A 60,948-nucleotide genomic window follows, 5' to 3' on the forward strand; every position below is an offset into this window, starting at 1 on the left:
AGCATGGCGAGACTACGTTTCACATACTTTGGACATGTTATCAGGAGGGATCCAGTCCCTGGAGAAGGACATTGTGCTTGGTAAAGCAGAGCATCAATGAAAAAGAGGAAGACCCTCAACAAGATGAATTGACACAGTGATTGCAACAAAGTGCTCAACCATAGCAACGATTGTGAGGATGGAGCAGGACGAGGCAGTGTTTCATTCTGTTGTACATAGGGTCACTATGAGTCAGATCTGACTCGACAATACCTAACAACATTACAAACATATGAATGTCACTTTGATGATTAAAATATTGAAGTGTGTATTTCACGCTAGGGACATACACCATTTTGACATCAGCCTTAACTAGATCTTTTTTATTTGAACTGCGTGAGTTAAGAATGCTTCCCTAGGCCCCCAGGAATACTTTTCCATCATTGCACTTATACCACTGTAACACTGTATAACAATTATCTATGCATCTATCTTCCTGGCTTGATCAGTGGTTTTTAAACTGCAGATACAACCTATTAGTGGGTCATGAAATCAATTTTTAATGAAATAAATTAAAAACGTGTGCATTGCACGTAACTATTGAATCAAGACATTGAGTTGCAATTGTGTGTGTGCTCTGTGTGTGTATGTGTGGACTAGACTGTAAGAGCTCTGAGAGCAGAGACTGTGCCTAGCCTATTCACTGTATCCTCAGCAGCTTGGCACCTGTAGGTGTTCTATAAATATTTGTTAAATGAATCAATGTTGTTCTTGACTGTTCCTATTAGGAGATAAACATCCTCATCTTCTTGGGACCCTTTACTATCTCCTAAGAATAGGACTGGGTCCAGACTTCCGCTTCCTTAATAAGTGAGGAAGTCTTGATATTCCTTAGAGCAGTTTATTCATTATCCACCCACTTTCAGTTTTAACTTCGGGCGGGCATATCTACACCAGTCTTGAGCTTTCTGTTAACTGCCTGTTGAAACAGGAACTGCCCATCCCCTCCCCCAATCCTCTCAAAAAAATAGAAAAAATAAAGAAGAAAAAAATCAGTTGTAGATTTACACCAAGAACTATTAAATATGAATTGCTACCATTTACTAAGTCCTTACAATATGCTAGTCGCTTTTGACACACGATCTCAATTATCACAGCAAGTCTATAGCATCGGTATTATTAGCCCCCATTTTACACGTGCTCAGAGAGGTTAAGTAACTTCCCCAATGTCGGAACTGCCCCATAGGGTTTTCTAGGTTTTAATCTTTACAGGAGCAGATCGCCAGGTCTTCCTCCTGTGGAACTGCTGGGTGGGTTTGAGCCACCTACCTTTCAGTTAGCAGCTGAGTGCTTAACTGTTGTGCCACCAGGGCTCCTGTGCTAAGACCAGTCTAGAAATAGCTCGTTTTCTCTGTCAACCTATGGGGAACCAATCTTAAAGTATGTGTTTATGATGTAGACATCCTCAGTAGAACTGCACATTTGTGATTTATAAGCATATTTTCTCACACTCGCTCACCCATCAGCATGCCTCCTCAGGCACCACACTCGAAATGCATTATTTAGTCAATTTCACTCCTAGCTTAGGTATTAAAAAAAATTTTTTTTTAGGTTGGTTATTTTCTTAAATAAATATTTTATTTTAGAATAGTTTTGGATTTACAGAAAAGTTACAAGGATTTTACAGAGAGTTCCCACATCCCCCGCACCCAGTGTCCTCTATGATTGTCTTTTTTTTTTTAATGTTTTGAGTCACATCTACAATAATGAATTAATACCTGGATAACAATATAAGTCAGAATCGACTCGACGGCAACCAACAACAGAAAGTTACCTCTACCCTGTGCTGTTCAGAAACCGTCAAAAATATGTCTGAGACTAACACTAAGCTTCTGTCACAGGTGATGGAAAATCTTGGGAATGGAGAATGGTGATGGTCGAACAACATGATGAACATAATTATGTCACTGAACTATACATGTGAGGATTCTTGGAATGGCAACTGTTTTGTTACCTATATATTTTCCACAAAAAAAAAAAACTGAGAGAAAAAACAGTGTCTGGTCTCAGGAAATGAACATCAGAAGAACTCTTGGCACCACCAGAGACAGGTGCCAGGCTGTAAGGAGTAAGGCAGTCACAAAGGCACCTTCCGGAATTAGCATCTCCAGATAAGAACTTGGTAGTCAACCTCCAGTGTCCGGGAGAGAGGTAACATTTGATGCTAGCTTAAACTGCTATCTGGCCTGCAGCCAAAAGCCAAGAATTTGGTCTCAGGTCAAAAGGGTACATATTTTTCAAATCCCACAGTTTATAAATTTGCCTAATTTGTTTCGGGATTATTCCTGTTTACTTGCTATATCATCTTTCCCATGTCTCCATAGTCTAGGAAGCCTCTGAAAATAACCACAGAAAAGCAAACAAACAAAAATCAACATAAAGGACTGTAAAAAGCAAGGAGCAAACAGAAGAGGGCCAAGGTCCAGAGAGGTTAGGGATTTCTTGAAGCAACACCAAGACTAGTGCACAGGTCTCTCATTCAGGGCTTCCCGCGCAGGGCTCCACTGAAGTAGATGCTCTTGGGGATATCTGCTCAGCACAAACTACTTTCACTGGGCACTAGCCCACCCCCAGGGCAGTCATGCTTATACATGACCCTGTCTCCTCAGCCAGAGTTGATTGATTCGACTGGACAGATAATCCAAGTTGGCCCAATCAGGCTTTCCCTCCCATGACCCTTCTGTTGGAGTTCAGAGGTACCCATCCATTTCCACTGGGCACCTGACCTGAGGACTGAGACATAGCCATGTTTGACCAGACATCCATAGAAGCAGAGGAAGCAGGTTTCCCAAGAGAGACAAGAGTGAAAGACATGCAGAAAGCAGCTGAGAAGGAGGCTGTGCGGCCCAGAGATGGTGCGCAGCCTGCTTGGCTTCTCGATGGCTTTTAGGGCCCTGGTTCTGATTCCTCTGGAAGGCTGCCTGCAGCCTATTTTTGAGTTCCACAGTTCCACTAGACATCACTGAAGCCTGATAATAAATTCCCCTCTGTCTTAGTATCTAGTGCTGCTACAACAGAAATACCACAAGTGAGTGGATTTAACAAACAGAAATTTATTTTCTCATAGTTTAGAAGGCTAGAAGTCTGAATTCAGGGCACTGGCTCCAGGAGAAGGCTTTCTCTCTCTGTTGGCTCTGGAGGAAGGTCCTTGTTCCTTGGTGATCTTCACGTGGTGTGACACCTCTCTTCCCCCATCTCTGATTGCTTGTTTACTCTTTTTATAGTTCAAAAGGAGCCCTGGTGGCTCAGTGGTTAAGAGCTCGGCTGCTAACTAGAAGGTTGGCAGTTTGAATTCACCAGCCACTCCTTGGAAACCCTATGGGGCAGTTCTACTCTGTCCTACAGCGTCCCTATGAGTCAGAATCGACACAACAGTAAGGGCTTTGGGTTTTTTTTTTTTATAGTTCAAAAGAGACTCACTTAAAACACACCCTACACTAATCCTGCCTCATTAACGTAACAAAAACAACCCATTCCTAAATGGGATTATAACCACAGACATACAGGTTAGGATTTACAATAACTATTTCTGGAGGACACAATTCAATCCATAACACCTTCTTCTGCTTTAAAAAAAAAAGGTGTATGTGAGTGGCTCTATTCTGTCAAAGTTAAGTTTAATTTTCCTGTTCCTTAAAAAAATCTTTTTCCTGATTATAAATACATGATCATTGTAGAAATTTCAATTAGTTGTCTTCTGATTATATAAAACACATTTTCGTTATGTCTACACATCCTGAAAAGTATAAAAAAAATTAAGTCGTCTGTAAAGAAATGCATACATATGTTCAACAAAAGATATGTACAAAAATGTTCAGAGCAGCACTATTGAAAAAGGCCCCAAACTGGAAACTACTCAATTGTCTATCAACAGGAAAAAGGGAGAAATAAATGGTGGCATAACACTATACAGCAGTGAAAACAATCTACAACTGCACACGAAAAGGAGCAATCTCACATGGTGGTGAGCAAGAGAAGACACTAAAGAGTGCAGAGTTTATTATTCAATTTCTATAAAATTCAAACTAAATCTATACTGTTACATAAAAGGCAAAACCGATCTATATTGTTAGAGGTTAGGACAATGGTTACATTTTGGGGTGACAGTAACTGGAAGGGGGCCTGAGGAGGGACTTCTGGAATGCTGATCGTTTTCTGGGTGGTAGTGACACAAGCAGATTCACTTTGTGACTTATGACAAGTGCACTTTCCTGTATATTTCAAAACCCGTTGCTGTCGAGTCAATTCCAACTCATAGTGACCCTATAGGACTAGTAGAACTGCCCGCCCCATAGGGTTTCCAAGAAGCAGCTGGTGGACTCAAACTTCCAACCTTTTGGTTAGCAGCCAAGCTGTTAACCACTGTGCCACCAGGGTTCCATATATTTCAGTAGAATTTTTTTGAATTGCCTGAAATTCCAGTATTGATAGTAGTGAGTTTTTTTTTTTTTTTTGGTGGGGGAAGGCAGTTAACTTTTTTTTTTTTTTAGTTGTGCTTTTGGTGAAAGTTTGCAGCTTGTCTTAGGCTAGGTTCTCTAGAGAAGCGAAACCAATGAAGTGTATAAATCTATATAGAGAGAGATTTATATCAAAATGTCTCACATGAGTGCAGAGGCTGGAACGTCCCAAGTCCATGGATCAGGATAGAGCTTTCTTCAATTCCTGTAGCTGCAGGGGCTGGCGAACCCAAGATTAGCAGGTCACAGAGCAGGCTCTTGCTCACAGGCTATGAAGATCAACGAATCCCAAGATCAGCAGATAAGCTGATATCTCAAGTCCCAAGAACTGGAAGTCAGATAAACAGGAGGCAGCTGCAGAATCCAGAGCAAGCAAAAAGCCAGAACATCTGCTTATATTAGATGCAGGCCACATCCCCAAGGAAACATCCTTACAACAAATTGGCTGATTGCATCAGATCGCATCATGGAGATGAACACATTATATCACAAAATGGAGGAGAGGTACATCATTACATAACTGCCAAACTACATCATTGCATAACTGCCAAACCACTGACAGTCATGGCCCAGCCAAGTTGACACACAATCTTAACCATCACGCAGCTCAAGTTAATTTCTCATACAAAAATTTATGTGCATATTGTTATGTGACACTAGTTGCAGTCCCTATGAGACAGCACACTCACCTTTTCCACCTCGTGTTTCCTGTGTCCAAGGCAGTTTTTTTTTATTTTTAATAATTTGTATTGAGCTTCAGGTGAACATTTACAAATCAAGTCAGTCTGTCACATATAAGTTTATATACACCTTACTCCATACTCCCACTTGCTCTCCCCCTAATGAGTCAGCCCTTCCAGTCTCTCCTTTCGTGACAATTTTGCCAGCTTCCAACTCTCTCTATCCTCCCATCCCCCCTCCAGACAGGAGATGCCAACACAGTCTCAAGTGTCCACCTGATACAAGTAGCTCACTCTTCATCAACATCTCTCTCCTACCCACTGTCCAGTCCCTTTCCATGTCTGATGAGTTGTCGTCGGGAATGGTTCCTGTCCTGGGCCAACAGAAGGTTTGGGGACCATGACCGCCGGGATTCCTCTAGTCTCAGTCAGACCATTAAGTCTGGTCTTTTTATGAGAATTTGGGGTCTGCATCCCACTGATCTCCTGCTCCCTCAGGGGTTCTCTATTGTGCTCCCTATCAGGGCAGTCATCAGCTGTGGCCGGGCACCAACTAGTTCTTCTGGTCTCGGGATGATATAAGTCTCTGGTTCATGTGGCCCTTTCTGTCTCTTGGGCTCATAGTTATCGTGTGACCTTGGTGTTCTTCATTCTCCTTTGATCCAGGTGGGTTGAGACCAATTGATGCATCTTAGATGGCCGCTTGTTAGCATTTAAGACCCCAGACGCCACATTTCAAAGTGGGATGCAGAATGTTTTCATAATAGAATTATTTTGCCAATTGACTTAGAAGTCCCCTTAAGCCATAGTCCCCAAACCCCCGCCCTTGCTCCACTGACCTTTGAAGCATTCAGTTTATCCCGGAAACTTCTTTGCTTTTGGTCCAGTCCAGTTGAGCTGACCTTCCATGTATTGAGTATTGTCCTTCCCTTCACCTAAAGTAGTTCTTATCTACTAACTAATCAGTAAATAACCCTTTCCCACCCTCTCTCCCTCCCCTCCTCGTAACCACAAAAGTGTGTGTTCTTCTCAGTTTATAGTATTTCTCAAGATCTTATAATAGTGGTCTTATACGATATTTGTCCTTTTGCCTCTGACTAATTTCACTCAGCATAATGCCTTCCAGGTTCCTCCATGTCATGAAATGTTTCATAGATTCGTCACTATTCTTTATCGATGCGTAGTATTCCATTGTGTGAATATACCACAATTTATTTACCCATTCATCCATTGATGGACACCTTGCTTGCTTCCAGCTTTTTGCTATTGTAAACAGAGCTGCAATAAACATGGGTGTGCATATATCTGTTTGTGTGAAGGCTCTTATTTCTCTAGGGTATATTCCGAGGAGTGGGATTTCTGGGTTGTATGGTAGTTCTATTTCTAACTTTTTAAGAAAACGCCAGATACATTTCCAAAGTGGTTGTACCATTTGACATTCCCACCAGCAGTGTATAAGAGTTCCAATCTCTCCGCAGCCTCCCCAACATTTATTATTTTGTGTTTTTTGGATTAATGCTAGCCTTGCTGGAGTGAGATGGAATCTCATCGTAGTTTTAATTTGCATTTCTCTAATGGCTAATGATCGAGAGCATTTTCTCATGTATCTGTTAGCTGCCTGAATATCTTCTTTAGTGAAGTGCGTGTTCATATCCTTTGCCCACTTCTTGATTGGGTTGTTTGTCTTTTTGTGGTCGAGTTTTGACAGAATCACATAGATTTTAGAGATCAGGCGCTGGTCGGAGATGTCATAGCTGAAAATTCTTTCCCAGTCTGTAGGTGGTCTTTTTACTCTTTTGGTGAAGTCTTTAGATGAGCATAGGTGTTTGATTTTTAGGAGCTCCCAGTTATCTGGTTTCTCTTCGTCATTTTTGGTAATGTTTTGTATTCTGTTTATGCCTTGTATTAGGGCTCCTAAGGTTGTCCCTATTTTTTCTTCCATGATCTTTATCGTTTTAGTCTTTATGTTTAGGTCTTTGATCCACTTGGAGTTAGTTTTTGTGCATGGTGTGAGGTACGGGTCCTGTTTCATTTTTTTGCAAATGGATATCCAGTTATGCCAGCACCATTTGTTAAAAAGACTATCTTTTCCCCAATGAACTGACACTGGGCCTTTGTCAAATATCAGCTGCTCCAAGGCAGTTAAGTTTTAAACCTTCTCTTTTTCTTTACTTCCTCTAGAAAATGACTCTGGTCTGGCCTAGGCTATGGTCGTTTGCTTTCTTGGTGTGTTTTTCTCTCACTTCAGTCATTGCTACTATTATTTGCATGTTTGTCTGTATGAAACATCTCCAAAACATATGTATTATCAGCTCTGCTGGAATCTAAATTATTCAAATTGATCAAGAGAACACAGTTCTGGAGCAAAGGAGAATGAAGAGCACCAAAGATACCAGGTAATTATGAGCCCAAGAGACAGAAAGGGCCACATAAACCAGAGACTCCATCTGCCTGAGACAGGAAGAACTACATGGTGCCTGGCTACCACCAATGACTGCCCTGACAGGAAACGCAACAGAGAGTCCCTGATGGAACAGGAGAAAAGTGGGGCGTAGAACTCAAATTCTTGTAAAAAGACCAGACTTAAGAGTTGACTAAGCCTGGAGGGCCCCTGAAGACATGGCCTCCAGACTCTCTGTTAACCCAAAACTAAAACCATTCTTGAAGCCAACTCTTCAGACAAAGATTAGACTGGACAGTAAGATAGATAATGATACTGGTAAGGAGTGACCTTCTTGGCTCAAGTAGACACATGAGACTAAGTGGGCAGCTCCTGTCTAGAGGCGAGATGACAAGGCAGAAGGGGACAGGAGCTGGTTGAATGGACACCTGAAAGACAGGGTGGAGAGGAGGAATGTGCTGTCACATTACAGGGAGAGCACCTAGGGTCACAAAACAATGTTTGTGTAAGTTTTTGTATGAGAAACTGACTTGAATTATAAACGTTCACTTAAAGCACGCTCACAAAAAAAGAACGATATATACAAAGCCTTGAAGGAAAAAAATTGCCAGCCAAGAGTTATATATCCAGTGAAACTGTCTCTTAAATATGATGGCAAACTGAGGACATTTCCAGATAAACAGAAGTTTAGGGAATTTGCAAAAACCAAACCAAAACTACAAGAAATACTAAAGGGAGTCCTCCTGTTAGAAAATCAGTAACATCTGATAACGACCCAAGATTAGAACACAGAACAGAGCAACAAGATATCAACCCAGATAGGGAAATCACAAAAGAGAACACAGTTCGTTCAGGGTCCCAGTTGCGAGCCATGTCCTGGCCCACTGCTCCTGCCACAGTCCCCATCGGCAGCTTTGGAGGTGCAGCCCCACGTGGCCTGACCAGTGATCATACTTCAAGCTTGGGGCTAGCCTGCCAGTGAGGAAGAGAGGCTTCTACAGAGGGTGGGCAGCAACGAATGGCTCCCCAGTCCAGAGCCCCTGAGAACAGCGCCATTTGCAACTTCTGGTATACCTGAGCTTTCATGATCCACCCCTACCTGGTTCTCCAGGTCCTTCCCCTAATGCCTTACACTCCAGCTACCCACTCCCTGTGAGCACACACACACCCCCACCCTTGTCTCCCTGCTTGTAAACCTGAATGAGGCCTTCCCTGACTTTCCCAGGCAAGAAAGTCATTGCTCCTTCACTCCTCACATACACACAGAAGCCATGCATTTTGTACTGTTATTGCTTACTCGCATGTCCATCTCCTCCTGCATTCATTCACTCACTCATTCAACAGATTTATTAAGCACCTCCTTTGTGCCAGACACTGTGTTAAGTGAGAGCGCACAGCGGTGGACAAGACAGACCCATCCTTATCCTCTTAGAGTTCACAGTCTAATGAGGGAGGCAGGCATCAATTAATTAGCCTCACATAAAATTTTACATTTAAAATTTGAATGAAACCTACAGGCTGATTTCCTAGGTGGCACAGTTAATGCACTCGGCTGCTTACCAAAAGGTTGGAGGTTTGAGTCTATCCAGAGGTGCCTTGAGAGAAAGGCCTGGCTATCTACTTTGGAAAAATCAGCCACTGAAAACACTGTGGAGCACAGTTCTACTCTGACACACATGGAGTCACCATGAGTAACTGGTTAAATAGGAAGACCTAGCTAGATTTGGGGAAGGCAGTCAGGGAGGGCCTCCCTGTGAAAGTGAAAAGTAAGTTGAGACCTAAAGAATGAATGGGAAATAACTGGATGAAGAGGTTGGGGGAACAGTATGTGAGTAGGCTCTGAGGCAGAGTGAAGCTTGATTTGAGGGACAAAGAGACTGGTGTGGCTGGCTTCATCTGAAGAGAGGCTGGGATAGGAGCCACACTGTGCTCCTTTTGGACCATAGTAAGGAGTGAGGTTTATCCCAAGAGCAGAGTCAAGGAAGTGGAGGAAGGGGGAGGGGGCGGTGTGTTGAGCAGAATTGCATCTGCAAAAGCTCACTCTAGCTGGCTGCTCTGCTGCTAGACCAGTTTCTCAACCTTGGCACTACTGACATTTGGGGGGCTCTCCTGTGCATTGTAGGATGTTTAGCAACTCCCTGACCTCTACTCACTAGATGGTAGTAGCACTGTCCCTGGTTGAGACAACCAGAATATCTCCAGACATTGCCAAATGTCCCCTGGGGGCAAAATCATCGTGGTTGAGAATGACTGTGCCAGACCATTTATTTAGTGCAGCCTGATGTGTTTTCTTGGATGAGGGTTCATCAGCTTTCCTCCCTCCATCCCCAGAGAGACACCCATACAGTGTGCACAGGCACATAACGTGCACAATCTTGACTATGACACCCTTGAAGGTCACACTTACCTCTGGCTCTCCAAATACCCACCAATTCTTTGCACAAGCACGGTCAGGTGTGTGTTGGATGAACGCTCCTGAATATAACACTATCAAGGAGGTGTGGATGCTTAACATTTCACCCTGCTCTTTCCAAGGAAGTATAATATCTATTCACTACTCAATCTGGTTCTCATTCCCATTCCTGCTAACAGCAGCTCCCTGGCATGCTCCAAAAAAGGAAAAAAAAAAGGTTGCCAGAGAGTGGATTCCAACTCATGGTGACGCCATGTGTGTCAAAGTAGAACTGAGCACCATAGGGTTTTCAATGGCTGATTTTTGGGAAGTAGATCACCAGGCCTTTCTTCCGAGGCACCTGAGTGGGCTTGAACCTCCAACCTTTTGGTTAGCAGCCTAGTGTGTTAATTGTTTGTACCACCCAGGGAGTTCCCGGCATGCTACAAACACTCTAAAATACTCTTAGCTGCTATTGGCAGAAATTAGTTGCTTAACCTATTTCTCATCTTTAAAATTGGAGAATATCTGATAGAACTGATCCATTACTAGCATTACAATTCAATCCTTAACAAAGCTGAGGTTCTCAGGGATGATTCTGGAAGTCTCTGAAGAGACCAAGTTCCCACTGCTGGTTCAGTGATGGAGCTAGGATTCAATCCTAGACCTGACCGCAAGTCCCAGGACTCTACCTCTCATGTCACCCTGCCTCCTTTTCAAGGCCTTGAGGGATTCTTCTGCCCCTCCAAATTGTTGTTAGCTACTGTCAACTACCGACTAATGGCGACCCCACACACAACAGAACAAAACACTACCCGGTCCTGCACCAACCCCATGATCGGTTGTGGAGCCATCAGACACTTGTGATTCATAGGGTCTGATTTTTGGAAGTAGATCACCAGGCCTTTCCTCCTAGTCTTAGTCTGGAAGCTCTGCTGAAACCTTTTCAGTATCATAGAAACATGGACGCCTCCACTGGCAAACAGGTGGTGGCTGCACACGAGGTGCAATGGCAGGGAATTGAACCTGGGTCTCCTGCATGGAAGGCGAGAATTCTACCACTGAACCACCACTGCCCCCAACCTGTCATGGATTGTGTCCCCCCTAAATATATGTATCAGTTTGGCTTGTATTGTGTGATTGTCTGATTTGATTTCCCTATGTGTTGTAAATCCTATGGCTTTGATGTTAATGAACTGGATCAGCAGCAGTTTTACTGATGAGATCTACAAGATTAGATTGTGTCTTAAGCCAATCTCTTTTGAGATATGAGAGAGGCAGCAGAGAGACAGAGCGACCTCATGCCACCAAGAAAGTAGCACCAGAAGCAGAGCGCCATTTTTTGGACCTAGGGTCCCTGCGCTGGAGAAGCTCCTTGACCAGGGGAAGACTGATGACAAGGGTCTTCCCCTGGAGCTGGTGCCCTGAATTTGGACTTCTAGCCTTCTAGGCTGTGAGAGAATAGCTTGTCGTATTTCTGTTACAGCAGCACTAGATGACTAAGACACCCTCCAAATTAGAATCCTGAATTGGAAGGGAACCCAAATATCAACTATCTAGCAGCCACCATGGAGCATCAACTCTGTGCCAGCTCTGCCTGCCATCTCCTGTGTTGTCGTCTCCCATCCCAGTCTTCAGTTTATGTGCCTTATTTGAGCTTTGTCCAGCATACAGCACATATGAGCTGGGGAGGGAATTGACATGAAAATTCTAATCCAGCTCCCTCCCCACACTTCTTTTTCCTACAGTGAAGCATTGAACAAAGTGCTTCAATGCATTATTACATTTCATCCTCACAACCCACTGAGGGAGGTCCTATCGGCCCCATGTTGCAAATGGAGACACTGAGGCTCACTGCTGCTGGTCAAGAGGCCCTGCATCCAACCTGGTCACACTCCAGACCACAAACTCTTCACCAGCTCGCTGCTGCCACCTGCCTTTCATTAGGTCATCAATGGACAGACAAGTATCACCGGAGCCGACTTCACGTCTTTCAAAAGCAGGCATCTTAGGCTTTACTTCTGGCAGGTCATGTACTATTTGATGTTTTGAAATCTTCGATGTCACAAGCTCCCACTCCCTCCTTCCAGGAAGCACCAATCTAGTCCGACTCACTTCACAGATGAGGAATTGTATGACTCCCAGGCTCAAAAGAAACCCCTTACACAGAGCCAACCAACTCTGGTATCCAAGTCGTTTCCCCTTTCTCTCAATTCTAGTCCTACCTATTCTTTAAGGTCTGTAGAGAAAGCTGGGGTCTGCCAGTAGTGTGACCTTGGTCTTATCACTTAGCCTCCCCGGACTCAGTAGTGAGGCAAGGATATTTCTAATACTCCAAAACGGTTAGACATTTCTCCCTGACATGACTGTCAGTTAAATGAATCACATCTCTCTGCTTTGGATCTGAGTATTTTTAGCATGGTAACATTTGCCACCTGTTGTTCACACAGTAGCAGCTGTTTTTGAATGTGAAGGCAAGACTCCTCCCCCAAGCTCCTCAATTGGCTGATAGTTCTGCAGCTCAAACTTCTGGTAAGCATGGTGGTCCCTCTTAAAGGCTTGCATTCATTTCAGCCTCTGAGTGCAGTTAGAGGACAAAGAGCCTTTTGCTGTACAACCCCCCAGCATTTGCTGCACACTATACACAGCACTGAAAGATTGACACCTTTGAATTGTGGTGTTGGCAAAGAATATTGAATACACCATGGACTGCCAGAAGAACAAACAAATCTTTCTTGGGAGAAGTACAACCAGAATGCTCCTTAGAAGCAGGGATGGCAAGAATACATGTCGCACATACTTTGGACATGTTATCAGGAGGGACCAGTCCCTGGAGAAGGACATCATGCTTGGTAAAGTGGAGGGTCAGTGAAAAAGAGGAAGACCCTCAATGAGATGGATTGACGGTGGCTGCAACAATGGGCTCAAGCATAACGATGAGGATGACGCAGGACTGGGCAGTGTTCCGTTCTGTTGTACATAGGGTCGCTGAGTCGGAACAGACTCCACGGCACGTAACAATACACACTGGAGCGCTGGTAGCACAGTGGTTAAGAACTCAACTGTTAACCAAAAGGCCAGCAGTTCAAATCTACCAGCTGCTCCTTGGAAACCCTATAGGGCAGTTCTACTCTGTCCTATAGGATCACTGTGAGTTGGAATCAACTAGTCGGCAACAGGTTTTGTTTTTTGGTCTAACATACAGAGCACCCAGCATCCCTTGCCATCTGCATTCTCATCTATGTCCAGCATAGGGTCCCTATGAGCTGGGTAGGGAGTCACCACCAAATCTGATTCTTTCCCCTTGCTTCAGTTTCAGCCCTAATTCTAAAGAACAATCAAGGAACTTTGTTCCCTTCCACCCTTCCCACAGATGTTTGCTATGGTTCGTGTATAGACCCATTATTAGCACTTAACATTTTCTAACATGCTATATAACTTGTCTACCAACCAATTAATCTCAAACACTGTACCTATAACGGTGCCTGGCATGTAAGAAGCGCTCAATGCATTTGCTGAACGCATCACCCAGCACCTTACTCTCCAGGTGCAGCTTTTCTGTAAGGCAGCCAATGCCATGACGCCGCCTACAATGCAATGTACAGTATGCTACGGTGCCAACAATTAACCTAGCTCTTTTCAGCAAAAGTGAACTCCCCTGAATCCAGGTATTTAAATCAGGGGTTGGCAAATCTTTTTCTGTAAAGGGCCAAGTAGTAAATATTTCAGGCTTAGCAGACCATATGGTCTTTATGGCAACAGGACAAACGCAACCACAGATAGTATGAAAAAATTTCTTTCAAACATTTGAAAATGCAGAAACTTTAAGTCACAGGTTATACAAACATAGGCAGTAGCAGACCAGAGTTTGCCTGACCCTGACATTTGAGCTTCAAAAAAAGGCACCAGTAATCAAACTAGCCAGCTCACATGAGCAGCCTATTTGGGTATATCAAAACAAAAGCTAGGATACAGTAAGCAAACATAAATAAATACAGTAACTTATTGAAGGCTTAGAGACAACAGTAACTTATTGATGCCTCAGAGACAACAGTAACTTATTGATGACTCAGAGACAACAGTAACTTATTGATGACTCAGAGACAACAGTCAATGTCAAATCACATAAAGAGGCAGATCAAGAATCAAGAAATCTTCCGGATTAAGAGAACTTCCTGGAATTACCAGGGGTAGAATACAAAATTTGCTAATATAGAGAACTCTTCAAGAGATTAGGAAGGAGATCAGGCAAAACGCAGAATAAGCCAAGCAGCACACAGACAAAGCATCGGAGGAAGTTAAGATTAGAGAAGAGCATAATGACAAACTAGGCTGCGATAATCCATAGAGACAGCAAACAGAAATCCAGGAGTAACAATAAATTTTCAGAATTAGACAATTCAATAGAAAGTCATAAGAGCAGAATCGAGGCAATGGAAATCAGAATTAGTGAGAGTGAAGATAAAGCACTTGGCACCAAGGTATTTGAGGAAATACCAGATAAAAGAATTTGAAAAAATGAATAAACCCTAAGAATTATGTGGGACTCTATCAAAAGGAATAACCTACGAGTGACTGGAGTACCAGACAGGGAGGGATAACAGAAAATACAAATACAAAAGCAACAACAGTGAAAAAGAATATATAAAGAAAAATGACTCAGCACAGAAAATTAAGTGGAAAAAAGAAATTGAGTTTGCCTGACCCCTGTTCTTCTAAGAATGTGCCACCCCCAGGTATACACCTCCTGTAACAGAAACACCTGATCGAATTACCAACCAGGGTATGTTCAGTGAAGATTTTAGGTGTGCTGTCCAATACAGTTGTTAGGTGCCGTCGAGTTGATTCTGACTCATAGCAACCCTATAGGACAGAACAGAACTGCCCTGTAGGGGTTCCAAAGAGTGGCTGGCAAATCCAAGCTCTTAACCACTACGCCAACCAATACAGTGGCCACTGCCAACTGTTAGTTGCCATCGAGTTGATTCTGACACAATGGCGACCCCACGTGTGTCAGAGTAGAACTCTACTCCAGTTTTCAAGGCTGTGACCTTTAGGAAGCAGATCAACAAGCCTGTCTTCCAAGGTACTTATGGGTGGGTTCAAATCACCAACTTTTTGGCTAGTAATTCAGCACTTAACCGTTTCTACCACAAGTAATGTTACAAGTCAAGTTCTCCAGCCACACTAGTCATATTTCAAGTATTTGGTAGCCAGACTGAGAACATTTCTACCACTGCAAGAAAGCACTACTGGACAGTGCTGTTAGGTCATCTGGTAGAGGGCTGGGGTAGGGGAGTAAACTGAGTACTGGACAAACCAGAATGTAACAGCAGTTCAAATGAAATGTCTCACATATTTATTAGCATGCTTAATCACTTAATGCAGAAACATAAAAAAAAAGGAATAAACCACAATTTTCTGACTCATGTTTGAATGGTATAGATCACAGGGCAATTTCCAACTTGATTCGCTAAAATGCTACCAGGCTGCCAGGGGGAAGGCCGTGTTCCATCACATGTGCGACTCCTTACAGGCCCAGCTTGGTTCTTCTCCAATGTCTCCTCTTGGAGTTGTACCTACACAGAACGAAACTGTAAGTTACAAAGAGTCTGACCTCAATCTAGCTGTTCTTATTCACCAAACTTTGCCTTTTAGGTACCACAAAATCCTCTAAAGGCAAAGGGTCCCTCTTCCTTCAACAAATTTTGAACCCTTTCTGGTAAGTAAAGAATGACTTGCTAGATGTGTTTAAGAACTACTCAAGCTAATTCTTTACCTCTCACAAGAACCCAAGGCTAGAGAGAAAAATGGGTTTTTATTGGAGCTTGAGAAGTGGAGAAGCTCTCCCTTCCAAGTGTACACCCATTCAACTTTGAATTCAGGAGATCTGGGGTAGACCGAGATATGTATTTTAACCCCCCTCTCCTCCTTTCTAAATGACATTGAAAAGTCAATTAACATGTTAACACACTCATAAAAGCTCCTACACAATTCTTACACAGATTAACACCCATTCATTCCAATCCCAGAGCAACAGTGATTTGCAGTGCTAAAGCCATCTCACGATTGTGCATGTTAATCTGTCATGGTTTTACCCTCATAAAGACAAAACCAAAGACGATCAACACAGTGTTTCTTTCAGCAGGATAATGTCAGTACTTCCACAAACCAAAGCACTGTAATTGCAACCTGCTTTGAATACAATCTTAGAAGTTGAAAGACAGCTAAAACAATAGTAAAAGTCATTCTATGGTGCCAATTTTCTGGGCCAAGAACACAGAATCCTAAATACAAAATACATTCCCAGCTCTGAGAGACCAATAATAGCAGGTAACCTTTATTAAGCTAGGCACTGAGTTTTCTATACATTTCTTTCATTCCTCACAGCAACCCGTAAGGCAGGTGCCATCATCATTGATGGAGAAAAAATCGTGTTCACCTAGATGTTTAAGAAAAAGGGTGGTTATGGTGGGGGCTTTACTATGGACAACTGGGGTGTTCTCAACAGAAACCCAAACCTGTAGAAGGGCCGAGCTGCCTAACCACTTTGCCTAGTGACTCACTGCTCTTTTCTCAGTATTGTGCAGGGAAGACCAGGGGGTTTTAAAATCTAGTCGCATCTAACAATGAAACATCCACATACAATGTCAGCTTAATCAAGTGCTCTGAAAAGAACAATCAGGGGAATGTTTTCTTTTTGACTTTTCCCCTAACTTTTTGGTCTTCTGGGCTTAATCATCAGGAAACCTCAATACTAGGCTGTCACCTTGGACAAATCTCACTGATTTTCAATGCTCATTTTTCCTCCCTGAGGCCCACCAGGTCCAAAGAGCAGTGGGTTAAAAGGCACACAGGAGTTTTAATCCTAGCTCTGTTTGAAGTTCATCTAGATGACCCTGGAGGTCCTAATGTTTTTCTCCCAAAAATCATCAATTCAGCTGCTTCTGCAGTAGAGGGCAATCTTCCAGTCTTTAAGAAAGGTACATTTCAAAGAGTGACTGGATCCTCCATCAACAGCTGCCTCCTTTGCCAGGAGAACTGGATAATGCCCGGCTTCTATTACTGAATGTTTTGATCAAAGATTCTACAGAAGAATTCTAATCAAAGGGGGGAAATGCAGAACAGAATTCCAAATTCTCATAGAATCCAGACTTTGTAGAGCCACAGAGGCTGGAAGAACCCCAAAACTATTGCCCTGAGATAATCTTTAAATTGTGAACAAAAAAATATCCCCTGAAGTCTTCTTAAAACCAAACAGTTTAGCTTAACGAGTAAAAAAGGTCTGCCTTGAGCATTATGTTTTTAAGAACTATCTATGGGATCAAACTGACAACAGCAACTTGAAAGACTAGATAGGAAACTTGGGGGCAGTGAATTATGTCAGTCACTGAATTGTACATGTAGAAATTGTTGGTATGTTTGGCTGTGTATATTCTGAACAATAAAATAAATGGGGAAAAAAAACTTGTTCGGGTGAGCCAACTTTGTCTTCCCCACCAGGGTAATGAGACAACCTTAAGGCTCTGTCTCAAACAGAAGACAATCAGGAAATTAACAAGTACCGGAAGGATCTCTTCTACGCCCAGTTGAAGAAGCACAGTGTAAAAAAAGGAATTTCAGAATGGTGGTACAAGGATGAATTAGATTGCATGTAAGCTTACCTGATTTTATTACCAGTTTTCATTCGAATCCATTGGGGAATGGGGCGATTCTGCTTTTGTTTCTTGGCCAGGAATCTCTTGATCCTGAAAGTCTTATGAGAAGACTAGGAAGGAAATGCAATCAATTTAGATAGTTCACACTAGTCTGCCTAAATGATTCAAAGTTAGGAATCCTCTCAAATCAACAAAACTTTGACTACTTAATATAGACCAAAAACAATCTTCTCCATGGTGAACACGTTGTGCCCTTTGTTCCTCACAATTTCTCTGGAGGCGGATACCCTAATTCCCATCAAATAAGAAACAAGTAGAATCAAGGAGGTAAGCAACCTGCTCAAAATCAGAGTATTCATGTCTAGCCTGCTGTCACCAGGGCTCAGGAGACTACATAGGGGTACAGCTAGTGCTGGGGAGACTGGCTTCCTGGAAAGAGTACTGCTTTCAGTCAACCAGAATAACCTGTCACTTGCAAGTCAATGAGTCCTGGTGCCCGAGTTTGTAAAATGGGGGTAGCTACACTTTCAAGGTTCATTGCAGGGCTAGCTAAGATTACTTATTTATGCACTGTCTTGACATTTAGTAGATCGATTCTGCCCACTCACCATTTTGGTATTAATCCTAACTGAACTTCTGGGGTCTATTTAAAATGCCACTTTTTCAAAGACGTCTTTCCTAATTTCTCGTTGCCTCTTATGGCTTCTGTTAAGAATTTGGGTCATCTGAGTCCAACTCCAACCACTCGTCCCCCACTCATGACAATCTGGCAAAATGACCTGAGTCTAAAACATGGCCCAACAAACCCTTTGCATAACAGGGGCCATTATAACTAAATCCTTCCCTCCCCAACCCACATTAAGTTACAAATCTTCTGTCAATAAGCTATAAAACAGGGGATAATGATCCCCTCCATGCCTAGAAGCCTATAAACATTTTTTTCTCAGGAAAACAGTGCCACAGAAAAAACCCGGACAGTGACTCATCTGCAACTGACATTTACTAAGAAATGTCTGAACGGCGCATGGCTTTGCACAACACTCCTTGTACCAGGCGCTTCCACAGGGTGACGCTCTCAGTTCCTGAACAAACGACTAAGAATACTCATAAGCCAACCCTGCGGTATGGTCTCGGGAGCCAGATTAAAGCTTTCCTAAATCCAGCAGCCCACATCCACCTCCCGATGCCTGGCAAGTACCACGGTCCGTGGGCAGCCCCGCAGCCAGTCCACGATTCACGAGGTGGTCCCCAACCTCTCTTCCTGCCCCAAAATCACAGTTCGCTCAGGAATCAGGGTCCGGTCTCCACTGGGGCAACCCTGAGAGAAGGCTAAAGCGGGGTGGGGATCCCTACCAGCCTTGGCGGCGGTCTGGCGCGAAGAGCGCCCCCTCGGACCCCGCAGCGCCAGAGCAGCCCGCCCCTCCTCATCACTTGCAGGCTAGCTCCCCATTAGGCCCGCAGACTGGAGTGGTGGCCAAACTCGACCTTCTCTTGGGAAAGCCTAAAAAAGGCCTCCGCATCTGGTCTTCCCGCGCGACCTCGGCGGGCCCATGGTGGCCCCGGGTCTCAGGAAGCCGCCCCGGAGCCGATGGTGGCGGATGGTCTTACCATGGCGAGGAAGGCCGGCGGCCGCACACACCACAACGGCAGAGAAAAACCAAAAGAGAACGAATCGTACGGAATTACGTTTTAGAAGGCGCAGCCGGAGGCGGGGTTTGGGAAGTGACATCACGATTGGCCACAGCCTCGTAGCACCCGTAGCAGTTTGAGTTCCCGTGGAGCAGTGGGAAGCTGCGTTCGTTCTGTGCGAAATTGAATTCGCTTAGATTCCACTTCCACAAATGGGTTCCCCAGGGGGCTCGTCAGTTTGATAGGGGCACCCTGTTGAGTGGGTGAGACAGACAGCCGTAATAAGTGCAAAAATGGAAGTCCCTCCAAAGGCAGAAGTCGCACAAAGGAGGCGGGACTAACTCCAAAGAGGGGCGGTGGAGGCGCAACTTCCTGGCCTAAGGACATCGGCCCTGCGCTTAGAAAGAAGCGCACAGAGGAGCAGGGACTGAGGTCGCTGCTGCTGGATTAGGCTGGGACCCAGCTGAGCCTTTGTAAGAGAGTTGGACGTAGTCCGGCTCATAGCGAGCCTATAAGACAGGGTAGAACTGCCTCATAGGGTTTCCCAGGGCTGTCCGAGGAGCGGCTGGTGGATTGGAACTGCAGACTTTTTGGTTAGCAGCTCTAAGCTCTTAACCACTACGCCACTAGGGTTTCCAAGCCTGGGGACAGCCTTGCGCTTTTTAGCCTAGGCAAGAGGTTGTCAACAAAGGCCTTTAAACTGAGAAAGGAGGGACAAAACTTTTTCCTTGGCTGGTGGAAAGCCCAGACGAACCTCTTAGCCCACCTTTGGCAAAATGTACAGGAATTAATGGCATGCGTTTTGGACACTACTGTTCCCCGTTTTCATCTTTTTTTCTTCTCACCATTAAAACAAAACCTCTATACACCTTTGCAGTCACCTCAAGCAGTTTCGCATCAATGCATTAGGGCAAGGGTTTTTAACCTGCGGTTCACAAGGGTCCGTGGATAGAATTCAGAGAGCCCATGAACTTGGATGGTAAAAAAAAAAAAAAAAATTAAACTATGTTTTGCACCAAACTGACTGAAATTTAGCACTTTCTTCGTTTATATGAATTATGGATGTTTTCAGATTACATTACAACCACAAAAAACCCACTGCCGTCGAGTCGATTCCGACTCATAGCGACCCTATAGGACAGAGTAGAACTGCCCCATAGAGTTTCCAAGGAGCGCCTGGCGGATTTGAACTGCGGAACTCTTGGTTAGCATCCGTAGCACTTAACCACATTACATTACATTACAGTTGATAGAAATGTCTCAAAATATTATTTACATACTCATCACTTCTTTGAAATTACAGACCCACAAATAGAACTGTGTTAAGAAGCCTATATATTGTTGTTAAGGAGCTTTGGTGACTCAGTGGTTAAGTGCTCAGCTGCTAACTGAAAGGTCGGTGGTTGGAACCCATCAGCCACTCCTCAAGAGAAAGATGTGGCAGTCTGCTTCCATAAAGGTTACAGCCCTGGAAACCGTATGGGGCAGTTCCACTCCGTCCTATGGGCGGCTATGACTAGGAATCGACTGGATGGCAGCGGGTATATTGTTGTTAGCTGCCACCAGAGGCTTCCATGACTTGTAATAGCATTGTCCTCACAGATAATGGAAAGTGTGCTTGTGTTCCTGGGTTTTAAATATTTCTCAGTTTTCATTTCTAGTAGAGTTAGTATTGACAGATACAGTCCGCATAAACAAAAGCTCTTTGAGGTCCTCAACAATTAAGTGTAAAGGGGTCCCGAGGCTAAAACTTGGGAGCACTGCTCCTATATGCCAGTGAAAATGAACAAACTGCCGCTACCCAAAACAACACGATGGATCTCATAAACACAATGTAGCACAAAGGAAACCAGACGCAAAAGCATGCAGACTGTAGAATTCCGTTTATGTAAAGACCAAAAACGGGCAAAACTAATTTGTACCATAGAAGCCAGGGCAGTGGTTCCCCGTGGCAGTAGAAGTGTGCTGGTGATGTTCTGTTTCTTGGTCTGGGTGCTAGTTACACGGGTGTGTGCACTTTGTGAAAATTCATCTAGCTGGACACTTGTTTGTGTACTCTTCTGCCTGAGTGTTACATGTCAATTAAAAGTTAAAAACATTTATATGGCTCTAAAGACAAAACTACCTATAAGTGAACATATATTCAGAGAGGGCTAGCTGCCATCCTAGTGCCCTCCTCCCTGTTATCTCCCTCTCCCGTAAGTAATTTTTTTCCATAGATAATTTCTAATAGTTAATGGTTTATCCTTCTGTTGTTTCATTTGGGAGTTATTTGAATACCCCCAACCGTTGCCTTCCTACAGCAAAAGAGGCATGCTATACACAGGAGATAGCCCACGTGACGCAGAGAGGAGGAAGCTGAGGTGGTTCACAGCAGATGGCTTGCAGTTCAGAAAATTAGGCAGCTCAGCGGCTTTCTGCAGAGAATGAAGGGATTGGAGAAACAAGGAAGGATTTGGAATAGAAACATTTGTTCATTTAACTTAAGTTGAATGCCCTTACTAGGTACAATAGCAGGATAGACTGTACTGTCACTTGCAGTACAGGGTGGCTCAAGTGCTAAGATGGATGTACGGGATGCTGGGAGAGCACCAGGGAGCCTCTAGCCCAGCCTAGGCAGTAGAGGCGGTCGGGCAGGGCAAAGGTCTTCCAGAGAAAGGAATGCTTGAGGGAAAGCCTGAAGCAGGAGTAGGAGGGGGCAACAAAAGGTGGTTTTCCAGAAAGAGGGAACTCTATCTGGGTATAGAGGCCCACCACAGGTATCCAGGGCTTCCCGGGGTAGGCCAGTTGGTCTGAGCTTGACCCTGGGAGCCAACAATTGGCCCCCAGGATCAAGACTTCTGTAGGAGAATAATTCTTTGTTTCAAAAGCCGTTTTATGCAGAAACCTAGCCTTTCTTTCTCTCTTACGCCTCTAATCCCATCTGTTAGCAAATCCTGTCTCCTCTGTCTTCAGAATATATCCAGAATCCAAATGCCCATCACTGCCCCCAGTCTGGTTCAAGACAGCATCACCTCTCACTTGGATTATTACGAAAGCCTCCTAGCTCTTCTCTCTTCTGACCCTGCATCCCTATAGTCTCTTGTCAACACAGTAGCCACAGTGATCCTGTTAAAACCTAAGTCAGAGTGAGTCACTCATCTCCTCAAAGCCCTCTGATGGTTTATCAGCTCACTCTGAGTAAAGACCCAAGTCCTTACAATGCCCTACGAGGGGCATACACAGTCAGGCTCCTCCACTCCCACCTCTCTGACCTCATCTCCAACTACTCTGGCTTTCAATTCACTCTGCTTCAGCCACACTGGCCAGATACATTCCCACCTCACAGCCTTTGCTCTTGCTGTTCCCTCTACCTGGAACATTGTTCCCCTAGATATCCCCATGGATCCCTGGTGGCGCAGTGGTTAAGAGCTTGGCTGCTAACCCAAAGGTTGGCAGTTGGAATCCACCAGCTGGTCCTTGGAAACCTTATGAGGCAGTTCTACTCTGTCCTCTAGGGTCACTATGAGTCGAAATCGACTCGACAGCCACGGGGTTTAAATATCCCCATGGCTTCCTCCATCAGTCTCTTTAGGTCTTTATTCAAATGTTATCTTCGCAGCGAGGCTTTCCCTAACCACCCTATTCAAAATTGCAACCCCTGGCCCCTACTCAGCACTCCCTACCCCTATTCCTGTTTTTTCTCCATAGTGCTTAACTGACGTAAGTTGTATTTTATTTATTATCTGACTCCCTCCCTAGAATGTAAGCACCATGAGGGCATGGATTTTATTTTTGTTCACTGATGTATTCCCTTAGCCTAGAAGAGTGCCTCACACATAGCAGGTGTTCAATAAATATTTGATGAATTAATGAATTCTAATACATCAAACGGACAAAATTGAAGAACAGGCTCCTTGGGCAGTTTACATCTTCCTTGCTTGGCCTGGACACATTTCTTGTTTGCGGAACCCCTGAAGCACTCTGCCCAGCCAAGAGAGTTCCTCAGAGCATGATTTCAAAATTACCGCCGAAGGCAACCAGGAGTCACTGAAAGCTTTTAAAGGATAAATGGCAATTCTATAAGCACTGTACAAAGAACCTTTGGGCTGTCTTGTGGAGAGGAGATGGAGTAGGGCAAGAGTGGAAACAAGGAGATCCATGAGAGATTGTTGCTGTAGTCCCAATGCAGTCACCTACCAGTCCCTGAGTCTGTCTCTCTCAGTCCTCACAGATTTAGTTCTGCTCAAAACTTTCCAATGGCTCCCCATAGCATTTGGAATAAAAGTCCAAGTCCTAATCATGACCTATGTGATCTTGCCTCTGTTAGCTCTCTGACTTCATTCCATACCCTTCTACTACTCTTCCCCCTTGTTCACTTTACTCCAGCCACATTAGCCTCTTTGCCATTACCAGAACAGGCCAGGCACACTTCTACCCCAGGGCCTTTTCATATACCTTTTCCTCTCGAAGGCTCTTTGCCCAGATATGCACAGGGCCAGTGCCCTCATTTCCTTCTCAAGTCTTTACTCAAAAATCAGCTTTTCACTGAGGACTTTCAGCCCCCACCCATGAACAACATATCTTCCTTCCTTTTTTTTTTCTCCTAAGCACCTGTCATTTCCTAACAACAAATATTTTTCTTATCTGCTTTTTTTCTCTCCTCTTGAATGTTAGGAAACCCTGGTGGCGTAGTGGTTAAGTGCTATGGCTGCTAACCAAAGGGTTGGGATTTCAAATCCGCCAAGCGCTCCTTGGAAACTCTACGGGGCAGTTCTACTCTGTCGTATAGAGTCTCTATGAGTCGGAATTGACTCAACAGCAGTGGGTTTGGTTTGTTTTGGGTTTTGAATGTTAAGCTCCATGAATTTTTTTTATTGCAATAACCTAGGGGAGACATGCGGGGCAGTGGTGGTTCAATGGTAGAATTCTCACCTTCTGTCAGGGAGACCTGGGTTTGATTCCCGGTCAACGGACCAAAGAAAATCCTGTCTTTAGGCTGGGCCTTGGTGAGCTCCTGGGAGGTAACCTCTGAGATCTTGGACTATTCTGCCTGATAAGAATGTTTTTGTGTGCGCTAGGACTTGGGCCATACTGTACCAGTGTGATCAGATAGTTTATTTGAACAGTGTGATTTATGTTGAACTCTTTTTTTTTTTTCACTCTGGGGATTAGAGTTTGAGTAGCTGAGGTCAGTCACTTGGGTGCTACACGCCTATATGACTGATCCCAGTAAAATCCCTGGACACCGAGGCTTGAGTAAGCTTCCCTGGCTGGCAGAACTTTCCACGTGTTGTCATACGTTCTTTTTGTTGTTGTTCTTGTACTAAATCTCCATGAATTTCTGTCAGTTTTGTTCACTAATGTAATACGAAAGCCTAGACATGAATGGCACATGGCAGGTGCTCAAAAAATACTTAAGTGAATGAATAAATGAATGAACGATAATAGCCTGAACTAGGCAGTGGGAGGATAGAGAGCAGGGAGATGTATTAGACAAAGAGAATATGATAATTGATTGGCTGTGGAGGTGAGGATGAGGTCAAATAGGACCTTCAGTGCCTGAGTGGATAGTTGGCTAACATCCTCTGCAATACAGGGTTACAGTAGGAGGAACTCGAGTTGCTTAGTTTGGGACCTGAGATGCTTGTGGGTCATCTAGATGCAGATGTCCAGTAGGCAGCTGGGTATGAGATTAGGGGAGTGGCTATGGCTAGACAGCCTTAACATCTAAAAATCTTTGTTCTTCCTCTCATTAAGAAGCGTAGTTTATCCTTGGAATATATCATAGAGAAATAAGAGCCTTTACACCAACAAGATATAGGCACCAAAAAACCAAAACCCAAATCCACCGCTGTCGAGTCGATTCCGACTCATAGTGACCCTATAGGACAGAGTAGAACTGCCCCATGGGGTTTCCAAGGACCAGCTGGTGGATTTGAACTGCCGACCTTTTGGTTAACAGCCGAGCTCTTAACCACTACGCCACCAGGGCTCCAAGTATATATTAATATATATATATATAAAATAAATATTTGGTAAGTGAATAATGATTTCTTGTGTGAGATTTCTAAGGATGCCTGATGCTGTGTATGTAGCTGTCAACATATACTTTCCAAGAATCCCTCAAGTGTAAGCCTATCTTTGCTACCCGGTTTCCTTTAATACTGACATAAATGGTCATCATATTTTGAGGTGTTAAGAACAGCCTGAGAGATACTAAAGGAAATTCCAGGCAGCTCCCATAAAAAGTATAACATACAGAGAGCCCTATATAGCAACAAAAGGCTACCAAACTCCCTTAATCAACCTTTTCCCTAGGAAATTAAAGATGTCTGTGAATACTGTAGAAAGTTACATATTAACTTTGTAATCAGAGTTAAGTTACTGCTTCCAGACTACCATTTGTATGCATGCTGAGGGAAGTGGGCCTGGTTCTGATTTTGAAGGAGCCCTGGTGGCGCAGTGGTTAAGAGCTTGGCTGCTAACCAAAAGGCTGGCAGTTTGAATTCACCAGCCGTTTCCTTGGAAACCCTATGGGGCAGTTCTACTCTGTCCTCTAGGGTCACTATGAGTCTGAATCGACTCGACAGCAACAGGTTTGGTTTGGTTTTTTATTAAGCCTTATGAGGAGCCCTGGTGCGCAGTGGTTAAGCACTTGGCTGCTAAATGAAAGGTCAGCTGTTGGAACCCACCAGCCACTCTGCGAGAGGAAGATGTGGCAGTCTGCTTCGGTAAAGATTTCAGCCTTGGAAACCCCATGGGGCAGTTCTACTCTGTCCTATGGGGTTGCATTAGTCGGAATTGACTCGATGGTGGTGGGTTTGGTTTTGAGTTTTAAAGCTTCATGAGTGCCCGAATTATCCCTTTTTCACTGCTCTGGACATAACCTACCCTAAGTCCCCACACCACTTGAATTTTTCCTGCCTACTTCCCTTACTTCTCTTAGCATCACTTCTCGCCACCAGAGCAGCTAAACTCCCATGACTGGAAGCTCCATGAGGGCAAGGATCATGTTTTGCTCACTATCATATTCTCAGTGCCAACACATAGTAGGAGGTGCTCAGTAAATGTTCAGATATCCAGTGACTGTCTCAATCCTAAATCTTTATTTCAAAAGTGTAAAGGAAATCAAGCCTGTGTCCGAAGTAGGCAAAAATCGAATAAACTTGCTATTCTGTTGTTTACAAGTTTATTTTTATTAAGAACACAAAACTATGACTTACGAGGAAGTATTCCCCGCCCCCATCCCTGACCCCAAGAAAGACAGCAAGAGATGAACTAGAGAAAGGTGGCACTGTTGGAAAAGGCAGTCAATCCAAGATGGAGTTAAAAAAAAAAAAAGCTTAGCAGGAAGAAGGGGCCTCCTGCAGTCTCACCAGTTCAGCCGGTTTGGGGATTTTGTCCAGCAACACTTGGCAGCCTAGGGGCCGGAGGCTCCCACACCATACCTGGCCATTACAATTCCTCACATTGTGCTCTATTTCTATTTGTCTTTTGCTACCACTGGACCATGAGTTCTTCAAGGACAAGGCCTGGCAGGCAGTGATTAATAAATGTTCACTGAATGAATATATACACGAGTGGAAGAAGTTTAAGTGGGGTGGGGAAGTGTGATTTCCCCACGGTTGGACTGGCAAGGCGAGAACAAAAAAGGGAGGTGCTGACATGAAAGCAGCCCTGAAGTGGCTGGCAACAGGGTAAGGAGGCAAGCAATGCCAGCTCATGACTAATGGTTCAGGAGTGTCCCTCATCCTAAGGCCATGTCCTCTAACCTCCATCTCGGCTTCCATGTTTACCTGCCTTCTAAGGAAACCTACACTACTGCTTATCACTTTCCTTGGTTATTCATCCTCTAATAGAGCTTTCCTTTTGGCTTCTAAACATGTTCTAGTATTTCTCATATTTAAAATGATCCTCCACCAACACCATTTACCTTGTCTCCATTTTTTCACTGCCAAACATCTTTAGAGTTATCTATACTGGTTCCATTTCCTCCTCTCCCACTTATTGTTCAATCTAGTCTGGCTTCTATTCTCCATCATTCCAAGTCATCAATGATTTGTAAGTCATTGAATCCAATGGCCTTGTTTTCAGACATCATACTTCTCTCTCAGCGGTATTCAACTCTTCTTGGTCACTTCCTCTTCTTCAGACATTCTTTTCTCTTGGATTAACACCAGAGAATTCTGGGTTTTCTCCCACTCTCTGGATATTCCTTCTGTCTTTGTAAATTAATGGCCTTACCTGCATAGTAATGTTAGTGTTCTTCAAGGCTGGGCCCTAGGTCTGCTTCTTTTCTTCACTCTCCCCTTAAGTGACTAAATCCAAGCCCATGGCTTCAGTGGACCATGTAAGAATAGATGGATTCCAAATCTGTACCTCCAGTCCAAATCTCTTCTCTGAGCTCCAACATCTATTTATCCAACAGCCTTCATTTCCATTTCCCACCCACCTTCCATTCATCCCTCATTGTACCATGGTTTCTGCCCCACCAGTTCACTAACGAGATCAATAGTGTCAAATCCAATTAACACTTCACATTTTTTATCTTCCTTAACCTCTCTGTGGCACAGGGCATTGTTGTCCATTCCTTCTAGAAATTTCCCCTTCCCTTATTTTAGTACTCTGTCCCAACTGAAGACCATTCTCTTTCAGTCATCTTTAATGGTTCTTCTACTTGCCTCTTGGGATACTGGTTTTGAGAAGCCAAGGAAAACATAAAGCAGTGACTTATTAATTAAGAGCAAACCGATGCCACATTAGAAGGAGCTAGCAGGATGAAAATAAAGCAGCAGCTCAAGATGTTCTCCAAACATTTCGGTTCTTATGGAACAAGAGTAATAAACCATGATTTGATCTTCTCCTTGGTGGGTGCAGTGATTAAGAGCTCGACTGCTAACCAAAATGTTGGCAGTTCAAATTTACCAGCCACTCCTTGGAAACCCTATGAGGCAGTTCGACTCTGTCCTATAGGGTCGCTATGAGTGGGGATCAACTCGATGGCAATAGGTTTGGGTTTTTTTGGTAGGCAAAATAAAGGCATAATGCTAGTGAAAGCAAATATTAATATCATTTATTCCCTTTCAAACTTCCTAAGAAGTTAATTCAGTATCAAAAGTTTAATTTCTCAAAACTCATAGCTATTTCGTAAAGGTAATAAATACACTTAACTTCATATTTGAGTGGTATTTGATATTTATTGACACCAATACAAAACACGCTAAGACTAAAAGTTGTTATTTAACAGGAACGAATATTGGTGACGGTTCCTTCTTGCAGAGGGTATGCACTCAGATCATGAGACCTAAGATAAAACAAAGACTTGATTGTCAAGAATCAAACAAGGGCTAGATTTTACCTATTAATATTAATAACTACTAAAAGAAAACTGAGACGTTAAAAATATTCTTTATGCTAAGCTCACATAAACAATCAAAACACTCAAATTAATTTCAACATTTTAGGACATAGGATATAGATTATAAAGTGACTGTTCAATTTTATGCCTCAGGAAAAAATCTGTTATATCCGTCACCATACTTGTACTACAATTACATGCTTGTTGCTTCTACACTACACAAATTCAACAGTTATTACCAATAACACAACTAAATCTGAACAAGACTTCAAACTGACTCTGCTCCACTCAACTTAAGAAAGTTCAACTCAGGACTAATAGAACCTTTCGATTTGAGATCCAGTTCTCTTATTTGCTCTTGTGTCATACACATTTAAGTCCTCACTTGACATTTCTAGCCTGCGAGTTGCAATGCATGTCACCTCCCTCATCTCTTCTGACACTTTAAAAGGAATTTGTGGAAACGGCATAAACAATGAAATTGTACTTCAAATTCTGACCTGCAATCTGATTCTTGCTTTGACGCAAAACATACTCCTCTTCAATGTACCCCACCAGCACTGCGACCCCCTTTCTCTCTATTCCTTTGCCCTGAAGGCACTTCTGGATTGCTTAATTCGTGCTCTTTGGCTGCCTAGACAGTCAGGACACCTAAGGCCATGTGGACTTATCACTCGTCTCCTGCTTCTTTTCTATGGCTAATAGCACTTTCCTGCTTTTTTTCTATTGCTGAATCTGCAGACTTGGTGCTGTCGTCTGGGGCACAGAGTCGGTTTCGGCTTCGAGCTCCTGGTTGGTAAAGCTGCATTGCTGGACGGTCCTAAAGTAAAATGAAATGTGTTAATGTTACAACATTGCTACTAAGCTTTTATGCAGGATTTTCAGAATAATGTATTTGTATTAATATATACCAAAAACAACTCATCCAAGATGAAAAATGTGAGAGCATGGTACGTGACAGTAAGTGGCGATGGTTAATTTGCTTTCAATGGCCTGCTTTCTTTCCCTTATATCCAAAGAAAAGCAATCATTTTGTAAGTATTACTTGATATGCTTAGAGTAAATTTCTGAGAAATCTATTGCCTACTTTTCTTAACCATCTCAAGATGAACTGAATCAGCTTGAAATTTTTTAACTCAGAAACCATGGCCAGTCGACTCTCTCTCCTCCTGATTAGTAAACTGGCTTTAAAACGCACCACCACATACAAAAATTTTTAGGAGTAAGGATAACAAAGAATACAAACTCTTAAGTGCAGACCTTCCTAAAATTATGAGTTCAGACCCCATGTAAAAAAAAAAAAAGTAACTGGTCACAAAAACATGATTTGTATTCAGATATGACAACGTGATACCCAGTTTGAGACTGTCTAGGTGGCACTTTTGATCCCAGATTCATAAATAAGCTTCAATGAAGTAACTATGCACTGCTCACTTCAAGTAATATGTTTGGTTTCTGACAATATGATCCTGGGAAACGTAACTGAATAGGCCATTTTTAGAATTCAATAAAAAACTGCATGAGCCTTCCTTAAACCCTTTCTCTCTGATTTATGAAAGTTAGCCTTAAAGCATTACTCTTAATTGAATAATTTCAGCAATTAAATCATTGAATTAAATGAAATACTAATACAGATGAGAATCCTATATATAATTTGAAAAACTGATGATGGGATGCCCACTCTGCAAAGATGGGACAATTTGAACATCAACAGTAACAACTTTAACAAACGGGAACACAGGAAATATTTCTAAATCCATGAGTTCTGAAAGACTAAGCAAACAAAAAACAATACAAAACTCATCGATAACCCGTAGAAGTTGCTGGAACACCAACTCATTACTCCGAATACTGGTAAATAAAGGGAAAGAATCAAGTGTTTATCTTGCCTTTCTTGTACAAACTGTGTCTCAGGCTAACCGAATAAATGATGAGGAATAATTCTTTCTTATAGAAGAACATCACCTAATAAATGCAGAAGGAGAGGCAGAATTCTTCTGTCACCATTTTGCAACCCCTAATGAAATAAAGCATCTAGGCAAAGCCATTAGGAGAAAGGTTGATAAACATGTTTATAATAGATGGATCAGGACTACAATACCTGAATCTACCGATCAATTGTCTTTCCAATTTTTTATCACGAAAAATTCTAAATCTATAGAAATGTTGCAAAAATTATACACTGAATACTTATACCCTTTAATTGTTAACATTCTGCTACACTTGCTTTTACTCTAATACACACGCTATTATTATCACAGGACCATTTGAGAATAAGGTACAGACATCATGACCAACCTTTCACCCCAAAATACTTCTGCTTGTACTACCTAAGAACAAGGACATTCTATTACATAACCACAATACAATTGGTATTCACTAATCCTAACATCACACACAGACCAAAGAAACCACTCAGATATTACATGCTTCCTAATATGATGGAGTAAGAAGTACACAGCACTACCTATAAAATATTCTTGCCAAAAAATTGAATCTGGATATATTCAAGCCTCTAGATCAGGGGCCACCTGTTTTTGTAAATAAATTTTGAATGGCACATAGCCATGCTCATTCACCAAAGTATTATCTATGGGTGCTTTTGTGCAGAGTTGATCTGTCATGACAGAGACCGTAAAGCTCACAAAATCAAAAATATTTACCATCTTGCACTTTGCTGGAAAAGTTTGCTGATGCCTGCCCAAGATATAACTACCAGTTTTAAAAGAAACACAGAAGATGGAGAAGCATGTTAAACACCACCAAAGGAATGCAATTTGTCAAACCAGAACATGAGAAGCTCTACAGAACAAATTGGCCTCTGCAACAAATAAATGGTAGGAAAACAAAACAATTAAGGGGACTTGTTTAGATTAAAAGAGATTTAAGAGACATTTCAAGCAAATGCAATTTGTTTGTGAACCTTGTTTAAATCCTTTTATAAAAAAGATGTTAGTGAGACAACTGGGAAATTCTGAACACTTACTAGATCTGATATTCAGGAATTATGGTTAATTTTTTTGGTGTGAATGCGACTAGGATTATATTATTAAGAAAAAGTTTTTATCTCTAATATTGAAGTATTTAAGAAAGAAGTTATAAGTCTAGGATTTGCTCTAAGATAATCTAGTGAGCTGACAATTGTTGAAACTTGGTGATGGGTACATGGGGGTTCATCATACTATCCTCTGTACTCCTATGTATGTTTGAAATTTCCACAATAAGTTTAAAAAGAAGAACCCTGTCAAGACCGAAAAAAAAACCATCTCAGATAGTTAAAGTTCCTCTTTAAAAATTCTACAGTAAACAATAAGCTAGCCCTTTTCTTTACACTTGCAGGAAAAGAAAATTCTTCATGAAAATAAGCAAGTTTAAAGAAAAGCGGCACACCTTGTTTCTTATGCGATCTCTCTTAACCACTTCCTCTTTTTTTTCAGTTTTTTCTGAGTTGCCCATTGATTCTGTACTTTCGTTCCTCTTTCCTTTATCCCTAAGTGCTTCTTTCTCTTTTTTCATTTCTTCTTCCTTTCTTTTAAAAGCCTTCTCTTTCTCATAGCGCTCCTTCTGCCTACGGCGTTCTTCTTCTTGCCGTTTCAGTCTCTCTCTCTCCCGAAGTATGCGTTCTTGATCTCGGTCATAATCCCGTTCCCTCTCCCTGTAGTCCCTGCTATTTTCATCTTCAGGTCTGCATGAAAAACAAACGTGAAAATGAACCCTCAAAGATCTTGTCATCACAAATGCAGGAACACTGTGATTTTGACTTGGCCACTGCAATGAGGTTACACTTTCTGGGTGGAGTAAAAACTACTAGTGTTTAAAAAAACAAGAAACTAAAATCATTCACCCAAATTAAAATACTAGAATATTTGAAACTTTTCTTCCTCATCCCCCCTGATAAAACAGAAAGAAAGAAACAAACAAAAAAAACCAAACCTATTGCCATCATGTCAATTCCAACTCATAGCAACCTAATCAAATAGTTTATCTTAATTCAGGTACAGGCCCAGGACACAGCAGCAAAAGTAGCATCTGGAAAAATGTCTAACTCAGACACACCAAACAGCCCTCAACTACTGACCTCTTTAGCTTTTCATCTTTAAGTTCACCATCAGAACGCCTGGTCAAAGAACAACTCTGCCCACTAGCTCTTTCATCATTCAGATTCTCTTTGTCCAATTTCTTGGGCTTTTCTCTTTTGTCCAATTCTTTTTCATCCCCTTTTTCTGGCTTCTTGAGCAGCTTTAAAGAGAGTAAGTTTGTTTTTATTTTGAAGGGTAGGACTTGGCTTCTTTTTTGATCAAAAAAACAATATACTAAATTTTTAAAATTTAGACTACATAAGGCCCCCAAAATCTGCAGGTGCTCTTAAACTTCCAGGAGAACAATTAATGCACAAGAATAGTAATGTGCTAAGAGAATGCTGTTAATGTGAAAGTGTTACCCACGCAAATAGAGTGGCTTAATCACTTTGTAGCAATAGGATCAAGGCTCCTTTGGGTTTAAGTAGGTTGACCTTTAAGTGAACCAATGCACCCTTCCAAGTCTGCCTTCTGTAGCAAATCAGCATGTCGATAAAACTTAATGTGAAAATATACTACAAATTTAAAATGCTAGGCAGGTCATTCACGTTAGACTGTTTTTATTTAGTACTTGGGGTGACAAATACCTTGGTCACTAAAGGAGAGATCCGTGGCGGAAATAATTTTGCCTTGAGCCTGAGAATTAATATATTTTCCTTATGACGGAACAATCATATTACTATTACAGATGAACAACAAGAATTATTTGGCATTTGATTTAAAAATCCAAATGCTTTATAAAACAGAACAGTGAAGTTCCTCCTTTACTGAGTAGGAACTCTGTTCGATATTTATATATATATATACAAGTGGTTTATAAAGTCCAAATTGCTAACAAGACAACTTCTTTCCCCGTCCACTGCTACAAATCCCTCTACAGTACCCCCAAGTATTGGGATATTCAGAGAGATTTTAGGCAAAAGAGAATTTCAGGTCTCAGAGTGAAGGCAACACACAAGTCGCCAAGCAAAAGGCAAAGCACCATAAAAGACATAAGCATGAAGTATTAAAGCACAGACAGCCACTGCAAATGGCGAGCCCCAACTGAACACTAAGAAAGCGCTAGTGTATCAAAGTGAGGATACCACGTGCAGCTTTCGTTGGAAGTGTTCTTATTTCTCTAATGAACATCTTTATTAGAAACCAAGAGGTTCATTATTCTAATAAGAACATTAATGAATGTCTCTAGCATGGCTGGCTCTACCTTCTGCCTTGGTAATAATTAGGGATAGCAAGTCACGTCACTAATGGCATGGCAGACAAAGACTGCTGGAGGGAATTAAGATGGGAACCACTCCCCCCTTAAGCCCCTTATCACCGATAATGAGACCCATAAAGACTCAGGGAAGCCTAGCCACATAAACTGCTGAATTTTCAGGAGGTAAAACAGGGAGACCCTGCCATGATCTCTGTGAGATTTTCTCCAACTTTTTCTGAAGTACTAGGGAATCAAGTCCCCAGGAAGTTCATCAGAACAAGGGCTGCCCGAGCCATGCCCCCAGAAGGGAAGGAAGCAGAGAGGTTGGGATCTTTTTACAAGTTTTCCTCTTCCTAAACGTAATACATAAATCAGAATCTTCTGCTCACAGATTCCCAGCTAGATGAAAGATAACCTGGGAATCACGTGAGAGGGGAAGGCACATAATGCAGGATGATATTAATCTCTAGTACTCCCATTAGGCCGCCAGTTATGAGAGGCATATAAGAAGATGAGAAAGAGCTATTTAAGCACAGTTGTCCTCTGGCTGTATATTGTTGAAGATTCTGGGTACACAGCAGAGCATGAGGAAGTCACCTGGGCTTCCTTTTGAAGCAGGTGTGTAAATAGCTCAGCTTTTAAAAAGACCCAAGTCAGTTTGAAAGAGTTTTCTACAGGTAAAACTACAACCACCACCAAAAGGACTTATTAACTAAGACCTGTGTGTGTGACATGATACTAGGTGCTCAGTATCATGTACTTGGTCCTTACATTTTTCTGATTCACAGCTTGTAACAGAAACCTGTGTACCTGAAGACAGTGGAAAACAAACAGATGAGGCAACTTTATGTATCAAATATGAAGGAAAAGCTGAATAAAACCCGTAATTAATGCCAGCCAGCCCTAAGCCCTTATTTACTATGAATTTAGAGAATAGTAGTCTAAAAATTGAACATCTTCCATGATAAAAATAATACGATCTACACTGAAGAACTGATCGATATCATGTAAACTAATCCTTTCAAATGATCTTGATTTTTAAAACCTACTTAGTATTGTAGGCAAGTTTTTTATTGGTTCACTTCCCTCCCCCACCCCATGAATCTATATTTACACCAACACAAGATGCATGCATATTTAAAGAAGTAGACACATGCAATTTTCAGGAACATGCAGTCTGCTTAATTTATTGTCATACCTTAATCTTTGGTTCATCCTTTAATTTGTCCCTTTCCGGAACTCTGTCTACCTTCTTTAGCTTTTCTATATCTTTTCTTTTTCGTTTCTCTTCTTCTTTCCATTTTCTCCTCTCTTCTTCTCTTTGTCTTTTTCTTTCTATCTCTCGCCTCCTTCTTTCCTCTCTCTTTTCTTCTCTCATTCTCTAGAAAGAAACACAAACACCAGCCTTCAAACAGGACATTCATCACCAAATATTTAGCCAATTCTGAAGGCATGGTGACCACTCACTAAAGTGCATCATCTTTCCTTCCTACTTTCTACCTCTTTAACCCGACACTCCCCCATTCAGAATATGAAAGAGAATGAAGACCAGGGGCTGCTGGTATCAGAGCCTCCCACTGCTGGCTTGCTACATTACCAGCTTTCAGAATATCGAGAGAGTGTCTTTGGGACAAGCTAAGGACTCTCTAGGTTTGCAGAGTGAAACCCTGGTCCAACAACCAGAGGGAAGGAGAGGGCCAGAGAGTGAGACCAAAGGGCCATATCTTTAAGGAATAATGGTGGAAAAGCAGCTATTTTTCCTACAGGCCCCCAACACTACGGAAATGTTTATAGAATGTGAATGAATAAAATAAAAAGTATTAAGAGAACTATAAAATCAAAAGGTTTACCTGCTTGTTTTTCAGGAAGCTCAAAAGTGGGGTTGTCTTTTTAGCTACATAAATGTAAACAGATTATTAATAATACTTATCAACCCCTAGAAAGAATTCCATTTTCTGACATTCCCTGCCACCCACCCAAGGTGGGAAAACTACACCCCTTAAACAGAAAGTTCGCAACCATATTATCAGAGGTTTTACAGCATTTTATTTCAACTCTGCAGGCTAAAAATACTTTTAAAGAAATGAAGAAATTCAAACTAAGACAATAAAATAATTTTTTAAGAGTAATTCCCAGTGTTGGTAAGAATTAAGTACAAAATATGTTTTTTTTATTTTACTGATGGGAGTATAAATTCATTCAACTTTCTCTGGAAAGAAACTGGGGGAGGGAGCTAAAATACCTAATCCTCTTGACCCCATAATTCCACTTCTAGGAATTTATTCTAAGGAAATTATCAGAGATGGGCTTGTACTATATAAAAAAAAAAGCCATTAAAATTATTATTTAAGTGTATTTTTCGATATTTTGAACAATGCTACCTAGCCTTGTATCTAGATTTTTGAATACATACTTACCTCCTTAAGATAAATTCCTAGAAGTGGAAATCCTGGGCCAAAGACTATGCTCATGTTTAGAGCTATTGGTACAGTAGTGACAAATTACTACTAGATACAACCAGAGCTTTGGACGGGTTCCTTCCAGTTCCAACCCCTGTGGATAATTTGCATTTCCACCCAAGATACACTGAATCAGAATCTACAGTTTAAACAAGATTCCCCAGGAGATTCCTATATATGATAATTTTGAGAACCACCGGCGCTACTAGTGGAAACCCTGGTGGCATAGGTTAAAAGTTCGGCAGCTCGAATCTACCAGCCACCCCTTGGAAACTCTATGGGGGCAGTTCTACCCTGTCCTATAGGTTCACAATGAGTCGACAGCAACGGGTTTGATTTGGTTTGGTTGGACACTACTAGTGGCTCTGGAATTGGTCCCTAACCAGCAGCATTAGTATCACTTGGGAACTTGTTAGAAATGCAAATTCTCATCAGGGGTTTGAACCGGAAAGAACCAGTTTGAAAGCCTGGCAAAGACATCCAAGCTAGAATTTCTCAAAAGGATTTCAATTTTGCAGAAAGTAATTTTATTTTTTGCTATTTCAGGCCAAAAATTCTGTAGGAATATTCTTATTACTAAAAAATATCAATCTATCTTTGAAGGCTTACCAATATATAAAGGACCCATACTAGTCTTCAAAATTTTGTTACATCTGCGTGGCACTAAATAGGGCACAGAGAATTTTTTTTCCTCATCTTATCAATTCACCTCATAATCCTGTGAGGTAGGTAATGGCATCTACATTTTACAGTAGGAGAAGCAGAGTCTCGGAGAAGTCGTTTTCCCCAAGGTCACACAGCTAGCAAGTGATAAAAGTAGGAGTCAGGTCTAGGTATTCTGATGAAAAAGCCATTCCCCTAAATGCCTTTTGCCCACTTACCTATTAATTCTCTATTTTTTGCTTCTATTTCCTCTAGCAGTGTCTCTGGAGTAGATGTCATTTTCTCATTATCTGTTGCATAGCTTTCCAAAAATTTTCTATACTCTGGATCTAAATGAGCAATCAAGGAAACAGAAAATGTAGCAAACTTTAAATAAAATAGGAAATATTATCTAGAATATTTTATCAAAGAAGATAATTTTCTACTTCATGGAAGACTGAAAATAAACCAAGTCATACCCACACAAGATAGACTATTTAGGGCTTCGTTGGTCATCACTCTCAGAATTTCTATCACTGGTACTCACTACGGGAGTCTGGTGTAACATGGGTGTCAGGGAAAATGAGACACCACATATTATAACAGAACCACCAGGGATGTCACAGTTTGCTTTTATTTTCTGGAATTTTTTTCTTTTTAATCTGAAGCAAATATGACAAATTATTAACATTTTAAGGGGAGCCCTGGTAGCACAGTAGTTAAGCGCTTGGCTGCTAACTGAAAAGTCAGCAGTTTGAACCCACCAGCTGCTCCACGGGAGGAAGATGTGGCAGTCTGCTTTCCTAAAGACTACAGCCTCAAAAACCCAATAGGGTAGTTCTACTCTGTCCTATAGGGTCGCTATGAGTTAGAATTGACTCCACAGAAATGGGATTTGTTATTTATGTTGCTAATCATACAGTTCGCTTTTTTTTTTGAATTGTGAAAACTAAGTTTAATGTTTTGGAAAAATTGCTGTTGATTTAAGCGTGGGCAATATAACGGAAGAGATTAAATGAGAAAAAATGATTAAGTTCTAGGAGGGCTTCATGCTCAAGATCGTTAAGTTTTTGCTCTACTTTAGGAAAACAGGAGTTAGAAATCATGAAAGATATATTATTGGCATGGTTTATGAAGAAAGATATCACAGATCCACCACCAGTGGGTCCACATGAGACAAGGCCTCAACCCTACAGAAAACTGGCAAATACAAGTACACTAGGTTTTAAGTTAAATAAAGTATCTAAGCCCTTGCTACCCAAACTGTGGTCCCTGGCATTTGGTCTCACCTGGGTGCTTGTTAGAAAATATGGACTTTCACCCAGATCTATTGAATCAGAATCCATACAGTTCGCTTTTAAAAGTCACTGCTCCTACTAATCCAGAGTCATACTTACGGATGAACTGAAAGTTATAGCTATGGGATCTTCTGAGGTAGTGTAAAAAATTTTTTTAATACCTCCCCCCAAATAACTGGGTGGGACTATGCAAATAAGGTCCTTGTGGCCTACTAAGGTGTATGGCACCCTTGTGGGGGTGGGACCATGCCATGGAACCCTAATGAGAGGATTGGTCAGTTTTGCCATCCCTCTAGGCTGAAAATGAGCCATCCCAGGAATGGAAAAAGGGGACCTCACAACCATTAAGAAAGAAGAGCTGGGAGTGAAGTGGATCCTTTTGACCCAGGGTCCCTGGGCTGATAAAAACCTCCTAGACCCACGAGACAGAGAGAGCTTTAACGCTGGAGAAGCCCTGAGATGGAGAGAGGCAGCAATAAGAGCGGCAGAGAAATGGTAGCAGCAAAACCAGGAGACTGGTGCAAGGCATGCCCACCCATGGAGTGAGAGAGCTGAGTACCTTCAGCCTCTAGGCAGGAGGCTTCCTAGTGGAGTGAGATGTCCCCAAACACTTGTTGGCGGAGCTAGGCTTGCTGACCCATAGAGCTCGAGAGCTGAGCACCTTCGGGCTGAAGCATATTGGTGGAGTAGAGTGCCTTTGGGCACTTACCTGCAGAGCTAAAGAGCTTTGTAACACTTACCCAAGCAGGGCAGAGGCTGGTCCAAGAGCTGAGAGAGCAGGCCTATCCTGAGGGGGCTGAGAGGAGGCCTGCATGGCCAAGAGAAGCTGAGAGAAATGACCTGCACTGAAGGGAGACTTTGCCTACATGCTTCCTGATCCTGATCCTGAGTTGTAGCCTATTATTCCTGATCCTGAACGATAACATGTTATTTCCCTAATAAACCCCATAATCGTCAGTATTGTTTATGAGTTGTGTGTGGCCACTGCAACGTATTATCAAACCCAGCAGAGAAGTAGACAGCGCTCTGAGAGGGATGGCTGGTGTCAGAATTGGTAAAAAAGTTGGAGAGAGGCAGTATGTCCATCTTTCACCTCATAAGAATTAGCTTTGGGCTGATACTGATGATTCTTGTCCCCTCCTGAAGTTAGATGAGGTTAGACACACCTGCCTTGCCAATTTTTTACACCAACATATGAAAATCGGAAACCCTGGTGGCGTAGTGGTTAAGTGCTAAGGCTGCTAACCAAAAGGTCAGCAGTTTGAATCCGCCAGGCGCTCCCTGGAAACTCTATGGGGCAGCTCTACTCTGCCCTATAAGGTCGCTATGAGTCGGAATCGACTCGACAGCAGCTGGTTTGGTTTTGGTTTTATATGAAAATCAGGTGTTCCAAAAAAATAAATTAGGGGCAAGTCCTATATGTGACACTGGAGGTGATGATATTTCCTGGAGTTCTTTCTTAGATACCTTGACATTAGAAAGGTAACATATCTGAGTTATTCTACTGCTTGCCTTATGGAGTTTCTATACACTGTTGAGCATGTTGATTTATAGTCTTCCAGATTTGAATCTATGATATAATCAATAAGCAGCTATGTGTCATTGACTCTTTACTATGTCTTCTTTATATCAGTTATAGTAGTGAGTGATGGAAATCAAACTACATTATTTTGAAATATCAATCCAATGTGATATACTGGAGCCAAGCTTTATCTAACATCGCCAAAAAAAGCGGTTACACAGATCTCAAAATCTGGACCCAGTTTACCTTATATGCCAATTATTCCTGTTTTTCAGTTCCTATTAGTTCAGCCTAATTACTATGTGTATAGGTAACTGGGAAACCCTGGTGGAGTACTGGTTAAGTGCTACAGCTGCTAACCAAAGGGTCGGCAGTTCGAATCCGCCAGGCGCTCCTTGGAAACTCTATGGGGCAGTTCTACTCCGTCCTATAGGGTCGCTATGAGTCGGAATCGACTCGAGGGCACTGGGTCTGGGTTATAGGTAACTGCATATTCAAAGCCTTAAAACATAGAATTGACCACAGAAGCCATCTTATATTAAATTACTCAGGTATGGAAATTTTTTTATCACAGCTCTCAATGATAAACCTATTTATAAAAGATAAGAGAAACTGAAAGCGAAATAAATAATGATAAAAATAGTAAGAGGTCTCAATAAGCAGCTGTTATACTTTGAAACATCTGATTTTTTTCCATTGTCTAATCAGTAGACTTAAAGGTGTTTTACTACACAATATTTAATCCTATATTGCTTAATGGTGGAGGAATGAAATGCCGCTAACCATAGAGTAGAAACTCTATGTAGGAAATCCACCTCCATTCTAACAATTAAGCAAAGCCTTTTCTCATTAACTTTATTCCATATGTTTTCTTATTTAAAATACTGGTATCTAATTAACCTTCACAGAGGTAATATAAAAAAAAATAAACCCATAGCAATAACATTACATAACTATAGCAATACTGTACCATCATCGATAGTCCCAACTTTGGTATCTCTTTTCTTAGTTTTCTTTTTTGCAGCTTTTTGAAAAGGTGCAAATTCTACTATAGCAGGATATTCTTGACCTGTTTAGAAAAAAAAAAAAAAACTTGCTATAACAAAGAAAATGTCAAAAGTGAGTACGAAGGAGTCAACCCGCTGCTCTACAGGCCTCCTCTGATGGCAGTAATCTGAAGAGGGTTTCCCAAAGGGCATAAACAACACTGGCACAACTATACTCAACATGCTATCAAAGGAACCCAAAATTCACACTGATAACATAATGAAAAGATATAGCAAATAAAGAAGATTTTTATTTACTCAATTCCTAAAATGTGACATTTTGATTTGTGAAATAAACTAATTTAAAAATACGTCAGAAATGTCCAGAATAGGCAAATTTATAGAGATAGAAAGTAGATTAGTGGTTGCCTACAGCTGGGGGCAGTGGTGGTGGTGAGAATGAGGACTGACAGCTAATGGGTATGGAGTTTCTTTTTGGGGTGATGAACATGTTCTAAAATTAGGGTGTAGTGATGGCTATACAACTGTATGTATATTCTAAAAGCCACTGAACTGTATACTTTAAAAGGGTGAATTTTATGGTATGTGAATTACATCTCAATAAAGCTGTTATTAAAAAAAAATACACCAGATCCCGCCATAGAAAAACGTCACGCAAGACATAAAATACCATCTTTAGCTCGTTGGCATGTAGACATGAGCCAGAATCATACAACTAGAAATGGCCAGGAGGCATTATAGTCATGGAAAAAAACACGGTTTTGGAAATGCTAATGAATGTTGAATCAGATTAGCTTAATAAAAGTGATATACTTGAGGAGAAGGAATAGATAAACCAGGCTGAAGCAGTGAGAAATACAGGCTGAGAAAACAGAAGTAGGACCAGACTATGGAGGACCTAAATACTGGGCTAAGGAGTTTAGACTTTTTTCTTTAAATCACAATTATCTTAAAATCAGTATTTTTAAAGATTAATTTCATGGCAATATAACAGAATGAATTACACAAAAATGGAAAATCCTATAAGTTTAGAGCCAGTGGTTGTCCAAGCATTAGGTGATAAGGATATAAACTGTAAAAGTGTTAGTAAGTCTAGATAAACAAGACATTTAAAAATAAACTGACAAGATTCACTACTTGTTTAAGTGTAGGGAGTAAAAAAGGAGAAAAAGGTTAAATGCAACTCAGACTTCCATGCTAAGCAATTAGGAAATCATTGCAATCTACTGGAATAAAAATTGGAGTGGAGAAGTAACTGGTGTTGGAGGAGGATTAATAGAAGGTAGCCAATACACAGTGGCAATCCTTCAATTTTAACCAGTATATTTCCCGGCAAAGATTTAATTTTTACCAACTTTGAATGAATACTGAAAAAACAAAAGAAAATGACACACCATTCACCTGTGATTGCATAGCCCAAAGTGGCAAATGGCAGCTAGGGTATCCTCTGACTAAATCTTGCACAAGTAGCAGGTAATTAATAAAAAGAGAGTTACGGCAGAAACTGTTCTTCCCTATAGACTGGACCCTCCTGGATGAAAAGGGGGAGATCATCAAGTTTGTTGTTTTAATTACACACAACTGAGTGAGAATGTCAACCAGTATTCCACTGGGAACTGTTGGCTTAAAGTATTTGAATTAAATAACTAAACAAATGTTGGTCCTTGAAGCAAGATGAGAAGTAAACATGTAAAACTTGCCTTACAAGTTTAAACAGTTATTTATCAATATTGCTGCTGAAACTAGTAAATAATTAAAACATTATCATCTAATCCAGGGTGCAAAATTTGTCACATGAGAAAACGGTGGTGATTTCATCCAGTTGATCAAACCACAGAAAGAACAGGTTAATAAATACTAGAGGGCAAGTGACAAGGGGGCTAAACTACCAAAAACCAAACCCACTGCCATCAAGTCAATTTGGACTTATAGAGACCCTATAGTGACAAGTTACATATCTATTTATAAGACTGCACTAAGCTCATCGCCTGTGTAAAAACTCTCTAAATGTTACACATTTTATCACCCAGGATTTTAGAAAAGCTATGAAAGCACTGACTGTGATGCACACATTGTCTTATACATATAAGTGACAAAGAAACTCCCCTTCTAGTTCAGTTACAAGGACTCACCTTTATTGTCAAGGAATACATAACCATCAAAGCGATCCCTGAACAAAATAATGTCCTCTTGGTTTTTAAAGTTGATGTATGCTCTGGCATACATATGAGGATACAGACTGCAGAGAGGAAAGCAATTATGTAAATGTGCTTGCGGGAGTCTGGCTGAATTACAAGTACACATACATTAAAATGAAGAGGATCAAAAATCAAATGGAAAATATTAGTAGGAGGCAAAGAACAGAAGAAATCTTTCTCTTTTACTCCCCTCCCCCTTTTCCTTTACCTGGTATCATTAGAAAAAAACTCAAAATAATCATGCTCGGGCATAGGCTGAAGATGTTCCAGAAGCTGCTCCTTGGTCAAAGTGGGAGGTAATCTTCGAACTACCACCTTTAGAAATGAATAAGGAAAATCAAATTACTACACATCAACTCTCTGTCATACCTGAACGAATCACAGTTCCTGAAGAAAGCTGGGTTTTAAAAGATGATTTTACTTGTAAAAACCCAGGAGAAAATATTCTTCGACAGCCTAATGATCAGAAAGAGTCAAACCTATTAGTAACGCGGTTTTTAAAAACTCTTACAACAACCGCCTGGATTAAGGACAACCTCCGGTTCTGCTCTTAACCAGCGGCCCTGCAATTTATTAGGTTTGCACAGCATTTTTTATCACCCATTTTTCAACAAATATAGTGTTAAGAAGTCAGTAGGCCAACCCTGGTCTTTTGTGGGTGCCACAAACTCTTGATTTATTGATATCTCCCTCCACATCCAACACATCCTAAAACAAAATCCTTTCTCATTCAGTTTTAAGAATTCAAAACTCTAACATTTTTGGTTTTAACGTTAAGAGTATAAAAAACGCACCTATTACTCCCAAAATAGGATGCTCCCGATCCCCCCTACAAAGACCACTAATCTCCCCTAAGCGCTCCCCCAACTCGCCTCCATTAATCCTATCACAAACTACTCCCGCCTCTGAGGTCCGCCTCACGATTTAATAATTCTCCCCAATAACCCTTTTAATTTTCCATTCTCTTCACTGTCGTCCCATCGCCGATAATCATCTTACAGCTCTGACCTAAACCCTTCTCATCTGGGGAGCCCCCCTTCCCTCACTTCCACCCCAGGGCTTGACCGGGAGGGGATTCCCTCATTTCAGGCGAATGGGTGAGGTAGGGTGGTGCGATTTTCATTCAGCCGAAGAGACAGGAGGGGAGACTGGGACTTGAAGGGGGCAGCCCCAGTCCCAACCATGCGCTGTGGGCGGCGGACCCGTCCCACCCTCTCGCGGGCCGACGGCCGGCCGGCACCTTGCTCAGCGCCTCTTTCTTCTCCTTGTTCCGATCCTGTTTATCTTCCCCCTTCCCGCTTTCCCCCGAAGCCCCACCGCCGCTGCCTGTGGCCCCCGGGGGCGTTAACAGGGTTACTCGTTTCTCCTTGGGCCTATGCTCCTTTTCCTCCTTCATGGCCACGGCTACGTTTCTCACAGCGGCTGCAGGGCCTATACGCCGCTATGTGAGACACCGACGAAGCCCGCCCAGCTCCCTCAGAGCTCCGCCCCCCAACAAAGGATCCTAGTTACAAGCCCGGCCTCGCTTTCGATTGGGCCGCGCCAGGATCTCGCGAGACTTCAGAGCGTCCGGTTTCCCTCAGTAGAAAGGTTTTAACACCTGGTCGTTACTTCCCGCTTGCTGAATCCCGGCACTCTTAATCCGGTCGCGGCCCAGACTCTGTCGGGGCCTGCTCTTTCGCACACCATTAGCTATCCCGCCATTTTGAATAGAACTACTCTTCGGGGACTACAAATCCCGGCATACAAAGTAGCTACCTACTTCTGGCCGGGAGTGCTGGTAGCCATAGATTTCTCAGGGTCCCTATTTGTGAGTAAATTGAATGCTCTAATCTTGAAAGCTCAGTGTTTTTCAGACCAAAATATAGGTTCTGTAGGCTGTACTTCGTTTTGTTTTTCTCAGATAAACTCAGTGTTCTCCGAGTTTTACCTCATTAGGGGAAAGATTTGTATTTTCTACTATTCTAAAGTGTACTTCCAGGAGTTTTAGAATTTTTTTCTTTATATTGGCTAGGATTCATAGCTGATTCACATAATAAACACGCAGAAGATGCTGATATTTAAATGACATGATATGACTAAACTGAGATTTGTTGTCATCGCCTTTTTTTTTTTTTTTAAAGTATTCTATCGTTGTATTGCTGCCCTGCAGGAAGGAAAAAAAAATAAAACCCAACATGATTTAGTTGGAGTCACCCTCCTCTCCACTTAAAAAAAAGCCAATTATATATTATTCATAGTAGTCCCAAACTGGGAAGAAAGAAAAGAGAAGGAGAGGAAGGAAGGACTCAAAAGAAACCCCCGAATTCCTCCTTATTTCACTGGACTCTCTAAGGTCCTTCTTCCCAAGATGGGCAATATCGTGTTTGGGACCACACCCCAGAAAAGCAGAAGAAAGATGTCTGCGCACACATACATACAAGCCTTACTCTAAAAATTCATCCCTGGCCTTCCTAGAGCAGGCTGCTTTCAACAAGTTCTATTGTCCCTTTTGTACTCATTCATCTCACAAATAAAACTCCTTGTAGGTAGCATGTGGGACTGTCTGGCATTCAACTCCACTTAGCTTAATGGGAACTATAAAACTAACATCTAATTTCAGTACAAAAGTTATTTTCATTTAAATGTTGTGTTCATTATTCTTTTAAAAAATAATTCTTGACCCAGATCAGTGCTGAAATGACCCAGATCCTAAACAGACAATTAGGAAGGGAGTTGGATAATTTGTAAAAAAAAAAAAAAAAAAGCCAAAAAATTTGTTTCGCACAAGTGCCTACTGATTCTAATGTTATCTGTGAAGGAAAGCATAATATTTTCTTTTATATATTAGTCAAGTTAAAGATATGTTTGAGAACTTTGGACTCCAGTGTAAAAAGGAAACTTACATAGTATGATTATTTCAAATACTTTTCCATCAGTTAAGGATTATAACAAATAGTGTTAACCATGTTAACTGTTTTCCATGTCTAGTGATGACATAAAGCAGGAGAGAAGATTAATAGAAAATATGAGTTAAGGGATTCAGTTTCATGGGAGATAAAGGTGAATTTCTCAATTAAAAAAAAAGTTTCTAGTCTGAAATGGGTTACTGAGCCTTGGAGGGATTGCATTAAATTCTGAGTGAGAACATCACGCTTATGTAAATTTGTAAGTAAATCAAATAAACTTAAAATCTGGGAAATGTGTAACTTTCTGAGGGGGGTGATTTTACAGGATATAAAAGTCAAACAAAAATTACAAATGAATCCTATTTCTCTAGTGTGAATTTACAAAGTTCCTATGTACTGAGACCAAAACCAAATCAAACCCTTTGCAGACAAGTCAATTCTGACTCATAGCAACCCTATAGGACAGAGTAGAACTGCCCCATAGGGTTTCCAAGACTGTAATCTTAATGGAAGCAAACTACCACATCTTTCTTCCACAGAGTTGCTGGTGGGTTCGAGCTGCTGATCTTTCAGTTAGCAGCTGAGTACTTTAACCACTGCGCCACCAGGGCTCCCTTTTACATGCTGAGAGTGAGATGATATTTAGAGAAAAGGAGGCTTACAGACTTTCACAATAACAGAAACAATCATGTTACCCTATGCTGGGCATTAGTGTTAATTCATTTGGCCCTCACACCAGACCTATGTGGGTACTGTTGTTTCCCCAATTTTGCATTTCCGTATTTTGCAACATAAATTAAGACAGATATGTTGGTGGCTCAAACCCAGAATTACGTGGCTGGCAAATAATATGCTGATTAATGAGCCCAGATGACATCTCTAAGTCTAGTAGTTTAACACACACAAAACTAGAAAAAAATCCAGTTATCTTAAATATACTGGTAAATTCTCTCTTTTTTTTTTTTAATAGTAATGTTAATGAAAAGCTGTTTATGTTATATTAAAAACCGGTTGCTATTGTGTCAGTTCCAACTCATGGCAATCCCATGTATGCAGGGTAGAACTGTACTTCACAGGGTTTTCAAACCTGTGACCTTTCAGAAGCAAATCGCCAGGCCTTTCTTCTGAGATGCCTCTGGGTAGATTTAAATGGCCGACCTTTTGGTTAGTAATCAAGTGCTTAATCGTTTGCACCATCTCGACTACTAACCCAAAGGTTGGCTGTTGAAACCCAGTGGCACCATGGAAGAAAGGCCTGGCAATCTGCTTCTGAAAAAGTTACAGCCAAGAAAACCCTATGGAGCAGTTATAATGTACAACACATGGGGTTGCCCTGAATCAGAATCAGCGCAATGACAATGGGTTTGGTTTTGAGGTTTATGTTATATTACAAAAATATAAAGATACTCTTAAAAGTATAGTAACACATTGCGTGGCTGTAGAAGAAAAGACAATTAGAGAGAGAGATAATGGAACTTCAGGTTTGAGGAGACTGAGGCTATAAAACAAGCCCCCAAAGGGCGGGGGGAATACCAAAGAAGAACATATAAGCCCCTCTTAAGCAAAAATAGGAGCCCTGGTGGCGCAGTGGTTAAGAGCTCGACTACTAACCAGAAGGTCGACAGTTCAAATCCACCAGGGGCTCCTGGAAACCCTATGGGGCAGTTCTACTCTGTCTTACAGGGTCACTGTGAGTGGAATTGACTCCACAGCAACAGGTTTTTTTTTTGTTTTTTAGCCTAAAATTAAAAAAAAAAGTTAAGTTCAGAAATATGTTTCTCCTTTAAGCATGGTAAACTTCTCAGCGGTATGGATTAAGGGCTGAAGGGAAGAATGGTTCACAATGAACAATTTTCTAATTCTGAGTAGTAATCCCAAAGATAAAAAAAAAAAGTTTCCAGTGTTAAAAGATCTCATAGTTCATGTTTCCTCTTTATAGATGTTAAAGATCCTTTGCCTTTTGGTTGTTTCAGATGCTTTAAAGCATTGTTTGGATGATCATATAATGATGAATAATGGTGAGTTTAAAAATGGAATCATTTAGATTCACCAGCCAAGAACAGGGTATTCAAATATAAAAGCTTTATCTTGATGATGATAAGAAGAATAATGTTAAATTAGTCATTTTTCTACAATTTTAAAAACTATTTGAATTTTTCCCATTAAATCTTAAACTCAAAACAAGAGGTTGTTTGCCTAATTAATCCCCCAAATCCTTCCCCTCCCCCTTGCCCTTGTACTGCTCCCAGTTTCACGCATAAACAAAGGAGGGGATGACCTACTGACTTTTTATTGAAAATGAGGGTTTACCTCTCTTACGACCACCATCTCACCCCCAATGCACACATATAGTCAGAAAGTGACTGAGGGGAGAAATGTAAAATAATTTTGTCTATTCTCCAGTCTCAATTAAAAGAGAGAAATGGACAGGGAGTCTTGAACAGAGAGAAAACAGTGTTTTGGACCTAAAAATACTCTGCTCATTGGTGAGCTTTGCTATAAATTGCTTTTCTCTGTACTAATAAAAAAAAGCTGGAAATATAGAATATTTATGACTCAGTGAGCTAAACAAGAAACCTTATTACCTGAATAATCATCTTGAAGGCATGTTTCCAAGTAAGATTAAATTTGACTGTGCTTTGTTCTTATTATAAACTATGGGGGTCCTCTTTATTGTGCTTCCCTGACATTCAATATAAGGATATGAGCACTCTTGTCATAATGTTTTACTTGAGTCTGCTTTACCTAGCCTGTGTTATGCATTGCATTAACTCCAATAGATTCTAAAACGTGTTTTGGAAAATTCCATGAAGTCATAAACGATTGTAGAAAGTAATGCTAGCTCACAAGTTGTACCTGTTATTAATCACTGAAGTCATGGTAGACTGTCAAGACACGAGTAAATAAAAGTAGCGCTAATACGATTTATTCACAATGCAAAGTCTTGTACTTCTGTATACTTTTCCTTACCCCATCCTTATTATTTAATTATATTTTTCATTAAATCATAATTCAGTGTTAACATTATTATGACTATGTAAATGTTCATAGCTGAGACATGTAACATATGATTATTATACTTCCTTTTTTGTACGACATTTTGTTTTTCCTGGAGTCCCCTGGTGGCGCAAATGGAAAAGCGCTAGGCTACTAACCAAAAAGTTGGCAGTTCAAATCCACCTGGAGGTGCCTTGGAAGAAAGGCCTGGCAATCTACTTCCAAAAGATCACAGCCATTGAAAACCCTATGGAGCACAGTTCTACTCTGATACACATGGGGTCACCTTGAGTCAGAATTGACTTGACAACAACAGGTTTTTAATAAATACCTTGGTTATTTAGTTTGATTGATTGATTTCCTTGTACCAGTACTATTTTTCCTCCAAACTCCTCCAGAGATATAAAACCTGCCTTCATATGGTCAAATGTGAGGCAGTGTATTAGTTTTATTTATTTTTGGAGACATTTCTCCTCATGTCCTCTACTTTCATCCTCCTGTAAGGATTGGTTGATGTTTAGGTCTGCTACAAGAGCTATGGCATGCTATGGCAGCTAACCAAAAAGGTCAGCAGTTCGAATCCACCAGCTGCTCCTTGGAAACCCTAGGGAGCAGTTCTACTCTGTCCTATAGGGTTGCTATGAGTCGGAATCGACTCGACGGCAATGGGTACACAGATGTTCTCCTGGGTCTTCTCTTTGCCTTTCTTCTATGTTGGATTGTTCTGTTTACTTGATGTTATTCTACAGTTTTTGATCAGTTAGGTTGTTTCCAATTTTTGGCCGTTACAACTAATGCTGCTACATACATTCTGGGAAACCCTGGTGGCATAGTGGTTAAGAGGTACGGCTGCTAAACAAAAGGTCAGCAGTTTGAAATCCACCAGGTGCTCCTTGGAAGCCTATGGGGCAGTTCTCCTGTGTCCTATAGGGCCACTATGAGTCAGAATCGACTTCACAGCAACAGGTTTGGTTTTTATGTACATTCTTCTACACGATTCTTCATGTATTCATTTCTGTTAAGTATATATCTAAGAGTGGAATTGCTGGGTCATAGGCTGTGCATACTTGTCAACTTGAATGGAAAAAAAATTACATCTGTATTTTCAGTAACCGCTAACTGAAATTCAGCATTTCCTTCAATTATGAATGTAGGCAACAGCAATACTTGTGATTATAGCTGATAGAAATGCGAGACCATTTCCTACTACATTATAGTTATTGCAGATAATGTAAAATGTTTCTGCTGATGTGTTCAGTTTCTGAACTTTCCTAGGCTTCTGCGGGGCAAATTGTCTTGCTCATTGGCTTCCTCCTGAGCGTGTACTTAGGTTTCACATTTCTTCTGTTCAGCTAAACAAGCGTTGTGTCCTTGTGGGTCCTGATCTTTTCTAATTCTCTATTATCATCTTAGTGAAATTTCAGAGTGGTGTGGAGATGGAACATGTTCATTCTAGCATGTTCCCAAAGTCTTCTATGTGGCTTTAAATTTCTATTGAATCTGTAGTTATGTCTCTCTCTCTCTTTTTTTTGTCTTGGTATTATTTACATGTACCTTCACTCTTTTTGAAGAAGCCCTGGTGGCACAGTGGTTAAGCACATGGCTGTTAACCGAAAGGCCATCGTTTCAAACCCACCAGTCACTCCATCTCACATGGTTTTATATGTATTTTATTGTTGTTCAATTTTAATTTTTCCATAGTTTCCGTTATTATTTTCTCCAACTCTTTAGCTATTTAAGATTGTGTTTTTAGTTTTTAGAGGTATTTTTAAAACTATCTTTTTACTATTGATTTAAAATTTCAACATACACATTTGATTTTTAATGAGCTTAGAGTTAATAAGTAACTGCAGCATTCTCCCAAATAATACATGAAGTTTTCAATACTTTAATTCCAGTCTTTCCCATCATACCATCTACTTTTCCATGTTACAGTCATAAGGTATTTGGGTTTCTTTTTTTTTTTTTTAACCTTCCCTTTATATTAATATAAAAAAAATTTATTTATTTATTTATTTATATTAACAGTACCCGTGTAGGTTTTCCAATGTGATTAGCAGGGTCTTTGCTGACCATTGCTTTTTGCTTTCTCCTCCTTCCTTCTGGGTTCAGTTTACTTCTTGTTGAAATCTTTGTTTTAATAGTCATGTCTGTGAGGGTCTGTGAATAGTAAATACCCACAATCTTTGTATGTCTAAAAATGTTCTTTCTCACTGTTAAATGAAAAGTTAGCTGTATACATTTAGCCAAATCCTTGGCTCCTTCAAATCTTTGCTCCAATTTAACCTTCTTAATGAGGTGATCCTGACAAGCCTTTAAAAACTTTCCCTCCACTTCCTGTCCCGGGCAATCTCAATCTTTTTCCCCCATAGCACCTACTATATAATTCACCTATTTTATTATGTTTATTGTTTATTTCCTGCCTCTCCCCCACTAGAATGTCAATTCCATGAGGACATGTATTTCTATTTCATTTATCTGTGTATCCCAAGGAATTAGAAAAATGCCTCACATACAGTGGGTACCGAGTTTTTTTTTTAAGAATTTGTCATATTTGCTGTATTTGTGGAATGAATATAGAATTCTAGAGCGGTTTTTTAAAAAAAATTATTTTATTGTTGTTATTGAGAATATACACAGCAGAGCATACACCAATTCAACAATTTCTATTCTTACAATTCAGTGACATGGATTACATTCTTCAAGTTGTAGACAACCATTCTCCCCCTCCATTTCCAAATTATTCCTCCCTTATTAGCATAAGCTCACAGCCCCCTAAGTTTCCTGTCTAATCTTTTGAGTTGCTGTTGTCAATTTGATCCCATATATATAGTTCTTAAAAGAGCACAACACTCAAGGCAGACTTTTTTTTTATTAGTTAAGCTAAATTATTGTTTGATTTTAAGAAAACTTCAAGGGATATTTCTGGTTTAAGGTTTAAAGATTATCTCAGGGCAGTAGTTTCAGGGGTTCATCCAACCCCCATGGTTCCAGAAAGTCTGGATTCCATAAGAATTTGACATTCTGTTCTGAATTTTCCCCCTTTTCAAGGAAGTTTTCTGCCAACAAATCTTCAACAATTCTCTGTGTATTTTCTGCTATCCCCCCTATTCCGGTACTTCAATTGCTAGTAGGTTATTTATCTTGATACAGTCTCACATAATTCTTAAGGTTTCTTCATTTTTTAAAATTCTTTCATCTGATTTTTCCTCAAGTGAATCGTTGTCAAGTGCTGTATCTTCAGTCTCACTAATTCTGACTTTCATTTCCTCAATTCTGCTCCTGGGGCTTTCTGTTGAGTTGTCTAATTCTGAAATTTTATTGTTAATCTTTTGGATTTCTATTTGCTATCTCTGTATGGATTCTTGTAGCCTGTTAAATTTGTCATTATGCCCTTGTATAACCTTCTTAAGTTCCTCTATTGCTTTGTCTGTGTGTTTCTTGGCTTGGTCCGCATTTTGCCTGATCTCCTTCCTGATCTCTTGAAGAGCTCTGTATATTAATCTTTTGAATTCTGTCTCTGTTAATTCCAAGACCTTCTCTTCCTTTGGGAGGTTTTTTGGTTCCTTGTTTTGATCGCTTGCTGAAGTCATCACGGCCTGCCTCTTTATGTGATTTGATATTGACTGTTGTCTCTGAGCCATTGATAAGTTATTGTATTTATTTATTTTATGTTTGTTTACTGTGTCCTAGCTTCTTGGTTTGTTTTGTTTCGATATGCCCAAATAGGCTGGTCATGTGAGCTACTTTGATTATTGGAATCTTTGAAGCTCTCACGTCCTGTCACCACGTGGTTAGAGCTGCTACTAGGTATGTGAGCCCAGGAGTCCATTTACTTTTCTTGTATAGATTCAGCTCAGGTGTCCAGGTCATTGGTCACTGAGTGTATGGTGCAGGCTCTCACCTACAGTCCTAGATGGACGGGGCTACATAGGGGTGATTGGAGCAGGCAGAGGTATGTATCTGGCTGCAGGTGGGGGGTCATGTGCTGAGCAAGGTAGGGGGCTAACAGCTGCCACTGTGTGCCTGGGTGGAAGGCATGTCCCTGTTCCCTAGAGTGCATAGGGGGTGGGTTTTGCAACTGGATTTTGGGCACCCAATGCTGTTGGCTGTAATGACTGAGAGGCATCATTTATTCTCGGACCACTGTCTTAGGTGGCTAGGTGGAGTGAGTGGAGCCACCAGTCATGAGGCACCTGATGTGGGTAGGTGACGACCCAGCTTAATAGGTAGGGTGGTGTCAAATGTCACAAATCTGCCACTTCCTCTTAGCTGTTGCATTTGAAAATAGGCTTCAGATATATACCCTGTTGTACTATGCTAATGAGGGCCTACACTGTTGAAATGGGCCAACACAGGACTAGGCAGGGGTGAAAGGCATTCAAAGTCCATGGTCCCCTCATGCCTGTGCCTAGGCAAAGGGGCTGCACCTGCCCTGAGGTCCCAGCTTAGGGGAGCTGGCAGATTACTTTTTCCTGTTTGTTAATTTGTTCCCTCTCTAAAGCCGGAAAAATGGCTTGGGGCACATTACTGGTCCCACCTCCAGCCCAGGGGGTGCAGCAATCACCGAAGCTGAACCAGACAAGAGCAGAGTGAGGAATGGGTTAGTGAATGGGAGAGAGGTGCTTTCCAGAGGGGGACGGGTTTTTTCGATCCTGTGCTCGGTTAGATGCTTGCACTTAACCTTAACAGATCCAGCACCGCTTTCCCCCGATTCCACAGGATTGTTCAGACTGTCTGCTGCTGGAATTCTCCCAGTGTGGAAAATGCATCCTGAACACTACTGCTTGCCTCAGCGGGCATGCACTGGCCAATCCAGCCTGCAGGGTGCTGCCCAGGTCAGGTCTGGCAAATCCTGGCTGCTTCTGAACTGTCTCTCCCTCCCCCGGCCCCTCAGTTCAACTCCTCAACTTTGTGTTTGATGTTCAGGGCTCCTAGATTGTCATATATAATTGATTCACTTGTTTTTTTGGTCTTTGTTGAAAGAGGGACTACAGGAAGCATCTGACTACTCCACCATCTTGGCCTCACCTGCACTTACAAGCTTTTAAGACCCCAGACACTATGCAACAAAATAGGAGATAGAACGGATGCAATAAACCTGATATTAGGCCAATTAACTGGGATGTCCCCTGAAGCTATGGCTTTAAACCTTCAAACCGAAGAACCAAATCCCATGAAGTGTTTGGTTGTACATAAGCAGCTACAGCAGCTACTCTTTTGTTGTTGTTGTAAATATATCTATCACACAACTTTTGCCAATTAAACTTTTTACAGGCATACAACGTACTGACAGCAATTACGTTAATTGGCTGTGGAACCCCTACCCATAATCATTGAGATTTTTTCCATCACCGTAAACCAAAACTGAGTGCTCTATAAGCAATAACTCCCCCTTCCCCTCCCTCCCACCCCTGATAGCCACTAAGAAACTGGTCTCTATGCATTTGCCCATTCCTGTCTTTTTACAGAAGTGAGCTCATACAATATTTGTCCTTTTGTGATTGACTTATTTCACTCAGCATAATGTCATCAAGCTCCATCCATGTTGTATCATATACCAAGACTTGATTTCTCTGTCTGGCTGAGTAGTATTCCATTGTATGTATGTACCACATTTTTTTATTCATTCATCCATTGATGGGGATTTAGGTTGTTTCCATCTTTTGGCTATTGTGAATAGTGCTGCAGTGAAAATTGGTATACATATGTCTGTTCATGTCACTGCTTTCAAGCCCATTAGGTATGTTCTTAACCATGGAATTGCTGGATCATATGGCAGTTCTATTTTTAGTTTTTTGAGTAACTGCTACCCTGTTTTCCACAATGGCTGTACCATTTTGCGTTCCCACCAGCAATAAATAAGGTCCCAGTTTCCCCACATCCTTGCCAACTTTTGTTATTTTCTTCTTTTTTTTTTAATCTCAGCCATCCTGGTAGAATCTTGATCGACTTATTTTTCTTTTGCATTTTGAAGGTATTATTCTATCTTCTTCTGGTATCTCTTGGGTTTTTTTTTTTTAATTAGAAGTCCGCAGTCATTCTGTTGTTATTTCATAGATAATCTATCTTTTCTCTTTTAAGTATTTTCTCTGTTTTTGATGCTCTGCAGATTTACTTCAGTGTATCTAGGTATGGTTTTGTTTTTATTTATCCTGGTGAATACCTGGAGCTATTCCTTTAATTGTAACACTTTCTTCTAAAAAATTTTCAGTCATTATCTCTTCAATATTGTCTGTCACCCATTCTCTGTATTCTTTCTTGAATCCCTATTAGATGTGTGTTGGAACTTCTGTTCTCTCTTCCATATATTCAGGTTTTCTTTTGCTTTTTCTGTTTAATTAATGTACTGTGTTGGATGATTTCCTTAGGTATATCTTTCAATTCACTAATTCTCTCCTTGACTGTGTCTAGAGTACTGTTCATTCTGTCAATTGATTTTTCATTAAAAAAATTATATTTTTTAATTTCTAGAATTTCTATTGGGATTTCTTTAAATTCAACTTTTTTTGGTGCCTTTACATGCTTGTTTTATGGTTTTTATTCTTTGTTTTTTTACAAAAGCTCTCTTGGATTGCTCCATTATTTCTAGTTCCTCACATGTAAATGATCCCATTTTTTGCTTCTTCTGACTCTTCCTCAAGGTAGTTCATTTCCTGGCATGGTCTGTAATCTTTAACTGTGAGCTCATCTTCAGTGGGACTTCCTCTTCATAGGAGTCCCCCATGCCTGGGTATGAAAATGTTCTTACAGAACAATTTTGTGTTTCCCTCTACTGGGTCCCATGATTCCTATCCATTCAATTTTTTTTGAACATTTTATTATGCTTTGTGTGAAATTTTACAGCAAATTGCTTTCCCATTCAATAATTCATACACAAATTTTTCTGTGGCATTGGTTGCAATCCCTGCAATATGTCAGCACTCTCCGTTTCCACCTTTGGTTCCCTGTTCCCATTTGTCCAATTTCCCTACCCCTTCCTACCTTCTCATCTTTGCTTTTGAGCATGTGTTGCCCTTTTGGTCTCCTATAGTTGATAGTTCTAAGGGGAATGTTCCTCATGGGTGTTATTGTTTATTTTATAGGCCAGTCTGTTATTTGGCTAAAAGGTGATCTCCAGGAGTGGCTTCAGTTCCAGGTTAGAAGGATGTCTTAGGGCAGTAGTCCTGAGAATTCCTCCAGTCTGTATCGGACCAGTAAGTCTGGTCTTTTTTATGAATTTGAATTTTGTTCTACATTTTTCTCCCACTCTAACGGGGACCTTCTATTGTGTTCTGGTCAAAGCAGTCGGTGGTGGTGGCTAGGCACTGTCTAGTTCTTATGGTCTCAGGCTAGTGGAGGCTGTGGTTCATGTAGGCCATTAGTCCTTTGGACCAATTACTTCCTTGAGTCTTTGGTTTTCTTCATTCTTCCTTTGCTCCAGATGGAAAGAGACCAATAGTTATATCTTAGATGGCTGCTGGGAAGCTTTTAAGACACCAGACGCTACTCACCAAAGTAGGATGTAGAACATTATCTTTATGAACTATGTTGTGCCAGTTGACCTAGATGGCCACCGAGACTATGGTCCTTAGCCTTCTAGCCCAGTAACTCGGTTTCTTGAGATGCTCTATTATATCTAAGAAGTTACCATAACTGTGCCCCCATATGGCTTATTGCAAATATGAATATACATGCAGCACATACAAATATGTATAAATATCCACAGCCATACTTATATATATGACCTCTCACATCTATTTAGTGCACACATATACCTCTATATCCACTTGTATATTACTGTTTGTTATTACTATTGTTGCAGGGTTTTATATTTATATTTACTGAAATTGCTCTTTATTCTTGCATAGCACTCACTGTCTTCTTTTGCCTTGGTTATGTTGTGCTGACTTCCCCCATACTGCGTATTGCCTTTCGATTCACCAAAATTAACACATGTCTATTATCTAGTCAGTGATTCTCCCCACCTCCCCTTACCATCCCTGGTAACCATCAAGAGTGTTTTTTTCTGTGTGTAAACATTTCTTGACTTTTTGTAATAGTGGTATCATACAGTTTTTGTCCTTTCGTGATTGACTTATTTGACTCAGCATAGAGTCCTCAAGATTTATTGATGTTGTAAAATATTTCATGGATTCATTGTTATTTATCATTGTATAGTATTCCATTGCGTGTATGTACCAGTTTGTTTATCCATTAATCCACTGATGGGCACCTAGGTTGTTTCCATCTTTTTGCTATTGTGAACATTCCTGCAATGAACATGCATGTGCATATATCTATTTGTGTGATGGCACTTATTCCTCTAGGATATATTCCAAGGAGTGGGATTACTGGATCCTATGGTACTTCTATTTCTAGCTTTTTAAGGAAGTGCCAAATTGATTTCCAAAGTGGCTGTACAATTTTACATTTCCACCAGCAGTGTATAAGTGTTCCAGGCCCTCCACAACCTCTCCAGCATTTATTATTTTGTGTTTTTTGGATTAGTGCCAGCCTTGTTGGGGTGAGAGGGTATCTCATTGTAGTTTTGATTTGCATTTCTCTAATGGCTAATGATCTTGAACCTTTCCTCATGTATCTGTTAGCCAACTGAATGTCTTCTTTGGTGAAGTGCCTGTTCATATCCTTTGCCTATTTTTTAGTGGGGTTATTTGTGGTTTTGTCGTTGAGTTTTTGCAGTCTCATGTAGATTTTAGAGATCAGATGCCAGTCAGATTTGCTGTAGCCAAAAACTTTTTCCCAGCCTGTAGGTTGTCTTTTTACTCGTTTGGTGACGTCTTTGGATGAGGATAAGTGTTTGATTTTTAGGAGCTCCCAGTTATCTAGTTTTTCTTCCAATGTTTCTGCATTGTTACTAATGTTTTGTATTCCGTTTATGCCATGTATTAGGGCTCCTAGCATTGTCCCTATTTTTTCTTGCATGATCTATATTGTTTTAGATTTTATATTTAGGTCTTTGATCCATTTTGAGTTAGTTTTTGTGCATGGTGTGAGGTATGGGTCTTGTTTCACTTTTTTGTTGATGGATATCCAGTTATGCCAGCACCATTTGTTAAAGAGACTGTCTTTTCCCCAATTAATGGACTTTGGTCTATGTATCTGTTGTTGTACCAGTACATAGACTTTGGTCTATGTATCTGTTGTTGTACCAGTATCAGGCTGTTTTGACTACTGCAGCAGTATAATAGGTTCTAAAATCTGGTAGTGTGAGGCCTCCCACTTTGTTCTTTTTCTTCAGTAATGCTTTATTTATCCGGGGCCTCTTGCCCTTCCATATGAAGTTGGTGATTTTTCTCCATCTCATTAACAAATGTCGTTGGAATTTGGATCGGAATTGCATTGTATCTGTAGATCGCTTTGGGTAGAATAGACATTTTCACAATGTTGAGTGTTCCTATCCATGAGCAAGGTATGTTTTTCCACTTATGTAGGTCTCTTTTGGTTTCTTGCAGTAGTGTCTTGTTGTTTTCTTTGTATAGGTCTCTGGTTAGATTTATTCCTAAGTATTTTATCTTCTTGGGGTCTATCATAAATGGTATTGATTTGGTGATTTCCTTTTCGAAGTTCTGTTTGTTGGTGTAGAGGAATCCAACTGATTTCTGTATGTTTTTGTATCCTGATACTTTGCCGAAATCTTCTATTAGTTCCAGTAGTTTTCTTGTGGATTCTTTGATGTTTTCTGTGTATAAGATCATATCATCTGCGAATAGAGATACTTTTACTTCTTCCTTACCAATCCGGATGCCCTTTATTTCTTTATCTAGCCTAATTGCTCTGGCTAGGACCTCCAGCACAATGTTGACTAAGAATGGTGATAAAGGTCATCCTTGTCTGGTTCCCGATCTCAGTGGGAATGTTTTCAGGCTCTCTCCATTTAGGGTGATGTTGGCTGTTGGCTTGTATAAATGCCCTTTATTATATTGAGGAATTTTCCTTCTATTCCTATTTTGCTGAGAGTTTTTATCATGAATGGTTGTTGAAGTTTGTCAAATGCCTGTTCTGCATTAATTGATTAGAGCATGCGGTTCTTGTTTTTTGTTTCATTTATATTGTGGATTACATTAATTGTTTTTCTAATGTTGAACCATCCCTGCATACTTGATATGAATCCCACTTGGTCATGGTGAATTATTTTTTTGATATGTTGTTGATCTGGGTGTTGAATTCTATTGGCTAGAATTTTGTTGAGGATTTTTTTCAGTGGTTTGGATTCTGTTAAGGGTTGCTTTATGGCCTAATATGTGGTCTCTTCTAGAGAATGTTCCATGTGTGTTGGAAAAGAAAGTATACCTGGCTACTGTTGGGTGGAGTGTTCTGTATATGTCTATGAGGTCAACTTGGTTGATTGTGGTATTTAGATTTTCCGTGTCTATATTGAGCTTCTTTCTGGATGTTCTGTCCTTCACTGCAAGTGGTGTGTTGAAGTCTCTTACTATTATTGTGGAGCTGTCTATCTCTCTTTTCAGTGCTGTTAGAGTTTGTTTTATGTATTTTGGATCCCTATCATTGGGTGCGTAAATAGTTTATTATGGTTATGTCCTCCTGGTGTATTGACACTTTATTTATTATATAGTGTTCTTCCTTATCCTTTGTGGTGGATTTTACATTAAAGTGTATTTTGTCAGAAATTAATATTGCCACTTCGGCTCTTTTTTGATTGTTGTTTGCGTGGTATTTTTTTTTTCCATCCTTTGAGTTTTTGCTCGTGACTTTAAGTCTAAGGTGTGTCTCTTGTAGGCAGCATATAGAAAGCTCGTATTTTTTTTATCAGCTCTGCCACCATCTGTCTCTTAAGAGGTGCATTTAGTCCATTTACATTCTACGTAAATATTGATAGGTATGAGTTTAGTGCTGTCATTTTGATGTCTTTTTTTTTGTGTGTAATGTTGACAGTTTCTTTGTTCCACTTAATTTTCTGTGCTGAGTTGTTCTGTATGTATTTTCTTTTCATCTTTTCATTGTTGTTGATTTTGGGTTTGCTGAGTCTTTGTTTTTCTTGTTTTTTATTTTGATGTGTTGGATTTTTAGTTTCCTTTGTGTTTACCTTAATATTTACCCGTTTTTCTAAGTTTAAACCCATCTTTTATGTCTTTATATCATCTTGACTTCCTCTCCATGTGAAAGATTTATGACTACATTTTTTTTAGTCCCTCTTTATTTTAATGTTGTCATCTTTTACATATTGACGGCAGACATGAGAAATTTTTACCATAATCCCAAGAACCTCTGGGCACAGTGCATCCTTGGTATTGCACCCAGCTTTTGCATTAGTTTACGCTTCTACAAACTACTTCATGAATTCTGGGCATCTGTTTTGCTATTCAGTCCAATCTCGTCTGCCTTCAGTCTTCTCAACTCAATCATTTAGGATTAAGTTTAACAGTGAGTGTTTTAAACAAGATAAAGTTCATGTTTTTCTCCTGTAAATGAAGCCAGAAGGCCTGAAGTACTTTTGATGGCCTCATGCTCATCAGGCACACAGTCTTGTTCTTTTTTCCTTTTTTAAATTTAATTTTGTTGTTGTTGTTGAGAATATACATGGCAAAACATACAGCAATTCAGTTGTTTCTACGTGTACAATTCAGTGACACTGATTACAGTCTTTGAGTTGTGCAACCATTCTCACCCTCCTTTTCTAAGTTGTTCCTCCCTCCATTAACATAAACTCATTGCCCCCTATCTAAGCTTTCAAGTTGCTATTGTCACTTTGATCCTCTATAGGTAGGTCTTAAAAGAGCATAATGCTCAAAGCAGACTTTTTTTTACTAGTTAGACTAAACTATTGTTTGGTTTTGAGAAGGCTTCAGGGGATATATCTATTTATTTACTTTAGATGAAGCTTGTCTTAGTCATTTAGTGCTGCTGTAACAGAAGTACCACAAGTGGATGGCTTTAACAAAGAGAAATTTATTTTCTCAGTTTAGTAGGCTACAAGTCCAAATTTAGGGCATCAGCTCCAGGGGAAGTCTTTCTCTTTCTGTTGGCTCTTGAGAAAGGTCCTTGTCATCAATCTTCCTCTGGACTAGGAGCTTCTCAGTGCAGGAATCTCCAGTCCAAAGGA

At 40.9% G+C, this 60,948-nt stretch overlaps 2 protein-coding genes and 1 non-coding gene across 5 annotated transcripts; all 3 read right to left on the bottom strand.

Annotated features, from left to right (window-relative positions):
* Positions 1-15,305: 15,305 nt before the first annotated feature.
* RPL39 (ribosomal protein L39) lies at positions 15,306-19,359 on the bottom strand. The gene is made up of 3 exons (XM_003414778.4): positions 19,236-19,359; positions 17,634-17,737; positions 15,306-15,548 (listed from the first exon to the last, which is right to left on the bottom strand). The coding sequence occupies exons 1-3, from the start codon at positions 19,236-19,238 to the stop codon at positions 15,500-15,502; spliced, it is 156 nt and encodes a 51-aa protein (XP_003414826.1). The 5' UTR covers positions 19,239-19,359; the 3' UTR covers positions 15,306-15,499.
* On the bottom strand, positions 16,037-16,168 carry LOC111751892 (small nucleolar RNA SNORA69). The gene has a single exon (XR_002786965.1). It is a non-coding gene; the product is annotated as a small nucleolar RNA SNORA69 (small nucleolar RNA).
* A 7,332-nt stretch (positions 19,360-26,691) lies between the features above and the next one.
* UPF3B (UPF3B regulator of nonsense mediated mRNA decay) lies at positions 26,692-44,659 on the bottom strand. Of its 3 annotated transcripts, XR_002786926.2 has the most exons (12): positions 44,240-44,659; positions 43,208-43,314; positions 42,934-43,040; positions 40,765-40,863; positions 37,214-37,324; positions 35,724-35,767; positions 35,072-35,254; positions 34,645-34,683; positions 32,675-32,835; positions 31,987-32,281; positions 29,097-29,416; positions 26,692-28,542 (listed from the first exon to the last, which is right to left on the bottom strand). XR_002786926.2 is itself a non-coding variant. In XM_003414776.4 (11 exons), the coding sequence occupies exons 1-11, from the start codon at positions 44,393-44,395 to the stop codon at positions 29,267-29,269; spliced, it is 1,452 nt and encodes a 483-aa protein (XP_003414824.1). In that variant the 5' UTR covers positions 44,396-44,659; the 3' UTR covers positions 26,708-29,266. The 3 variants fall into 3 exon arrangements, 2 of the variants coding, with proteins under 2 accessions (XP_003414824.1, XP_003414825.1); XM_003414776.4 differs by having other exon boundaries at positions 26,708-29,416; XM_003414777.4 differs by lacking the exon at positions 34,645-34,683 and having other exon boundaries at positions 26,713-29,416; positions 44,240-44,647.
* Positions 44,660-60,948: the final 16,289 nt, after the last annotated feature.

Source organism: Loxodonta africana, chromosome X (assembly GCF_030014295.1).
Source record: "Loxodonta africana isolate mLoxAfr1 chromosome X, mLoxAfr1.hap2, whole genome shotgun sequence".
Lineage (NCBI taxonomy): Eukaryota > Metazoa > Chordata > Mammalia > Proboscidea > Elephantidae > Loxodonta > Loxodonta africana.

Coding starts and splice junctions, on each gene's coding strand:
- RPL39 (XM_003414778.4), bottom strand. Junction 15,549..17,633: donor AAAACTGGTAATAAAATCAG/GTAAGCTTACAT, acceptor CGTTCTGTGTAG/GTACAACTCCAAGAGGAGAC.
- UPF3B (XM_003414776.4), bottom strand. CDS start 44,395: ATGAAGGAGGAAAAGGAGCATAGGCCCAAGGAGAAACGAGTAACCCTG. Junction 37,325..40,764: donor AGTTGGGACTATCGATGATG/GTACAGTATTGC, acceptor TTGCTCATTTAG/ATCCAGAGTATAGAAAATTT. Junction 35,255..35,723: donor GCTTCCTGAAAAACAAGCAG/GTAAACCTTTTG, acceptor GTTTCTTTCTAG/AGAATGAGAGAAGAAAAGAG.